At 37.3% G+C, this 72,089-nt stretch overlaps 1 protein-coding gene and 1 long non-coding RNA gene across 2 annotated transcripts; one reads left to right on the forward strand and one right to left on the reverse strand.

The window, feature by feature from the left end:
- Positions 1-4,538: 4,538 nt before the first annotated feature.
- Positions 4,539-24,602, reverse strand: LOC139724124 (synapsin-3-like). Its single transcript, XM_071635326.1, has 5 exons — positions 24,394-24,602; positions 16,604-16,661; positions 9,813-9,904; positions 6,469-6,625; positions 4,539-4,652 (listed from the first exon to the last, which is right to left on the reverse strand). The coding sequence occupies exons 1-5, from the start codon at positions 24,600-24,602 to the stop codon at positions 4,539-4,541; spliced, it is 630 nt and encodes a 209-aa protein (XP_071491427.1).
- A 10,401-nt stretch (positions 24,603-35,003) lies between these two features.
- Positions 35,004-37,008, forward strand: LOC139724093 (uncharacterized). The gene is made up of 3 exons (XR_011710410.1): positions 35,004-35,119; positions 36,237-36,505; positions 36,957-37,008. It is a non-coding gene; the product is annotated as an uncharacterized lncRNA (long non-coding RNA).
- Positions 37,009-72,089: the final 35,081 nt, after the last annotated feature.

Below are 72,089 nucleotides of genomic sequence, written 5' to 3' on the forward strand. Positions count from 1 at the left end.
TCACCTAACAGAGCCTTCTCCATCTGCTGAATCCACATCATGAAGCTTGGAGAAACTTAACTAAGTCATGATTATAAGATCACCACTCTAGATAGGAATATACCAAAAAAAAGTAAAACCAGAAATGTTTGCTTGTATTTTAATTTTGCAAATTTCTCAAGAGGCAAGATTCTTAAATGAAAATGTATGTGAAAAATCTTGTCTACACTATATGCATTGAATGCCAGTGGCAATTTGCATAAGTTTCTATGCCGCAAAAAAAAAAAAAGGCCATGGGCTCCAATTTGTAACAATTTCATGCTCCGATAATATCTTGCTTTACAGCATCAGCCACAGACAAAAACAATGACACACCTATCCCTGAGATGTGAGATATGTTTCCTATTACTTTAGACTATATGTGGCAATGATTATTATAGTCTAAAATTATTCGACATAGCAGACAAAACTGTGAAGAACATTGTATCCTTGCATAAGTTGTTGTTACTACATATCAAGAGGCTACACAAAGCATAATGAAACGTCTAGGCCATATATATTTTGCAGGCATAACGTTGGACATATGAGACAATTTTGCAAATAACTGAATTCATGATTGAGAACTCCTGTGATTGAATGAGAAATATGATCTCTTTTCAGGAGAAAAACTAGTGATTTCCGACATTGGATATGGTATACAGTACATCTGTGTTACAACAGTCCATATTTGTACAAGTTGTTAATTTTGCAAACACCACTCAACTCACAAAATTTGCAAAAACAAAACAAAACAAAACAAAACATGAAAAGCACTACGAAATATATGGTGTATACAGTATGTCAGTAATATGTTTTTGTTACTGCCTTTACCACAAGCCCTCATTTCAAATGCTTCTTCACGGGCAAAAAGCTGTACTCAGTGCTTGGAGACTATGGTATTGTCACCATGCATGTAGGCACTCAAGGATAGGGTACTTATAATCATCACACTGCCATCAACTTGCTAGGAAATGAAAGCTAATGCATTAGATCATAATCATTCCAGAGATTGCATGTCGAAGGTTAAGGCAGAAATTGAGCAAAGATCATTTTGCTAGATCTCAGGAAAGATAAGCTATAAAGAAATTTATATCTACGTTTTTATTAAACATTTCTGAGTGATTGTGCAACAGAACAGCTCTTTTGTGTGAATCTAAAAGGTTAGGAGCACTTGATATGTCATCAATGAGCTAGAAAGAAAAAATGACCAAAACCATGAGGCTTTGCCTCCATATGAATACTTGCAAGAGATTCTGCAATGCAGATACTCACGAGTGGCACTTAGAATGCAGAGTTCAATAAATCTTTTACTTTGCAATTCATATTTAAACTACTGTAAAATGAGGAATGTTTGCATGCATCTTAATTTCGCGAATTTTGCAAGAGCCAAGATTTGCGATATTAAATATGCACGTGAAAGTTCTTGTCTACACTATATCCACTGAATGTTAGAGGCAACTCGCAAAAATTTCATGCCGCGAAAAAGGCCGTCGGCTCCAATTTGCGAAAATTTCATGCCGCAAAAATATCATGTTTCACAGTATATTGATTATCCAAACAGTAAAGTATAAATTCTGAGAGACTTCCAGCTGCTAATTCCTTGATATGCAATGAAATAATGTTCAAAGAGAAATTTCAGTTTATTTTGTGAGATGTATAGTTGAGAATGATGGGAAATAACATGAGATACTGCATGCTGTATATACATACACTGATAATATGATGTGGGGATTATAAGGGAAGGAGGAGCTTGTGCATGTCACTCAGCCCAGCTCACAGTATGAATCACTCCTCCAGCTGATATCACCAGACACGCCTCCATAAATATTTGTGCAGATTTGCAGCCAGCACTGCTACAAATTGTCATCGGAGGCCGACGTCCACAAAAGCTGTCATCCCCAGTCCACTTCTTAAAAGAATGAAGCTCTCATATCAGACGAGCCCACCAATTCATCATTGCCTTCCAAATTCCAACTGTGCCTCTTTTAATGACGTTGTAAACTTCACCATCTGCACCAATGGACTGATTAATATTTGTATATATTCATCACTTTTAAGGTAAACCCTGGAAGAAACCCTAGTAGTCTAGACAATGGCTAAGTCATCATTGCTTATCTTTCATGTTTAATAGAATGTCTTAGTCCCTAGGGGCATAAATATTAATTCTCATTCAATGACATAGTCAGTCACCTCCACTATCATAATTATTATCCACCATCAGTGCCAATGGACAAACTGCTGATAATCAGAGTATCTCCTTGGAGAGAAAGTCATAATCATGTCAATTTCCAGCAAGCATTGCCATTCTTTCATCACAAGCACACCACAGGAAAGAGGCGCATTGGCTCAGAGGCCAGCGCCATCTGCTCGAGACCAGGCAGGTTCCTGGTTCAAATCCCGTAAGGATACCGATGATGACTGATGCAAAGTTGGAAGTGTGACCATGCCTCCTTTTCTGCCACCCTTCATGAGATATTGTGTGGTCATTCTGATGGTACGATAGACAAAGTCCATGACCTAATATGAGGGTTGTTCTATATTACTTCTTATAAAATGTAACCTAAAAGTAAGACAGTCCTCACCAGAGCTCACATACTAGATGTCACCAGTATCTCTTGGTCAATCCTTCTGAGCTAATACTGTAAATGTCAACATTTTTGGCCGATTAATTTTTCATGCTTTGTGGCTCAAAAAATTATTTTACAGGTTCTTGAATTCACACTGCACAATTGCTTTATGAATTGTTGGGGGGGTTTTTTTGTTTTGTTTTTTGTTTTTTTTAAATCCAGTTTACTCACAAAAAATGCATGAAAATTGTTGTACGACCCGATCCACTTGAATGTACTACCTGCACAGAAACTGGTGCATACACACATGCACAAATGAATCTTTCTCATAGTACTGGGGCACACACACACACACTCATACCAGGGATACATCACTGCTGAAGCACACAATTCGACCCATTTTAAATGTGCAGAAAAAGTTTTGAAGATATTTTTGCACGTTATAAAATTTAGCCAAAATTAGTGCAAAAATGAGCAAAAATTGTTGTACCAAAAATCATGTTAACAGTACTGCTAATTTGAAATATCAACACCTAAGTATGTGGCGCCCCCAAAAAACAAACAAAAGATTAATAAAATTTGGCCACAAGATTACCACTCAATATCTGCACATTTTGTATCATATTCTCTGATAGTTTACACACTTTTCTCATAGATTTACACTCTCTCACTTTGACAACATCAGTTCAGGATCATAAAGAAGCTTACTGAAAGAAAAACTGAGACAGGAGGTCCTCTGATGGTCATCATGCCCATCACATACTCAAGGGAAAGTACAACTGGTCATTCATTTCTCTCACACATATACCCTCTAACTTGCAAACTGACCTGTCAAGAGTCAGAAGAAATTTAGACTGAGAGAGTCTGTTGAAGTTGCTGTCACTCTCAACAGACAGTATATATAATGTGTCAGTATTTTTCTCACACATACTGTAAAAGTGGATATTTTCGCGCGACTAATTTTTCGCGCTTGGCCAGGTAAGAAGAGTTTCGCGTGTTTTTAATTCAGCGGAATCAAGACATCATGCATAGGAATATATGGCAAGCAAAAATATTCGCGTGCTTTTATTTTCGCGCTAGTTTCTGGTTGCGCGAAATGCGCGAAAATTTCAACACCGCGAAAATTTCCACTTTTACAGTATGTGACCGTGCACGTCAAAACGAACATAAAGTCGCACACACTGATTTTGCGTGAGGACTGAAAATAAGTGAAATGGGTCAACCTAGCCGAACTTGACTTTTTCATATTTTCTGAAAGAACGGGTCTTCTTTTACATTATGCTAAAATTTGGTATCATAAAACGGGCAGGAAAGTGTGTTTTTTAGCAGTTTATCTCGAACATTTTTGGTAGAATAGTGTGATTAGGTGTGTCTTTAGAATCCCTTTTTCATTTCTGAAAAACCTTGTCCACACTCTTCACTTTCAACTCTAATAACTTTTGAAAAGGTAGTGCTACTGCTTTGAAAGTTGGCATTAATTACGGACAGAATGTGTTAATGAGGCATGTATAATTCCAGTTTAATTTGATAATTCCTTCATTGTTGTTACTCTGGTGGTTCACTTCCTGTTTTTTGTCCCATTCATCGCACAGCCAGCACAGTTTGGTAAAGATTAAGCGCTTGAATAGACACTGTACTTCAGAGCCTCTTTTCTCAGTTCACACTTTTCCTGAGTTTGTGCTTTCTTTCCAATATTTAGATACACGTTGTAGGTTAGGAGAGTCTATTTGATTTGAGTTATACATCATTTTAAAGCTTAAAGTCTGCTGTTTCAGAATATGGTCTTAACTAAAAATTCATATCTGGCGACTTTTTGTTTGTTTTGAGGTGCAGGGTCACATATACTACCAAATTTGCACACCACCAGTCAATGAACATCAGAAATCATACATCCAACGATCAAGTCTCACAATGTTTGATACCTGTTTGGTATCTTCAAGAGACATTGACTGTTTAAGGACTGTTCCGCACACTCACCATTTCGCGATGGTTGGGAAAGAAAGCTTGGTCGATGAGGGGTAACTTCTCTCGCCCATGCTTTTCCTGAAGCTTGTTGAGCTGTGAAAACTGGGGAGAAATGAAAAGAGATTCAGTGCAGTAGATGTGGTATGTGATGTAAAGACAAGACGTCACAAGTACAATTTTCATCTGCATTGAGAAAGACCAATTCAATTCAAACTACTGAAAGAGCTAAAATGGCCCGTTTATTCATTACACTGAAGATGCCAGTTGAAAATATTTCAGAACTTTCATAATATCATAGCTTATCAAAAATTGAAAAAAAAAATAATGCTGAAGATTGCTTTCAGAGATTTTGACAGGCTGACCAAAGAATTAAAGATTTGATTTGATTTGATTTCTGGATTTTTCACAAAGTACATAAAATTCTACAAAAAAAAAAAAAAAACTTCCAAAAATAACTTTACATTTGAAAGAATGGCACAAACTTGAACATAAATACATGTTTTTACTTTACAGAGCAGGGGAGATGACTTCAGAAGGCACATATATTCAGTGTCACTTACAGATACTGACGTAGCTAAATTCAGAGCCTGAAAAGAGTGGCAAGGAATCACAAAGAGTAAAATGCAAAATGCCTGAAATGCCAAGAATTCAACTTTAAAGGGACTGTACAGTACTGGTTGAGGTGGGGATTCATGTTTTGAACATTCCTACATGAGATAATGAGAAACCTCTTATGACATATGAAAGAGCATGTAATTTTAAGAAGGATTCAACGTTTATTTGATGAAAATTGGTTTTCATATGGCTGAGATATCAAAAAAAAGTGATAATAATAAAAGGCGACAAGCCACGCCTTTTATTAGGCTCTCTTTGTTTCACCTTGTTTTTGGATATCTCAGCCATCTCAAAACCGATTTTCATCAAATAAACTTTTGATACCCCTTAGAATTGCATGCTCTTTGACATCTCATAGAGTGGTTTCTGAATATCTCGTAAAACGTTAAAAGCTAAATTCTCACCTCAACCAGAACTGTACACACCCTTTAATACAAATTGCCACAGGCTTTAGTGAGATGCCATAAGCATTATCTGATATCCATTGGATGTCACTGAAACAAATCTTCATGAAATAAACTGCATTTGAAAATAACTGTAACTAAATCTGGGCTTAATGTACAAATTCTACATGGACAATTTTTGACAGAATCCCATTCCCTCCTATCTCGCCCCCCAAACAAAAGAGAAGAAAACAAATGAAAACAAACTAAAAACTGTTCCTTAACTCTTTATGTGCTACATTCGCACCTCCAACTCAGTCGACGGCGTGCCAACTTCGCATTATTTTGCTCAAAAACACAAAGCCGCCCAAACGGACCGATAAATCGCCAAATACCACAGTACAATGAAAGCGTTTCTCGTGATTCCATTCCTGCCACGGGGAGCTTGATGTTATGTGGTAATTGGCTATCAGGCGATGCTCCCTACTGGATTTGCGAGTATATTCTAAGTTTCTGGCACTGTTTTGCGTGCAAAAGTAATGTCTCTACAATGATATGGCTACTGATCATTTGAAAGAAAAACGATCATAGATTTGTCATACAATTACATCAAAGCAAAGTTCGGCATTTTCTCAACAACTTTGCTCATTACATTTCCAGGGTAACAAAAATCTACTTTAACTTAAGGAGATTTGTAAAGCGGATTGTTTCTCCGAAGCATGGTTACATTGGTGTTTCAGAATAATGTGGCACACAGGGGGTTTACACCATGGCACATAAAGAGTTAACCCGTTGAGGACGAGTCCCGAATATACTCGGGCAAGTGTCTATGGGAAATGCATGTTGTAGCAAGATCAGCCTGTCCTCAATGGGTTTTAAAAGAATGTGTGATCTGAGAAGTCATCAAATTGAAAGCTTACCACCCAGGGCTTGTCCATAAAGTTGTAGACGACGTGCCAGGAGTTGACGCTGGGCACGTTGCCGTACTGGAAGCCAATCACCAGATTCCGCCAGTCCTCCTGGACCTCCATACTGCGAGCATGCTGGCGTACCAAGACAAAATCGGGCTTGAAGGTCCTGGATGGAGAGAAAATTGAAGTATATGGCATGACTTATTGGAGAGATGGTTTGATGGACAGAGAGAGGGAGATAGGTGGAGTAAGTGAGAGGAATAGATAAATAGAGAGATAGGTTATAGATAGGGGAATATAGATAGATAGATAGATGGATAGATAGAGAGGGAGATAGAGGGGGTAGATAGAAGGGACAAGGGCGAGCAGAGAAGGAGGGGGAGAGATAGATAATAGAAGAAAAGAAGTCAGTATACTCAGCAAAAAAAGTAAGTTCCCCCCTAACATTTTTGGATATATCTCAAAAAGTATTTTACGGATGTTCATAATTCGAACGGGAATGGATAGGGAATTTCATTACTCATAACATGAATGGCATATCATTGCCACCAGATATCATTATTGGTGTAAAAAATCACATTTTCTGTCAAAATGCATGGGAAAAAAAGTTGCACTTCAGGCCATAGAGAGCATATTGTATACATTTCCTATGTAAGTTATCAAATGATCTTTTTAAATTGTGTAATTCTCAGGAATTTCTTCAGGTACAATGTGCTCCCCTATTAAACAGATGTTATGCATACTTTTTGAACAAAAGGCCTTCTCAATATGAAAATATTGGTAGAAGCCATGTGATTTGTAATTCCAATTCAGGTTGATCACATTAATGTGCCTGTGGGCATTTTGCATCATGCCCTCAAGTTGTAGATCAGTTTGCTGAGGGAAATGGCATCGAACGTATGGAGTGGCCTGCAAGATCCCCTGACTGTAATCCAGTAGAGAATCTTTGGGATATCATTAAGTGGAAAGCGAGCAAGAAGTTGAAAGATGACACTTCACTGCAAGAATTTCAGCGCATCTTGCAGAGAGCATAGACCAACATTGAGCAGCGCCAAGTACAAACTTTAGTTAACAGTTTGAGGAGGAGATGGCGGCTGGTCATTGCGGGTGGTGGACATATCAATTATCAAATACTTCACTATATGCTCATGAAAAGAAAGAGATAGAGAAATATGCAATAACCCATGCTTAAATGTTCAGAATCATGAGTGATTGTTTGATTATTTGTGTAAAAGTCATTGCAAATCACTAAAGTGCAACTTTTGTTTCCATGCATTTTGACATAAAATGCATTTTTTCACACCAATAATGATATCTGGTGGCAATGATTTTCCACTCATGTTATGAGTAATAAAATTCTTTATCCATTTCCGTTTGAATTATGAAAATCGTTTGAATACTTTTTGAGATATATCCACAAATTCTAGGGGGGAACTTACTTTTTTTGCTGAGTGTATATAGACCAGCAGTGAGAAAAAAAGAGATTGAGAGAGAGAGAGGTCCAACCATAGTGAAATGAAAAAAAAAAAAAGGATAGGGTAGTTGATAGAGTGATGTTAAAATAGAGCATAAGAGATAAAGGCATGACTGAGAAAATGGCAGATAGAGGAAATACAAGAAGGTAGAAAGTGAATATTTATCACACGAAAGGCTACGTTGGATGAAACAAAGAAAAGCAGGGAAAAGAAGATAGGAAGACAGAATTAAAGAGAGGGTGACAAAGGAAGGAAAACAGATGAAAAAGAAAAAGAAAGCACAGCAAAAATTACAAAAATTGGTTGTGAAAAGCCAAAAGCAGTGGAGTTGAACAAAGATATGGTTAAAGGTTAGAAAAATAGAAACAGAACAAGAGGAAAGCAAAGAGGTCAGTGATATGGAGAGAGAAATAAGCCATGGAGCAAACTGAATGACAAATTGGAAAAAGGAAGAAGAGAAGATATTATGAGAGATATAAAGCAGGGAAAAAAGGAGGAAATAGATATGAAAGAGGGAAGCATTGGAAACCTACTGTTATGTCATTTATGCTTGTCAAATAAAAGATCCGCAGTTGTATAATTACCTGTCAATGGTGAATTTCGCAAAAGTTTTCAATTTCAATTCATTTTACATTACAACAAAACTACTGTTTGCACCCTTTTTGTGACATCTTCCTTATATTTTTCAATGTTATGTAATGATTTCTTCCAGAATGTTACCTTGTTCTTTTATTTCATTGATTAAACAGGCCTCTGATAGTGAGAGCCACCGCAGGGTCTTTGGAAGAAATTTTGCACTGCAGCAGTGGTTATTAATGCTGCATGGTCTCCAAAATGAAATGCTGCCCTCTCTTGCCCACTACACACTTGACGGGGACCACCTCTGAGAGATACTGTCCCCTTATTAGTTTGCTCTACACAAAATTTTAATTACACCCTGCAACTGTTCTATTACAGCATTGCCGTCCCATTCATTGTCTGCTGAAAGAGAAGAAAGATTGCAAGTCCAAAATTTTACTTGGTTTTTTTTTTGTCACTATTGTTTTCTTTTCATCTCATAAACAACGTCCCTATTTAAGTGATGATCACAGTTAGAGAATGTCTATCAATTCAGGAGTTGCAGTTAATGTTACATTTCTACCTCTAAATGCTGCCCTCTACTGGTCAATATGTAAATGAGGGAGAACCCCTCTCCACAGATGAAGCCTGTACCCACAATGTTCATTACTGATAATGGGACATTCAGAGTGTGGCCCAATTAGGTCGCAAACTCAGATAATATAGCAGTTGTGTACTCGTGCTTATCATTCCATTAATGTGCCTTGGTAATTTCATTAACCTCCATTTTGCCACCCGACAGCACATTAACTCATTCTGCTAATGGATATTGGAGAAGGTGGCACTTTGTGAGTAGAGGCAGTTCTCTTGAAATCCTAATGTGAATCTCAAAACATGCCAACTTAGCCCTGATCATTGCTTGATTCATAATGACATTTGACATTTCTTTGCAGAATGATATTTATACACCTGATTTTACTTCTTCTTTTTTTTTGCCAGAAAATGTCACAACTCCATTCCACTTTTATCAAAATGCTTCATCGTCTAAGAGTTTGCTGTTGTTTAAGCTTGCTTTTGTAGGCTTTCATCAGTCTTTAAAACAATTATTGTGCTCAAAAAAAAAAAATGGCTTCAAGTCCCCTATGAAGTCCTTGGTAATAAAGTGTCTTACCTTGGGGCACGAACACTGCTTCCACAGGTTTCAAACCAGGATAACAAGATTAAAAGTGTAAGGGCTAATCTGCCAAGCCTCAACTTCTTATGAATTTACTCACGAAGTGTTGTCAAAAAAGATGCATTTTTTTCTCTCGCCATAATTACCTTACAACTCGCTGACCCTGCCTGATGCCCCGCATGTCAATGGTCACGCCAGCGTCACTGTATGCGGCCAGGTTCAGCTCCGAGAACTCACACTATTGGACGAGAACCAAGAACAGTAATAAACATTGAAAGCCTGACAGGATGATGGTGGGGTATAACACTTGATCCTCAAAACACACAAAACTTTACAAACTTGCACTTTGTCTTGAATTCATAGTAATTATCATTCAATACATGCAGTTTTGATTCATAAGGCTCCCCCGCCAAAAAAAAAACCAAAACAAACAAACAACAACAACAAAAGAAGAAGCTAAATGAATGAACTGAGCTGAAAAATCTGCAAAAGGCAACTTTCAATTCCACCAATGATTTTATGCAAGACCTTTCACTCAGATTTGAATGGGTAGGGATTCACTTTCCTTTTTTTCTGTGCTCAATATTATTCTCCTCGTAAAAATGCTAAAGCACTATCTAAAACATAATAACGGACACCTTCCATTCAACAATATACAAATGACGCACATGTCTGAGTGCGTCAGTCGGAATTGTGTGCATAAAGTAACTATGGAATGCTTAACCCACGAGGCAAAGCCGAGTGGGTTTAGGCTAAATTCCATAAATACCGCATGCACACTATATTCCGACTGACGCACGAAAAGACATGTGCGTCATCTGATTTATAGAATGGGTAATTTTCTTGCCAAAAACCCATTTTTCTATCGTGTTACCCGATGACAAAATTACTGGATGCATTTCCTTTTGGCTTGCCGTAAACGAGCATGCATCAGTTTTTACTGGACGCACGGCCAGCCATGCATCCAGTAAAAACTGATGCATGGTTGTTTTAGCCAATAGGCGTCTCGTACTGAGTGCGCGAACGCTTGCTTAGTGCGCGAACCTTTGTTACAAGTATGTGTACTCTTGCTACAAGTGCGCGATAACATGTTTACCACTGTGACTCAGCGTGCGGCCAGTAAAAATTAACACATAGCTCTCAACCAATCAGATCGCAGGATTCTCGCTACCCATTCTATGAAAGTTTTTATTCAAATTCATGAAATTCTTCCGTTGAGATGTTTTCGTTGCAACTGATTGACATATTGCCCTACAGCGACATACATTTGTAAATAAGCACTTAATTGATCAGTGTTTTAGAAGTAGCCATGACAAAAGAAATAATGGGCGTACGTACTCGAGCAGGATTCAAACCTACGACCTCCTGATCTCTGGACAGGCGTCATCTTCACTAGACCACCGAGTTTCCGCCCAACAGCAAGTGTTGGTTGTATTTGTCAATCAGTTGCAACAACAGTTTTTTTTGGTTGTTTTTTTTTCACATACAAATGTCTTAAACTTAATGACATCCCCAGTGTTTTGTGAAATTCATATCACTACTTTGTAATCTAAATTTGATTTTGAAAATTTAATTTTCACATTTTTTGTTGTGCCGATGAATTTATTGCTTGGCTACCTCAGAACTGACCTGCAGATTCTCAACAGTAGGCACGAAAATCTAGAATTCACATTAACATACTCATCATCTCCAATTTCATGTTGATGTGTTAATGGTCTACAGTGTAAGTATATCCCTGGCAGATCTTGGTTTGGAACCTTCCTTGCAAAACTCAGTCTGTAATCAAAGAGGCTGTTGAATTTTCATCGTGCTAAGCACAGTAAACATTCCACGTCCCGAACTGCCGTTGAATAAACAATAGGTTCGGACGCGCAAGCTAGGGGTCCAATGATCCCTAAATGCCATCAAAACAGAAGCCCGATCGGCGTGTGAAATATCAACCGCTCTCGGCTCGCAGGCGCTTTGTTGTGATTCATTTCCTTTTCACAACTATATCTGGAGTAATGGATCGGACTGGAATGCAAGATTGGAATATCTTAGGAGCGGTAACTACAATAGATTCATATCCGTGTTCCCCCGTCACCCCTCCCATCCTATGCCCGACTCCCATAAAAAAAGGCAGAAAGAGAGGTCTTTCATTATTTTCCTTAAGATTCACTTTACATGGTATAGAACACAACTACTAAAAACTGAGAATACAATTGAAGAATTTCATCACAAAATGGGATAAATGCCATTTTTAAACATCATATAGTAAGTTCATAATCAAGATATAGCAAAATACAACCTTTCCATTTACACCTTACTTGCTACATAACAAGGAATATTCTTGAAGTTATTGTTAATAATATTCCATATTTTCTTATTATTTTCTTTGTCTTTCAAAGGTATAATCGCAAATATCTAAATCGACAAAAATGGAAGTTACTCATTTTTCGATGAAACTCTTCAAATATTCACCAGAGAAGCCACTTTACAAGTAACCAATACTCAGTCGAGTAAATTTGTGTACAACTGTCCAATACTCAGTTGTATTGGTAAATAGTCACTTAAGTGGATATGTGTACAGTTGACTTATCATAACAATCAAAGTGCAGAAACAGCAAACATGCACCCAGCAATACATCAAAGCAGAGAACTAACTACCATGTCCTTCAAATCTTACAAAACAATTGAGTATGTAAAATTAATTTTTAGAAATGAAGCAAACAAAAAAAATCACTACACATCTGCATTAGATAGCAGAAATCATGAAAATATTTTGCTCTGTCTTCTCTTAGACTATCATAACTCAGATAAGATAACTCAGATAACTCAATTAGTAAAAATACTTAAAGGACAAGTTCACCTTCATAAACATAAGGATTGAGAGAATGTAGCAATATTAGTAGAACACATCATTGAAAGTTTGAGGAAAATCAGACAATCCGTTCAAAAGTTATGAATTTTTGAAGTTTTTGTGCAGTACCCGCTGGATGAGAAGACTACGGCAGTGTGTGAATAACTTAGATGTCACATGCGTACAACAATATAAGGAAAATATAAAGAGAATTTCACAAAATTCCATCTTTTGAAAAAAGTACACATTCCCCTGACTCGTTACCGATAAACGTTATGGGTAATATTATTCCCCCTGCCTTTAGAAAGAGGCAAGTCAATTGCTCTTTTGTTATGCGAAAAAAAGTGAAAATATGTTGAATTTTCTTTTATATTTTCTTTATACTGTTGTACGCATATGACTCACAAGTTGTAGTAGTCTCCTCATCCAGCGGTTCCAACACAAAAATTTAAAAAATTCATAACTTTTGCATCGATTGTCCAATTTTCCTCAAACTTTCACTGATGTGTTCCACTAATATTGTTGCATTTTCTCAATCCTTATGTTTATGAAGGTGAACTTGTCCTTTAAGTTCAGTGCATTAGCCATGCAAGACAACTCTTTATCATATCAGAAACAAAAATCCTCTTGCTCAAACCCTTAACTTGCTCACAGAGCATTTTAAACATTACAAAGCTGTTCTTATATGCTAGTGCGTGGTCTACTTCAAAGGCAAAGATAATTGTCTAAGCATTTGCATCAGAATAGTAACCCCGCCTTTGTTTTTTTCTGCTATAAGTGGACCCTAAATGGAAAAGAGATAGATGCGGTTAAGTAAAAGACACACCCACGTGTAGAATTAATCTGATCTCGGCAGTGTGATTGGCATTTAATCAAGTGTGATGTCTACGAGTGTACTAACAAACCCGGGACTCCATCAATATGTGACCGTGAATCACAAAACCAACAAAAAGTTGCACACTGTGATTTTAAGTGCGGACTCAAAATATGTAAAACGGGTCAAACTAGTGGATCTTGATTTTTTTTTCATATTTTCTAAACGAGCAATTCTTCCTCTACATCATTTCACAGGTTGGGATCATAAAATGAATTGGAAGTTGTGTTTTTAGCAGTTTTTCTAGAACACTTTTTTGTAGAATAGTGTGATTAGCTATGTCTTTAAATGCCCCTTTTCAATTCTTTCAAATCCCTTACACTCTTCACTTTCAATTCTACTAACTTTTGAAAGGATGATGCTGCTGCTTTAAGAGTTAGCATTAGTAATGGACAGAATGTGTTAATAGAGCATGCTGAATATCAGCTTAATCTGATAACCACTTCATTGCTGTTGCTATGGTGTTTGACATCCTGTTCTGGGGGTTTTTGGGTGTTTTTTTTTTTTTGTCCCATTCATTTCACAGCTAGCAAGACTTGGTAAGATTAAACACTTGAATAGACCCTCCGAGCCTCTCTTCTCAGTTCACACTTTTCCAGAGTGTGTGCCTTCTTTCCAATATTCAGATTGGTTAGGAGAGTCCATTTGAATTGAGTAATGTTTCATTTTACAGCTTAAAGTCTGCTCTTTCAGAACCTGCCCTTAACTAAAGATTCATGTTTGGTGATCTCTTGTAGATTTTGTGATGCAGGGTCATGTATGCAAAATTGCTTGAAAGTGACACATGGATCAGAGTTGAACTGCCCCAAAGGGAATTGATAGAATTTTTTTGCAAACGTAGCCAAGACGTGACAAACGACAGCTGAAAAAGGGCCAACTCAAGTACGGCATCTCTCAAACGGTGGTTGGCTTCAGAGTCTGGAAAGCGGGCAGGCAGACTATTTCACATGATTGAATTAGCTCCCCCGACGATCGGAGGAGATAACATGCTCATCTTCTGGATGATGAATCACTCCCGTGTAAACACTCGTGGTGGTAGCAGGAATCTGGGACGGACAACATTATTTTTCCGGTAGGAGGATAGATGTATACTGATGTTGATGTAATTAAAGTGAAAATCAACTCTTTGGTCAGTTTGAATTATAATTGACTTGTCAAGGAAAGTCAAAACCAACAGAACAGTGAGAGGTTCAACGAAGCTGAGCCATAAAATATGAGAAAACCATAGAATTCCAAAATAGGACAAGTTTGCCCTTGCCGGTGATATCAGTCATAGTGGTTTATGCAAATTATGACCAGGTCAAAAATCTCCCGATCGCTTGCATACAAAGTCATTACTAAATTCCCTTTTGACATGAATCATTGGATAAAGAAATAAATCCTGCTCAGCAACTTGTGTGACAATTTCATTGTCTTGACTTTTGAATGGAAGGAGGCTATAGTCAATGAACTATTGAGAAATGAATGGTTTTATGACATATGAATATAAACTGATGAGAGTTGTAAGACTATGACATCAACCCCTTTTCAAATATGAATGGATGATTGTCAGAGATGTTACAATATTGCAATACCATGTTTAACTATGATATTCCATAATTATTTCATAATTTGTTGATTTTTTTTAAATGATGCCCTTACTGGTCTGTTTGTTTGATCTATAACTTACTTTTCCTATTAAACCCTTCTGTCCTAGGGACTTTGGAAGGTGTAATGTTATGGGGTTTGCTGTGCCAATCGGAGCTCAAAGCACCTTTAAAGGGTTACAGTTCCATGATCACAGGTTGGTGTTTCCCTTTAAGAAGAAGGGGGAGGAAGACCAAGGTGAAATAAGGGGGCACCATTGGGATAAGGGAGGGGTGGGGGGAGCAAAGGCATAGGGGTTAGCACACAGTACAAAATGAGGCAGTATGATGGGGTGTTGGTGAATACACATCAGCCGAAGCATTGCCCAAATTCAATCAGTTTCGCAATCTCATGGCTATGGGCAGAGAAGATATCTGGAGGAAAGGGGATGATGGGGGGGGGGGGGGGGGGGAGGAGGGAGAGGGAGGAGGGGAGCAGTTGCCTCTGTGCTGTGAACATAGGAGAGGGGGTTAAAAGATGGAGGGCAGGTGAATTAAGTTGATGCCCATGGTAAATGTATCCGTCTTCAGACGATGTGCTCTGTAATTGCTGTGTAGGAGCAAAACAAGGGACCTGGGAATTGGATTGGATTGGATGGGAGAGAGGTTCTGAGCGAAATGGGGGGGGGGGGGCATGTTTATTCGTTGCTGCCAGGACTAGGAGCTTCCCGTAATTGTCTGCGAAGCCTTGTGAGGACAGGGAACACATTTGTGGACAAAGTCACTTACAGCACTAGTTGAAGTTTGAAATGTAGTGCCAGAGAGCAATAAGAGCTCAAAAGTCTAAGTGATGCTGGTTTGGATGCATTTCAAATAATACCACGACAATTACAATATGCATTTCCTCTTATTGTGTGCATGCAGTCACTGCCATTATAATTATCATCTTGACACCTTGCTCACCAGTTGATACTTTCAGCACATGCGCTCACTCATCAATTGCTGCTTTAGGCACAAATGTCAGTAGACATGCACACAGAGCCCAGAGCCTTTCTTTCCATATTGTTGCACACACACACACTCACAAGGTCACTAATCACAACATTCCTGGTCTTTTCATGAGAATGAATGTAAGGATTTTATCTACAGATGAAGTTAATGACCTGACCATCATCCCTTGTATGAGATGCTCATTCATGTGAAATCTGCTTTACAAAATTCATGGACTTCTAAATGACTTATTTCAACTCTTTCTAATTTGTTTGTTTTTTTCTGTACGATTCTTCAACTAAACCATTTTGAAATTTCATGCTTCACTCTCAAGATGTCAGAAATAAACCCATATCTGAAACTACAAACTTCTTGACTACACTGCAACTCTCCTAATGTGTGTCTCTATGTTCAGTATGTCTCATATGATATTAATTTGCCAGTCTGTGGAGTGAACACAGAGAGATCAGTGGGTGAGGTTTGATACTGAAGTAACTTTATCAAATGTCTAACATGCAGTACTGACTCATGGTTCTCTTTGCTGAGACAGGAATATACAAAGCTTGCATAAAAGGTGATAATAAATCTCTGATAAAGACAAATAGAGAATAAAAAACATAAAAACCTTTGTTGAAAATGATGAAAAACCTGGTATTTGTCAATGCTTACCTGTTCCACCTTGATTTCAAATTCACCATGAATCAGTTTGCCCTTGAAGTACTTTGCCCTGCAACACATACACAAGATAGAAGGAAAGAACGCTGATAAATCATTATGATGACAAAAACAAATATTGCATCTCTGGTACAAGTTGTATCGCTAGCTCAATTATACCACATTCACTTTCTAAACACTTAAGACTCTCATCTGAGTATCAAGGCAATGTACAAATGGTAAAGCACAATGTTGACAGATCACCATTTTATAAAAGAAATGCAGTCATCCCAAACATTTTGCCTCTTCCTCAGAGACTGTGACCACACACATGATTAACTTGATTGAAAAAATAATTAAAAAATAAATAAAAGTAAAAAGTACACATTATTTTTAACAAGAATGCTATGCATCCTCTTCTTTTAAGACCTGAGTTAGTATGGTTCAAACATACATGTTGCATTTCCAAATACCAAACACATAATGCTTATTCTATGATAGCCATATCAATGTCAAAGATAAAAATGTTGATGGCCATACTGGCAGTCAAGATATCACCAGTGATGATGAGGATGATTGGACATTAAGATAAACTAAAGATGATCTGGACGCAGTATTTGTAACCCGCTACAACAAAAAGGTCCTAAAGTCGCGCACGGTCGAAGCCGTGAAAATCGAGTTTGAAGTCAGAGCATTAAAATTGGTCAAAACTTACGATTTTCTGATTTTGATATATTATTGGAGTCTAACATGTCTTCTATCATCTGTCGAAATTTTGAAGCAAAATGATCAAAGGAAAGACCAAAAAAATAGCGTTTTTCTGAGCCATGTTTTTTGGCATTTCAACGAAGCAGAAACTGGTACGAAAATTTTGATGGAGTGCCACAGATAGGTTCCGCCCCTAACAACGACCAGAGTGATCTCATTGGTCAGTTTGTTGCTTGCTGCTAACCGAAGCGTGAAGCTCGCACACTGCCCAGTTGACTGGTGTGTGCGGGCCGGGTGCGCTATGATCAGCCACTTCTCACATCCTGGTCACTGATTGGTTGGTGAGACCGCGGACGCTGATGTGCTTGAATGAACTCTTCGGAGGTTGCTAGGGCTTACCTTCTATTGTCCAGAGGTGAAAACTGACTTGCGTGTCCCTTGCTCGCGATTGCGTCGAAAGGAAGACTTTAAGGGCGCTTTTCTCGAAACAGTGATTTTTCAGACGTCTCGACATGCTTTCTTTTAAACATCGATATCTCCGCAGCCGATTATATTTATAAAATGTGTTATATATCAATTTAAAGCAGAAAGATTAGGGGATTATATCATGCAATTTTCAAGTAATCGACCTCGCCCGACTTTAGGATCATTCTGTTGTAGCGGGTCACATTTGTTTTAGGTACTAGTGCCAAGGAAGGTAGTATTCACATCTGGATCACTGAAGGATTAAGCTTTGGTCTCACCATCAAAAAAAAGAAGTGGGTTATTTGTTTTATAAAATGTCCCCCATTTACTGCAAACAAAGTATTTTTTATGTTTTTTCATATTGTGAACAAGGTTTTTCTTTATGTTTCAGTTTAATTACCAAATTAAAATCTAGCCTAGGTGATCAGGTCTACAAGGCTGAGGATGTCAGTAGTGCATTCTGTTCAAATAATATATTTTACGTTGCACCCATCATAACTTGAAGTCTCGGTATCGTGCATGCAGGATGCCAGGGGGAAAATCAATGTATGATGGGCCTTGTGCATATATGTATTGAATATTCTTGTGACCTCATCCTTGCAGGAGTTGTCGATGGCAATGCCAGTGGCATCCACTCAGACCTTGAAGAAATGGCGATTTCTCTCAGTATTGAAAAAGTTCTATCCTATGTAGACAAAAAAAAAAAAAAAGAGTACAATCCTATGGTAATTTTCTTGGTATGGTTCACAAATTTTTAGAAGTCGGTTGTCTGACTTGGTTGGGAACTATAATATTTTTTGCTGTGTGCTTGCTTTTTAACCAAGGATACTGCACAAATTTTAGAATGTGTGAAATAATAGCTGAAAGCAGTGGTGAAAAATAAAAATATCAATGATAAAGCAGATGAGGCAGTCAATATTTACTGTAGAGGTTACAAGATCATAGTCACAAATGCAACAAGGTATGTACAACTTACAGTCTTGTACACATTTTAATCACTATTAGTTGCCGGATCTGACATTTAAGCGATCAGGCAGTGCAACTTAGACAAATTCCGCTACACTCACTCCTAACTATCAGTGCATAAACAGTTCATAGCCCAGCATGTGAGAGAGAGAGAGAGAGAGAGAGAGAGAGAGAGAGAGAGATCATGAGAGGCAGACGATATATTAAGAGTTGATGACAGGTCGTCGTACATGGCTGAAGATTCTCCAAATCTATACCCAACCTGGTATATATTCCATGCCGAGAATCAGCCAGCACATGTACAATAGATACCCTGCAAACCTAGCCACTACGAAGCTTGGTATTTCATATGTTTTAATTTGCTTTTGTTTTCTTATCAACATGGGTTTGAGGGCAAAGGGCAAATAAATAGATGCTGACTGATTTTTATGATTGCACCTGCAAATGAAATATGGTTTCTTAAATCATACGTGTAGATTGTGGAGATCATAATCATACTAGACACCTAAGACAAACAAAATCAATATGAACAGTTTTATTGCAAAATGAGCTAACTCTATTCTTGTTAAGTTGAGATATTTTTGATTAAAGCTGCTGAAAAAAAGAGAGAAAAGAATAAGAAAATACAGGATATTCTTAATCATAACTTCTAGAGCATTCCTTGTTATGTTACAAGTGAGGTATTACTGGAAAGGTTTGATTTACCTATATCTGATGATGGGCTTACTATGAAATGTTTAAAAATGGCACTTAGCTCACTTTGTAATGAAACTCTTCATATACTCCTTCGTGTTCAACTTATTTTATTTGTTTTCATACCATCAGTGCTAGGGTTGCCAATTTAAACCTCAACTTAATGATTTGTGACAGTGCAGAAAAATCCATTACCTTGCTATAACCAAAATGTTGAGGTATGAGTTTTCTTCAATTTGTCTCCCTCTGTTGAAATGAAATTTTTGAGATCAGAACTGCCAATCTGCAATATTAAGAAACATATAAAAAAAAAGGAACCCCTCTGCTCCCCTCTGCTTAATAATCTCTTGCTTTCATTTAACCGAAATGTTGGAGTAATCAACATGCTTGTTAGAAACCTAAGACACATTCTTCAAATTAAACAAATTTCTCTTTGTAATGGAAGAGAGGTTTAATAATGAATGATGACATTATTAAAGCTTGAGTCAAATAAGGAGCAGCAACAACAAAGACGTAGCCTGTGTACAAAGACCACCCATTGAAGCTGGAGCCAAGTAAATTCCCCCTCAAATGTTAAAAATTGAAGTGAAACAACACAGTTTTACATGGCTATTGAGCATGACATATAATGAGTGATTTCTTTTTTTGTCTTTTCTTCTTTTTTTTTACGAGAGAGATATTTTCAAATTTTTCAAATTTTAGAATTGAAGTGAAACAACACAGTTTACATGCCTATTGAGCATAACACACAATGAATCATTTCTTCTTTGTCCTTTGTCCTTTTTTTTTTTTTACGAGAGAGATTTTTCAATTCAATACTTCCCATTCAGGCGAGACAAATACGGCAAGCTGAAGCCCAGTCTCGTCAAGTGGGAGATCAAATTTGGGCTCATCGGTTGGATGTGGCCCTATCTCTTCACTTGTTTTAACAACCGCGTCAACTTCCGAGAGGTCCAAGACCTAAAATCAAATTATACGTGGAGCTCCCTTGGGAAAAGGAAAAACAGGCGTGCGGATCGGATTACTCTGTCCGAGCTGTGTTAATGCTGCTAATGTACCCGAGGCCTGTTCCCGTATTCCTGTCATATCAGTGTCAGGTAATGCGTCAGAGCAAAAATTTCCCTTAACGTGGAATCACCTTACACAGACGCTTCACAACTGTTAGTCCAGTATAATTGATAGGGATTCGATTCCATGAGAAATTTTCGTCTGCGTCCCCATATCCCCTTACGGAGAGTGAGACATGGGGGGGGGGGGAGGGGAGGAGTGGTTTCGGTCTATTTGACAACAAAGTAAGGGTCACGTTAGCTTGTCTCTCAACATCAACAACATACTAAACTTCAGTAGTCGGAGGTACAGAATTCTAAGCAGTAACATTCACATAGTTGACATAAATGTATATTTGAAAATGCAGAAGTTCATACATTTGTGTGTGTGTGTGTGTGTGTGTGTGTGTGTGTGTGTGTGTGTGTGTGTGTGTGTGTGTTGCATTTAGCTCATCCCACATAATTAGGTGATCCAAGTATTGATTTAGTGATTGTAAAATTTGAGTCATGATAGACAAGATGTACGATATCCATAGGCACTCATCACATTATTCAAAAGTGGTATGGCAATCCACACATTGTACACATGCTCTGGTCAGAAATGTAATTGTGCTCTTTTCATACTGACTAGCATGTATTGTAAATGTAGGCGTGAGGAAGGTGGGCTTTTGCCGGCTCAAAGATAGTCTTCGCATTATTGTTGGAAACTATGATCCTGACATACACTTGACAGACGAGCTCTGGTATTTCACAATAGGGATCAAATGAAACAGTTTAGATTCATCTGAATAATATCAGCTGAATCCTGGCACACTGAGGCAGCACTTCTCTGAAAAATGCCATCACCACTTCTACAGTATATGTGACAGTGCACCACAAAACGAACAAAAAGTCGCACTCCTTGATTTTATGTGAGGACTCACAAAAGGTAAAATGGGTCAACTAAGTCAATATTATTTTTTTCATATTTTCTGAAAGAGCTACCATTCTTCTACATCATTCTTAAATTTGCGATCATAAAATGAACTGGAAAGTGCATTTTCAGCTGTTTTTCCACAACCCTTTTTTGAGAGTGGTGAGATCAGGTATGTCTTATAAAGGCCCCTTTTCATTTCTTGATAATCCTTTGCACACTCTTCACTTTCAAGTCTGATATCTTTTAAAGGGATGACACTAATGCTTTGAAAGTTGGCATTGATCATGGACAGAATGTGTTGATAAAGCATGCTCAATTTCAACTTAATCTGATAATCCCTTCATTGTTGTTGCTCCAGTGGTTAACATCCTGTTTTTTGTCCCATTCATCGCACAGCCAGCATGGTTTGGTAAAGATTAAACGCTTGAATAGACAGATAGACCCTGAACTTCAGAGCCTTTTTTCCTGGGTTCACACTTTTCCAGAGTGTGTGCTTTCTTTCCAATATCTAGATAAGTTAGGAGAGTCCATTTCAGTTGAGCTATACATCATTTTAAAGCCTAGAGTCTGTTCTTTCAGAATCTGCCCTTAACTAAAAATCCATGTCTGGCGACTTTTTGTTTGTTTGTGATGCAAGGTCACATATAATAATGTTGCAAAGCTTCCACAGATAGTGGATAGGTCAGTCAAATTTAGAATGTCCAACACATCTGAAATAGTTACAAAAGTTTTGATAATGCACACACAAAGGTGGTCAATTCATTTTCACGTCACAATTTATTTTTATTTTACTTTTCACATTTGTCATATTTCATTCTATACTGTGGATTAATAAAGGAGTGGATAATCATAAAATTACATGTAAAAACAGTAAACAAATATAGAGCACCTCCAAAATGTTCAAGATGATTCTTTGAAAGATTGGTTTCTATGTTGGTGGTTATTAGGCTTAACGATGTCCAATGCAGAGTTTCACAATCTGGGGCCCATTGCATAAAAGTTGCTATTATGGTAACTTCCATGGAATTCTTGATTTTGATTTGCTGTTGAGTATTGTTACCATGGTAGTTACCATTGGATGGCAAAGTTATCATAATAGTAACTTTTATGCAACGGGCCCCTGGTTTGTGGTTGCTGTAAGCCTCTCATTGTTCTAAGGGTATCTCCCATTACAATTATTTTTGCCTGGGGAAAAATAGCTTCAATTCCTTTTAATGTGCTTAACAATGCAATGATTCTCACAGGCATGTTTCAAAGAGGATTCATGACACCTTTGGCAGTAAATATCTAGGAAAATATTCCTCTCATAACAATAAAATTTACAAATGTCAATGGCATTATATGGTAGGCTGCCAAAGGTGGCAGCAGAGTTAAAATGATCTCTACCTCCACCATCAGTAACAGGTGGACACTCAATAAGGTGGTCACTAATGCAGGTTTTGTCTTTTCGTGGTGTACATAAAGAACCCAAGATCAAATTTTCCCAGCATCACCAGTGCATTCACAGCTGCTGGCTTCAATTCTTGCATCCTCGATGAAAAATACGACGACATTTGTCAGCTACAAAAAAAAAAAAAGAATCAATCTTGACCAGTAGAATGCATCCGATCAGAAAAAAGTCCCTCTTTCCCCCCTCTTTTCAAAGGATTTTTTGGTACTCCAGTAAAGTGATTAGCTTCGGGAGCTGCCACAGAAGAGTTCTGGAAATGCACGGGTAATAAAATGGCATCAATCCACTACACCTTATGACAAGATCATCATTTATTGAAAGGTTTGTGGATTCAGACAGCAGCATAAATCCATTACCAATTACTCTTGGGAGAATGTGTGCGTCTTGCCTCAAAAGAACAACATGGCCGCTTGCATAATGCCTGTCCTATTAATGCAAAGTCAGATTTATACAGCCATTTTTACAGACTTCACATTTTGGCAGTAAAGTAGCAGAGCTAAGCGTTGTAGAAACCACATCTTAGCTCGCCTCGGTTGACTGAAAAAAGTTGAGTGACACATTAAAAAAAAGGTTAATTGCCTGCTAAATGTATTGAACTCTTACATAATCCTGTAAGTGGATACTGTTGTTTGCAAATGTAAAGTGCTATTCTATTTGCTGTAAAAGGTACTTGATGCATTTTAATGTAAGATACTACTTTATGTTCAGGATGTAAGTAGGATGATGGAGGGGGGTTATCTTTGAACACATCATTATACATTATTATTATCAGACACACTTAGTATGATTACAAATCTTAGGAAGATATGAAATTACTGCCATGTGACGGGAATAACACCGTTCCAATAAAACTGAACTTCACTTTATTATTCATGTATCTGTTTGTGTGTTTGTCATCCATGTTTCTGCAGTGGAGTAAATGCCTTTGATAAAAATGATATTAATAGCACTTACATTTTTCACAATTTCACAGACACAGAATCTTTCCAAGAAAATTGTTGCATCTTTAACCTATTTAAAGAAACAAACTGCTTGTGAAAGTTTTCCACTAATCTACTGACCAAGTTGTAGTCTTATACAGTACCTTGCCTGTCAAACAGGAGCTTGCTATGTTTGGTGTGTCCAGAAGTTTGTAATGGAAGCAAGACAAGGAGAATAGGCCTCCACACACAGACACACACACACACACACAGAAATGAACACGCAGTGTAGTAATCCTAGAAATTGTTCAAAGCTGCTGGGCTTGTTTTGCCCAAACAAAAGGCTACTGAAAGCAAGACCTGTAAAAACACACACGCACACACACACAAACACACACACATTCTCCTCCCCCTCTCTATTTTTCTCTCTCTTACATATGTAAACACACACACAAACACACACACTTCACATGCATACAGCTTATTGGACACAAAGACACATGCACAAAGTACAGAATAAAGATGATGGGATGCTCGTAATGATTACAGCAGCATCACCCTTTGTCTGATGTTGTAATCCTAGTGTCTCTATCAGACAGTAAGTACTTTTATTGGATAAGAGAAGGACAGGGGTCACTTACCAGTCTGTGTGGGGGTCATCAATGACCAGGAGGGTCTTAAACTTGCCCTTGTCCTGCCGCGGTCCCGTGCCCGAGAGTGTGCTGAGGAACCCCAGGCTCGTGTCCCGGCGGGGCATGGTGGGGCTGCTGGAGTTACTGATGGCCGTGCGTTCCTTGGGGCCCTCCTCGCGCCCGATGTTCTGGAAGTAGCCGTCCGGCAGGCCGGTCATGGCGTTAGGGTCAGAGAACCTCCGGCGGAGATAATTCATCATTGCTGACTGATTTTTTCTTGTGTTTCCTTGGTGGTTGGAAAGGACAAAATATTGCTGAGCACGAAACAGAGTATTCATTGAATCTACAGAAAAGCTGAATAGACTTGAAAAGAAATTACGTGCAATGTACCTACTCTTAGCTTTCAGTTCACTCTACCACTTTCTTTTTTCTCTCACAATTTTTCTTTTATGGGGGGGGGGGGGGGAAGGGGAGGACACAAGCCAAATAATTCTTCTTCTTTTTTTGCTCCTTGTCCACTTATATGCTCACTACATACTCTCCAACAATGGAAACATATTTTGTGTTGTGTGTTTAAAGCAAACATATTTACTTTTATTTCATCTTTTAATGCAAAGATATTCATTCTAAATTGGTTACGACATCATATACACAGCATAATTTTAAAAAGTCCCATAATTAGAATGCACTGGTGAGTTTTTACCATTTGTATGCATGTAAAATGAGGTATGAAGAGAGGGACTTTGGTGTAGTGTGCTATGGATTAAGGAAATTACATAAGATGAAGGGAGCTATTGATTTCCTGTCATCATCATTTGCTTGATTTGTTGTTGTAAGCTAGGAGATGCATGGACTTACCTCAAAACTCTATTGCTCCCGATTCCCAGCGGCCAACCTTGAATCGTAATCCTACAATGAACTCGCAAAGCAAATCCTCCGGCAATGGCGAGTAGAATCTCTTCCAAAGGAGGGATGTTATTCCACCAATGTTAAAGAAGGATGAGGTTTGCCCCTTTAAGCACCTCTGAAATATATCCAGACCAAGGTCTTTGAGACTTATGAGATGATTTACATTGGTTGCTTGATCTACCACAAGTTGTCCATGAATTTTCAAAGCTGGTAATCTCTACTTATCTCTACTACCGTCTTTCAAGCTGTCGCACGTGCAACTTTCACTGTGGAAGCAATAGGCTACAAAAATTTCACTTAAGAAATGCTGCAGCGATGAGACACATCCAAAAGGGTCTTAGGTTGATATCCACTATTGTGATATATATCCGATTATAGATCCCAAGAAATCCAGGCTGGCGACAGCTGCAGCATCCTTGTTTAAGAACTGGACAAGAATCGGGCTGATTTCAAACACTTGGTCAGAGGTTGGTCAAGCAAATGTGATATCCATAGCATGTAATCCTTGATGTCTTCGTAAACAGCTTTCTGTAGTGGTAAAGATTAGAAATGGAACAGAAAAATGTTAGAAGTATGGATATCTACATAATGAAACTTGAACAATGAAATTAAATGTAACATTTTGTCTGCTGAGAACTACATTGTATTCTAAAATTTGAGCATAAATAAAAAAAAAAGACAATCAATTTTCATGAAACAAAAATTTTATATAATCAAAAGTGGGTAGATTTATAACATTGGTCCAAATTCATGGTGAAATACCCCCTTTGTAGTATTGATTTTTTAACAATTTATTGAAAATGAAAATAATCTAAAACCGACACCATAATGCACATATAGAGGAGATCAGCTCTACAACGTGATACCAATAACTCAATATCCCCCCCCCCCCATTGCAATAAAGCCCTTCTTGTTCTCAGCAGCCAATGTATTTTCAAATGACCACCTTATACAATTCTTATCAAAGGTAAACTCATACTGATCACTTCAAAGTATCAAGATTCTTTCTTCCCAACCATTCATTATTGGATAACAGGCAGTGTCTTCACTGTCATTCTGTTCTTCCTCTATGGATGTTACTCCAGACAAAAACAGTAACTCTGCTATAATTCTCTTTCTTCATTCTCTTGATTTTTAAAGCCAACATCTGCCAAGGCCTTTGAATGTACACCTCTTTAATATCAACCCATTGTTGGACAGACTAGATTCTGGTGCATCATAAACTGTAAGAACAGATACACAATCATACACACATACTATATGTCCCCCCCCCCCCAAAAAAAAAAAAAAATAAATAAATAAATAAATAAATAAATAAATAAATAAAAAAAATAAAAATAAAAATGAAATAAAATAAAATAAAATAAAATAAAATAAAATAAAATAAAATAAAATAAAATAAAATAAAATAAAATAAAATAAAATAAAATAAAATAAAATAAAATAAAATAAAATAAAATAAAATAAAATAAAATAAAATAAAATAAAATAAAATAAAATAAAATACAACAGGACCCTGCACAATGATAACTTTAAAAATGGTGAATCAATCCAAATAAAATTTCAAGGTATGAAACAATAACTCATTACCCACATCTTACAGAAAACCCCATCCCATTTGCTTCAATGGTCAAAGAGAAATAAGGAGTTTTGTAGAGCATGTCAGGAATCCCTTCCCTCCAAGTTCTGTCCAAAATGTTCACACATTGTGCAGTTCAAAGACCATCCAAGTGCTAAACTTGGAAGAATCAGACCCATGATAAAATGTACAATGATCCACACTGGTGACCACTTAACCAAATTGAATGGGGTTTTCTGCAAACTATAGCTAAGATGTTATGACCCTGAAGTAGTATTAAGATGCATGGTTCAATCATATTGGTAGTTATCAACATCAAAATCCGAGTGTATGCACACAAATATGACAACATGTTTTCAAGAATATTTTAAATTTAATTTGCTTCCCGTAGCAGTACCACATTGCATTCTTTGTAGTGTAATGCACAACTTCCTCATTCCTCCTTTTTTTTATCAGAATAAGGTTTGAGGCTGCTTTCATTTTGCCCTTTTGAAAAAAAAAAATGAGTTCTTTAGAATAGCTTCGACAGGGTATCAAATAACATAGGCAACAAGTCAGAGAAGGAAGAAATCAGAATGTATCAACAAATATTTGATTGACTAGCCAATCAAACGATGCTATTGTACGTGCCATCAGAAAAAAAAAAAACAACTCTCGGCCGAAAACAAGGACACTTGATGGTATACTTCGCATCTCGTATCGCATCGCATCACTGAACGAGGAGTGCTCGGTGGCGCTCTCCAGGAGCGATGGGAAAGTGCACGCAGACTGCCATCTGCTCGGTCAAATGCGGATCCCTAGGGGGGCTTGCCTACAAAGAGTCTCTAACAGTCACGACCAAAAAAAAAGAGGATCCCCTAGACTCCAAATTCCACAAACTCCTTCTTGAATTTCAGACGTGACTGCACTTTTCAGTCAAGTGCAATGTCAAAAGACGGGGAGTCGTGTTTATTGAGAATCAGAATAACAAAATCTTTTTACTCTAGACTATTATGGAACTGTTCCATAACATGTGAGGGTTGATTTTTACCTCTCCCACATCATTGGTAACATTCACCATTCCATTTTTTCAACTTCGACTTAAGCTTAAAAAGAGGAAAAGGGACAAAACTTTAGACAAGCAAAGTTGGCAGCTGAAACTGTTGGCAATAACAGCAATTTAGAAAAAAAAAGAGAAAGAATGTACCACTTTTCACCCCAAAGTGGTCTAATCTAAATGACTGCTAACATCATACCACCACATGAGTGAGGATCAAGCCTGGTCATACTGTGATAGACCCAACATGGGCAAACCTACCAGGCTTTCTACTGACACTATCACACTAAAAACTCATACACAAAAACATTGCAACATGCCATACATCAACAGTTTGAATACAAACTGTAAAACCAATTTTGTGTGTGTGTGTGTGTGTGTGTGTGTGTGTCAGTGCACAGCATGAAATTTTCACAACATTTGCGAGGAGCCAAGATTCGTGAAATTAAATTGCCTACACTATCATGCATTGAATGCCAGTGGCAATTCACAAAAATGTCATACCGAAAAAAAAAAGAAAAAAAAAAAAGGCTGTACATTCCAATTTGGGAAAAATTTCAAGCGGCGAATATTTCTGGTTTTACAGTATTATGAGCACAATCATAATTCAGTGGGCTTTATTATTCTGAAAATATAGCTATAATTGTACATATAGAGTGGAAGAATGCTCCATGTTGTATAATAAAAATAAATAACTACATGTTATACCTGAGGTACAATGACAGCTAACCAGATATTCTTAAAATTAGTTTCTTTCTTTTTTTTCCATTATATATTAGTTACATGCATATATTACTTTCTTCCTATATGTCTTTGTCTATCTATGTATCTCTTTATCTCAGTCCATCTATCTATCTATCTTTCCTTTCATCCATTATCTTGCCTTTCCATATGTGCTGTTCAGCATCTACGTTTTTTGTTTGTTAGTTGTAGCTGCTTTTAGACCGGATGAAGGGGGGGGGGGGGCTATTATCCCCCATCCCAGTCCTGCATGATATATTATTTTGTGTGCATACATTATGGATGATCTCTCCGGGGAATAATGTACGTAATCATACTCAAGTGAGCCCCCGCCCCCAGGCAAGCTGCCATTAACTCTGCGTACAATGACCTCAAGATGCCTTTAAGAAATTACAGAAAAGGAAATGTGAAAAACAGCCTTCTAAGTTCCCAACATTACATCCTTTAGACATTTTACACAGAGTAGAAATGAAGCAAGATCGAGCTGTTGACTCATGGGAGTACTTTTCAAATGAAAATGGAAACTCTGAAACAATGAAATAACTTGATTGAATGCAAGATCTTTGACTTTGTGCAGTACAACCACGTTTCTAAATGTTTGTGCTCATACTCATATTAAAGAGAAAGGACCAAATTTTTGTTCTTTTCTTTTATAATGGCAACAAGATTCTCTCTGGTTTCTCAATTTAGATCTAAATTAATCATTTCAGCCCATTCGTCATTGAAATAACAAGATTGTCTCAAGACAAAAAATGTATCTTTGTTTCATGAACACTTTACAAACATCATAGATGTGCACAAGCAGTGGACAAACATTCAAATCATATCCTCTACAACTAGTGTAAATCATATACCATTTCTTTTTTTAGTTGAAGTGTAATGTTCAAGAAATCTATTACTGTCCAAAGTATGGTGGTAACATTGATTTTTGTTGTTGTTGTTGTTGTTGTTGTGTGTTTTTTTTTTCCTGAGCTTCTTAGCCAGGGAAGTCAGAACATCCATCAAATTGGCAAAACATGCCATTCTCCACCGGAGAAAATTTGAGAACTTAATCAAGAGGTAAATTGATTGTCCAGGTGCCTGTACAATGGTGGCATGCACAGGAGAGAGGGCGGGGGTAATTTCAATGCACCGTGTGCAGAAGGTACATATCCCGCCATGAATAATAAAGACTAATACCTGTATCCAGATTAGAAAGTACAATGGTCTTTGTATACAAAGAACTGTATTCCTCCGAACTTCACTTCTAATATCACATGCCGACATTTGTACTATGGAAAAAGAAAATTTTCACAACAATACAAAACATGAATCAAATCCATTTTTGTATTTCTTTTTTTTTCAATCAATAACCACTCAATTTGCAACTGATTAGCAAATTGATTGTATATCGAAGTAAATAAGTAAATATATGGGTTTTTTTAATACTTTGTCACATTCTGTCATTACATGATCCATTCTTTCAAACGTAAAAGACAATTCTGCGATCAACCATGAAGTGGTACTTCCTCTCGCATGACCATGCGCTTGATTTATCAGTTCTATCACAGACCGAATTTGAACATCTCTTCTGAAGCGTGCAAAAAAAAAAGTCAGACATTGCAATGAGAATCTGGCACGACGGTATCAATAACAATGCTCCTAGCGCAAATTAAATGTCCGATTACCCACTCTCCCATCACAACGCGGTAATAGATTTAATTGCTTGCAGAGTTGTCACTCTGACTTGATCCCCCCCCCCCCCAATCCATTAGCATCGCCGGGTCAAAACATTCGTTCATCAACCAAATGACTCTGTTCCAATGATTACCCAACTAGCTAACGAGGGCAAAATGACACGATAATGTCATCGGTCTCACTCCACTGCCCCTGCCTGACTTTCCGATTAAAAAATGCACGGCTTACACCCCATCCCCTTGCTGCACCAAAGGAAAGAATAAACAACACTAATGTAGAGGCAGAAGAATTATAACAATATTAACACAAAATGTTTACAGGGTGGCAGGTGTACAATTCAATGTATCTTCCCAGTACTGTTTATGGTCCATGGAAGACCACAATCAATTTCACCACTGCTGAAATCATAAATATTCTTCCAAGCGAGCTATACATCAGACTGTATACCTTTATGGTATGTCTTGTAATCACATTCTCTTTAATCAATGATTTCTGTTGTTCAACATCCAAAGCACAGCATTAACTCGAATGGTTACATGTTTACATACTGAAATTGTGATTACTTTAACAGAAATCTGCTTCTGTGGTTACCACTCTTTTCATGTTTAGTCATCAACTTCAGTTATTTCATTAGTTCTGTTTTCCGGTCATTACTTTTCTGTCTGATCTCTGCAAACTTACATCACCTCAGATTTAATGGGACCTGCAATCGAGCAAACTTACTTCTGTGTAGACACCATGATACTTATTTCTTTATTTCCTTTGCTACCTCAACATTAGGCCCTACTGTACTAGTTACCACTTGGTAAATTTGAGTTTGAGCTACAAATTGTAATGTGAGTATTCACTTGTATTGTACTTCCTTTTTGCTGTATTTAATTTGAGAAATACAAAATTAAATAAAATGAAATGAAATGGAATGAAATGAAATGAAATGAGCAAAGTCGGATGGCACAAAGATCCACTTGTGCATGAGGAAATTGCATATAGGGAATCCTTGCTCTATGGTTGCCACAAACCATTATAGCATGATACAAAAATGATAGCAATTATGAGCATCAATTAAAGCAAAGAGGACTTGTCACACTTTACTGTAATTCTCCAATATCAGAAAGAGGGATGAAATGAAATGATGTACGACAAAATTTGGTCAGAGGTAATGAAGACAAAATACTGAACGATCAAAGAATCTACAAGTGTAAAGGAATATTCAAGAGCAGCTTGGGATTTTGAATTTCCTGCATTTTCATCACCATCACATAATACAGCAGCTGGTTTGCCAAATAATTTGCAGAATAAAATTGGTGTTCAACTTTTGATCTCAATACACAATATTTACCTCCAGAATTTTCACTTATTGACCGTCACTAGAACAAGGTGAAGATGGATCATTCCACTGATGATGGCTGTAGTGTTGACAGCTGAAAATTCAGGAGGTAAATGTCTTGTCTTGAGATCAAACGTTTAACACCAATATCAGTTGAATTTCAACAACACATGAGCTTCTACTCTAATTTGCAGAATGCTGCATACAAGATTTACTGTGCCATGTATATCAATACTAATGAGTGACCAAACAATCAACCAAGGAGCTTCACAACCTACAGAGGGAGATTTTTCTTTACTGTTGATGAAATATGCTGTAATTTAAGGTAATTCTCCTAGGTTGTCCCAATTTAGCCATGGTGATGGAACCCTCCTCTCGTACAGGGCTTTATTCCTCATAAGATAATGACAAAAACTCTGCACAGTGAATAAGGGGTAGCCTCAAATGACCCTCATACCACTCCAGGTTGCTAAATATTTTATACACCTGTTCATCATTCAAAACACTGGATCTCGATACATCAACCTATTCAGGAGTGCGTATGAAAGGGGGAAAAACAAATGGGGGGGGGGGGGAGTGGATTAAGATGGGGTCACAATGAGGTGGATGGTCTTAATTACTTTGAAACCAAATACAGGGATTAAATTGGTGCCATCCTCATTTTGGGAAACACATACATTGCCAGCCTCTTGGGATGTTGATATTCGTTGGGGATATGCTGTATTGTCAGTGGATGCTGGTACCACCTCGTCTCCCTGCCACGTAAAGGGGAATGACGCACTGAAGAGCAGATCCGGGCTCAGCGAAACTTGTGAAAAATAATTCACGAGGATCGGGCCACTGAGAACGGCAAGGGTGTTAACCCTGTATACAGTCACTGCCCCAGCTGCCCTACTTTTGACACAAGATGTTAAAGGGATGGTATAGGATTGCTTGAGGTGAAGATTCAGCTTTTAACATTTTGCAAGATATTTAGAAATCACTCTATGAAATGTTAAAGAGCATACAATTCTATGGGGAATTGAAAGTTTATTTGATGAAAATTGGTTTTGAAATGACTGAGATTATTCATCTTTGCATTTGTTTGCATTTTTATCAGTGATTCATGACATTTCCCCTTTTCACCTGTTTGTACAAATCAATTATGCTACTTTGCAATTATTTTATATTATTTGGATATGGAAACAAATAAATTAAATTAATGAATATACAAAAACAAAGTAAAACATAGGGATCATCAGAAAAGTTGTGGCCTGTCACATTTTATCAGGATCACTTTTTTGGATATCTCAGTCATTTCAAGATCAATTTTCATCAAGTAAAATGTGAATTCCTCCAAGAGTTACATGTTCTTCGGCGTATTTCATAAGAGGTTTCTCATTATCTCACAAACACACACAACACACAAAAGTTGGAAACCTGCAGCCTTATCTAAATCAAAACTGTACCATCCCTTTAAAGTGGAATGACACCTAAATTCATATGTGCATTGAGTGAATGCAGCAATATTAGTACAATATATATGTGATGCTTGAGGAAATATAGACAACTTGTTCCAAATTTATGATTGGTGCTACCACAGATAACTGGAGAAGATTACGATAGTTCATGATGTCATTGCAGCAGAACAATGAGATACACAGAACTCCATAAAATATATAGTTAGATATATTTTTTAAATGAGATACACAGAACTCCATAAAATATATAGTTAGATATATTTTTAAATGAAAAGCACACATTTTGTTAGCTTGTTGTGGAAATATGTAAACCTGTTGAACATGAGTCCAAGTATACTTGGGCAAGTGTCTATGGAAAATGCGTGTTGTAGCAAAATCACCCCGTCCTCAATAGGTTGATAAGGGGAATATCATGTCCCCTTTCCGAATGAGATACGTCAAGCACTCTTTCATTATGTCACAAAAATGAAATACATTAGATATTCTTTATCAAAAGCTTAAATAAACTACTTCACTATTAGTCCTGTGTGAAGTCTGGTTAGAATCTGGGGAGAATGTGAGCTATAGCAACATGATATCAACTTTAACAAGTTGATGCAAATAATTTTTAGTCTTTCTTACATGAAGATCTTTTGGAATTTGGTATGTGGAGAAATTAAGCTGTACCAAAATGGAAGAATTCATCCTGTCAAACTATTACTGCCCCTGTGTGTACAGTCTGTAAATGGCATGTTTCCATTATATATTAGTTTTGTTGCTTACATCAGCTATACCATCAATTGCACGATGTCTAGAGAATAATAAGTACAGCAAGATTCCTCATTTTAGCACAGATCCTTGACAGTGATTTCTTCTTTTTTTTTCTAGCATCCGTTTAGCAAAATTACAAAAAGGGAAAAGACACTCAATGGAGGAAAGATCATTGTACAGGAGCCCACCATACCAAGAGTGGATCAAGTACTGCTCTGCTCATCGCAGGCAAGCTCCTCATTTGCCCACAAAAGGGTAACCAAAGAGTCGCCTGGATGATAGCAGCACTTTGCTCCTGTCAAGAGCAGAAGGATGTCCTCTCCAACTCGCAGCGCAGGCGATGTGATATTGAGGAAGGTGTTTGCAAGGGAGAGGGGACCTCTCACAACAACACCAAGAAAGGCCTCTTGGGACATTGCAGCTTCAAGACATGTCCATCATGGTTCTTCTGGATTGATAATACGTATATGTTACACAATATCACAGGCTCTCTGCTGTAATAGGTTCCAGTGCAAATGGAGAAGGGTAGGTTAGAAAGGTAGGCTCTGAATCCCAACTCTGCCAATCTTTCCAAATTTTGACTAAAATAGCATAAATGTCAGGCTGAAAATTTCCCCTGCAGTTGACATTTCTTCCTTTCATATGGGATAGGATATTTCTTCAAAAACTCTTCTTTGAGACTTTTTCTTTTGGATACAACAAGAGAGGGTTGGCAAAGAATGTTGTGTATGATGTTTGGTACTCTCTAAAAAATTTCGAGTGAATAATTCACTCCTCGGAAGGAGTGAATAAGATTTCACTCAATTAAGAGTGACTTTCACTCGTTGTCGAGTGAATTTCACTCTTGTAACGAGTGAAATTAAAGTGAAACCCATTCGCCGAGTGAATTCCGAGTGAAAATTAAGCCGAGTGAATTCCGAGTGAATACATAATTAAACGCATTTGGCTAGGCCAATAGAAATTGAGAATTCCCCTGTCATGTGTTTACTCTAAGCCAATCACCAGCCGCAATTTCCCCTGGCTTGGGCGCGGGCAGGTTTACCTGAAGAGCGACGCGTCGCCTGTGCGTGGACTGTGACACTGTGTGCAATTGCGTGCTGTGTGCTAGCTGTGCGTGTATTATGCATAGGTAGGATCACAGATTTACGTGCGTGTAAGTGCAATCGTGAGAATCTGAGCCTGGATGTCGTGATGGACGGGAGAAAATGTCTGTCTTCAAATTGAGTGGGGCGGAGATATTATTCACATTTTTGAAGGTAAGCAAACCATAGATCGATCTAATTATACCTCTCCGTAAACGACCATTTATGTAAGTTACCTTTAGGGTTCTATACGAATAACCCCGGGCCCGTACTGGTGCTCCTTCGAACAATAATGTACAATGGTTTGTACACAGTTAGCTATATGGGGCTGGTCATACCATAGAACACCTTACGAACAGCTAGAATCCGAGGCCGAAACTCAGCTGATGGTACACGCTAGGTGTTGGGATCTAATAATACGTTGAGTCTTTAGACAACACTTTAATTGTACACGTTGGGATCTAGGGCTTGAACTATTCAACAACAAAAAATGAGTGATGAATGAAACGTTGGTCGTTAGTCATTGAATTGACATTCGTAAGCATATCATCACACAGAGATTACTGTGGTCGAGTGTAGAGATCGAACTTAGGGTCCTAACTGTTACTAAGCTGTGCTATTTAAAGCAATACATTAGAAGCGCCTAGCGCCAGGCACGTACTCTACATTGCTATTGTTGAGTTGACATCCGAATCACTGACACTGGTCTGTGTTGCCAGATGAGATGGTGATCTCAATCAGTACGGTAATAAAGAATGGTGAAATTTGGTGATTTATGATTATTGTTCATTATATACACTGTATGTAGTAAAAAGGACTTTTATTTGCCGCTACATTTGAGCATCCAAACAGCTGGGAGAATACCACGTACACTAGCTCCCACGTCATGTGTCGTGATCATCTACTACTGTACTAGGTAAGAAGTATGATGCGTGTACTGTTCATGTTAAGTGTTGGTCCACTGTGACATCACACTTCTAGCTGAAGATCAGCGTGCTCACACATCATGGAGATCGATCCCCCTTGTAGCAGACGATGACTGGTACTATTTTCAACATTGTTTTTTATGAAAGTTACAGGTGACCTTAGGTATTGAAATTTGGCAGAGATCATCTTTGGGTCTTTAATTCTAACATTAAATATGCTGATGTAGCTAAAAAAGTAATTAGGCCTTCTAGCTTTTGTAGTGGTGCTCACTTAGTATTTGTGTGGACAAAACAACTGCATATTGTCTTGTGGAAATGAGTTTTAAATCCATTTCTGAACCTTGTGTTTTCATACTTTCCTCCAGATAAGGACGTAGACATGACAGCTCTTCGGGAGTGATGGTGATTTAAAGGAACTCGGTGTAGGGGTCATCATTTGGAGAACAAAGACAGATACTGATAGCTGTACAGTCTCTGTCACACGAAGAGGGTGCAGATCACCAGATTGCAAAGTACCAGATGTGGTCATACAACGACTAGCCATTGAATTCAGGGTTGACGAATGCTGGAAACACCGGGCCAACATCAGCGAAGGAGCCTCTGAGATATGGACTTCCATTGCATTAACCCTGCTGTAAGCTATTCTGTTGTTTTCCACAATGATTAATGAAGGGAGACTAGTTTGAAATTGATTTATATTTATTTTACATTCTAGAGTCTTAGTAATTACATAAGAGGCTACATTAAGAGACTGAATGCTTGGTTGGTTTTGTTTTGTTTGAAGAAATGATTTTCAAGATACTTCGTGGAGCAGTTTTGGAGCTGTCCTTCCCTCTGACAATGAATGTCTTGACAGGTTAGTACTTGTATTTAAGAAAAATGTGTACCGTGTACTTGCCGTATCGACAGAATTGAAAACCATGTTATGGTCAGTCTTGAGTTGTGTAAGTAGAGCTGTTGCTTATGTCAAATATGTATGTTAAATGATTTTGCTCTTCAAGTTTATAATGTAAACTGGAGGAACCTACTATCCTCATGCCATTTGTATTATTCATAAAACCATTAAATTTTATTTATTTGCCCAGGAATTCAACACACACATCACTTCAAGGGGGAAGAGATACTTCAAAAGCTGAGGGAAGGAGTTCTAACTGTTCCGAGGAGACGTCTGCACATCAAGATCATTGCAGCATATTTGTTGTGGAAGCAGAAAACTGTACAGCGTAAGTTCAATTATTTAAAATATTATTATTATTCATATATTATTACTATAATTTGAAAATTGGTCTGGAATACCAGTTTCCCATTGTCATGTCTTGTACTACAATGTACATTTCCATCCAATATATAACCATGTAATTTGCCTGTTCTTTTTTTTTTTTTTTGGTCTTCTCAAGTATAGAGAAAAGCAGACTAAAATTTGCCCCCCCCCCCCAAAAAAAAAAAAAAAAAAAAAGAAAGAAAGTAGAAGGGACTGGTAAGTATAACATTGTTAATGAAGTGATGGTTATAGATTTAAAAATAAAGACTGGTATACTTGTATGAAACATGTAAACAGAGTGTACGTACAAGACTCCACGCTGACTTATTTTCGTGGTAGCCCCATCGGGCCACATGTATGTTGATTTGATAATAGTCCTAATACTTATGATTTAATCATCACAGTGATTAATAAAAAAGTGGGAGTTGATGTGCCATGAAGTTCAATGGATAATCACATCTTGTATAAATTTTTCTACTAACTGTGCACATTCACACTTAACCTATCTGCATGAAATTTTCATATGTATTAACTGATATCTGGATCAAGTAGCAATAAATGTACTTGAAACAGTGTTACTGAATAGCAATAGAAATTAATGCCAAGAAAAAAAAAACATAAAAATAGTTCAGCCCCTTAAAAGATTAAAATGAGGGCCACATTTTTGATGTTTGCGTCGTAGAATATGATTAACATTTTTCTTGCTTTCTTTTTAAATTCAGATACCAAGTAGTGAGCAAAGGATGTTGTAGCCAAGGCAGTTGCGATGCAGTACCCCACTTTGTGAGACACCACACAAGGTGCAAAAGGACATGTAAGTTTATACTCGTAAGTTTATGTGATCTACAACTTTTTTTAGCCCTCTTTAGCAGAAAGATTAAGTGACATACATGGTATCTTATTCATCTAGCTTGCAAAAACTTCAACATTTTAAACTTTTCTCAAGAGCTAGTGGACAGAATTAAGCAACCAAACGAGGAGTTGATCATCCTTGTTTAGTTAGGGGGCAAGGACCCAAAGTTTTTCAGATTATGGGCATGACCCCCCCCCCCCCAAAAAAAAAAATGGCCTTTACAGGGAAATTGCATCTATTTCTTAATTAACTCATTGTGCAAATATACGGGCAATGTGGGGATTGTGATGTACCTTCTCATAGATGTCTAATAAAGTTGTGTGCAGATTGGCCTGATTCCATGACTTAGGTTCGATGAACGTTAACTTCAACGTAACGTAATGTAACTAAAGTTCCAACATGCCAGTTGCGCCATTCATTTATAGTAAACCTATTCTCGTTTTCTTCCATAAGAATGCCACTACATGTATTTCTACTGCTATCAGATCTTCATCAGTTATAGTCAACTCTGTGCCAAAGTCAAATTTGTTGAGACTCAAGAAAAAGCGTTGACTTACAATGCATTTTTATATTTCAGGAGTATACCTGTATGGCAAGGATCATGGATTCATTGAGTATCATTTGAAGACCGTGAGGAGCTATGACACCACACATCACCTCAGGCAGAGAGAGAGAGAGAGAGAGAGAGTAGTTGCAGCTCCCACCAAGCCCCTGACCGAGCATCATTCCAACGTTAGATTAGAAGCCCAATGAGAAGAGACAGCTACCATCGGTGTAAATACCCTTGCTTTTTCCTCTTTTGAGATACAGCATATGCTCCTCTGACATTGGAACTTACATTCTTGTTGAAGAGTCAGCCTCATCAGGCTCAGCGGTAGTTTAGCATGAAGCTGTTACCAGGATGTACTGCAGCACTTCAACATTAAAAGTAGAACAGGGCTCACCGAAGAGTTTGTTGCATAGAATGTGTGATTGTTAATGTTTTAAATTGTTGAGTGTTGTATATACTAGTAACTGAAAATAGTTTTGACTTATATAGTCAAAAAAATCTCCTCTTCATGGCCACATGTTAATCAATACATTCATCTGTGAGGTGTTCCAAGCACATCAAAGAATGTTTGGCCACACACAGCTTGGCATTCCGCATGATACGAATCTGGCTGCGCTCATGATTAAGCACCCCCTTCTCTCCAGGCAATTCTGACTTGCTTTAATAAAACCTTTTTATGGTCTAATATTCAAGAGAGAAAACTGTTGACAGACACTCGTATGTAATTTTTTTTCTTTCCCTCATTTTTTTTTTTTTTTTTTTGGGGGGGGGGAATGCTACAAATAGCAGCTAAATAGTAGAATCTTCCAATGGTCATCCATGCTCTTGGGATGAAGATCATGTTTCCATGGTGTGATTAAGTTACCACATACCTTTGTCACCCCTTTGATTAACATTGATGCAGTACAATATGCATGTGCTCAAATTTATTGCATCTATCTTCTTTGGAGTAGGGGGAAAAATCTTTAAAAAAATAAAACAAAATTGATGGGAATCATTGATCCCTAGGGTTACGGGACCCAGAGTTATTTTGTACATTTTCACCTTTATGTAATTGATGTACTGTACTTTGAAAAACTTGTGGGTAGAAGCTCAATTGGTTCAACTTCTTTTTCCACGAAACATCTGCAGCCCATCATTGATAAACCCACGGCATCAGAGTAGATGGAGTTAACTAGATTAGTTCACTAATGTGCCAAGTCAAACTTATTGATGATTCTTCCCTTGATCTCGTAACAAATTATTAAGTTAACCTGCAACTGACAATCATATTTTGATATAGAGTGTTAGCAGTGATGTCACAATTGCCCACCATAAGGCTGCGTTCACATAGAAGTATACTATTTGGGTATTTGGGGCTCGTTTTCGAGGGCACGCGAATAGCTTGAATCGAACGATAGGATTTCCTAACACCGGTTTACATAAGAGGGCACTATTTGAATTTACCGAATAGCATAGAATAGTATAGCAAAGTAGGAAATGAGCTTGTTCGATTTTCTTGCAGCGTATACCGTCTCTCGTTTATGAAATAATGACAATTTTGGTCTGGATTTGCCCTTCAGCAAAAATAAGCATGTAGACTGACATTCTGATGGAGTTTAGAAATTGTTAATAAGATTTGCTGGGATGTAGGAGGAAGAAATCCTCACTGCATGGGATGGCGAGTTGACGGTGCGGGTGATGGTGTACTGGGTGCCCGAATAGCGAATAGCGAATACCGTATACTTCTATGTGAACGCAGCCTAATGAAGTCAATTGCCTAAACCGACTAGAAATCAAGACTGCATACAAAAGCTGCAGCAATGTTTACTTCAGGGAAACCTAAGGCAAAAGAACACCTTTATTAGAGAGGCATGCATGAATGAATATTGATCGCCTTTGCTATGGAAGCCACCATTATGGTGGCCAACATGACGTCACATGAAATCACTCTATAAGAAATTCAGTTTGCATGCAATAGTTGTTGCTACATCTGGCAAAACTCGGAAGGATTATAAGTGTTCAATATTGTACAATGATGCCTTATTTAGGTGAAGAAGATCAATGATATATGATACATGTTGTGTCAACTGTATTGATTGCAATTCTTTTTCCATAAATAGTAGGCCCGGTTGAGGGGGGGGGGGGGCTACAAGCCCTCCTTCCCTTTGACATTCCATGCCAAATTTCATGAAGGCATGATTATTTTGGGGGGTTATTGATTGTAATCAATAACATAAATATTTTTTATGCTGGACGTGTTGCTGACAAATTTCATTGAAAAGGCAATGAAAAACAAAAAGTAAGAAACAAAGAAATACATGAGTAAATAGAAAAAAAATAGATACTTCAGAATTTTTTGATGGCACAGTTTTTTCTCTTTCATTTGCTATGGACACTAGAAAGAATATTTACACAAAAAAACAAAAAAATGTGCCTTTTTGGAACTTTATTTATGGCAAATGGTCTGATTTCATGCTCAAATTAGCATAATTTAGCCAAGTGACTTTTTTGTTGTTGTTGAAAATCAACATTACCGTTTTATAGATTATGTCACTGGCAATTTGTGTGTGGATTTTGTAATGATCGCACGGTTGATGGCCGAGGTCTGGGGGGTTCCAGGGAGGCCCCCCTCTGGCTCTATCATCTACATAAATACCCCACCTAAAGCCTACTTAAAGTCAAGAACATGCTTCTCTGATCGAGTATGTTTAGGTATTTGTACAATGTACTTGTAGAGCATCACTGTGTTACATGACAGAGGATCCAAACTTGATTAACCATGCAGTATTGAAAATTTCTGTATTTTTGTCAATTTTTCGAAGCAATCACAATTCCTACTACATGTGTAATTGTTTTTGTATTATAATATAGATAATGGTGACTATACTTTGCAAGTCTTTTGTAGCTTATCGTTGAACATGCAATAATTATATTCACTTGTAGTCGAAAATTAAACATGTTCAGGAAGGGTACTTGTAAAATTTTTCACTTTTGCACAAACTTTATGAATTTGGCATATTTTCGGGGAAATGTGTGATGTTAATATTTGAAGAGTTTGTTCGCAAAAAACGATATGTCCATTTTTGAAGATTTTGAAGTACGGTCTCTGTCATAAAGTACAAAATAATACCTTTTAAATTATATATTGGTCACTACATATAAAGGTACATTTTTGAAGTTATGATCAAAAGAAGCAAACATTTTCTTATTATTCTCTTTATTTTTCTTGACCTTTAATCGCAAATATCTCCATTTGGCACATATGGACTTAGCAGTTTTTGCAAACAAACTCTCCATTTGTAGAGCTTTGGGAATGACAGCTAGAATAGCATATTTACAGGGACCTTGTGATGATTATGGTGGCAGTTCTTAAATGATAAAAATATGTATAATTATTATTGGCCACATAATTCATGGAAAACCAGATACTCAGCACATGAAGACTGTTTGTAATGGTGTACTGCTCTGCAGTTGATGTTTAGATATTTCAAGAGGTATATTCCTTTTTTTTTAATTTCAGGTGATCCAGTGGACATCACACATTTATTTAATATAGGGAATCAGCTCATAAAAAAAAAACATAACATGCGTAGCATTTAGTACATTATCTTCTTATATCCCCCTCAATGCTACTTAAAGAAAGAATAAATTAATAAGAAAGAATGAAACAACAGCCATTTGGATTACTAGCTTATATTTATTCAGTTTCATGTATTGATCCAGCTCGGGTAGGAATCACTTTCAAAACTGGAACACAAAGTTGACAATGCACTGGGCTACCAGTGGTGGATCGTTGGCTTCTAAATACATTCATTAATATTAACAAATATCTATATTATGAACGTTGCTTGCTCTTTTTGTTTGTATTAGTTTGATTGGTATTCATTATTCCAAAAATGACTCCAGAACACCTAGATTATTCCCAAATTCATCACCATATTGTCACTTTTTCTTCCAGGGTTGAATAACTAGTGCACTGAGTGCTGTGATCAATGGTGATAGAGATGTGTGCTCATGTAGAGCGTAATTCCGTTTGGGATTGAAAAAAGATTGAAAAAGGATTGAAAAAAGAGTGAAAAAGGAGTGAAAAACCTCCGGAGTTAAAGAAGAGTGAATACAATAGGAGTGAATTATGAGAGTGAGAAAGGAGTGAAAAACTACTGACAAAAGAGTGAAATACGTCAGGAGTGAATTAAGAGTGAGAAAGGAGTGAACATCCCACCAAAAACATTTCCGTCTTTTTTCACTCTCTTTTGGAGTGAAATTTCTGTTCACTCGAAATTCACTCCACTTCTAGTGATCCTTGACGTCACTACCAAGGGGAGTGAAAATCGAGTGAAAATTCACTCTTTCTTTTTTAGAGAGTAGACTGAGAGTATGGGAAATAAAGGATTATCAGTCATATAACAACTCTACAAATAACACTGCCATTACTTGTGTGACTTCTGCCTGATGTCAAAATAGGTACATGAGCCATTAATTGTTCAGTTGTCACTTTCTAAATAGCTGCCCTATTGAAATAAAGAGAACTCATGCACAGCAATTGATGTGACAAAAAGGCATCTAGCAGACAATGGGAACCTTAATTCAGTCACAAGGGTGATGTGACTGAGGCAACAATTGCACAGAAGTCACAATGTGCCATATAAATATACCACTTAGAGAAAAAACATATACTGTATACGCCATATATTTCGCGAGTCTAATATTTCGCAAAACGGGACTTCCCGACAATTTCGTGAGTGGTTAAATTCGCGATTGTGTAGTCCTGTACTGAACAGTGAAATGTATATGTGTATGTCACATTCAATTATCGGCATTAGAGTCAATATTTTTACGTGCTTTTGATTTCGGGAAAAGAAGCTGACTCGCGAAATTTGCGAAAATAAAAACCTCGCGAAATATTCAGAGTATATATAGTACACTTGGCGGGTAATACACATATCTTTGTGTGTATACAACAGGTGCATCCCAATATATCTATGATCCATCTGTGATAGAATGATTAAGAAAATATCATTTGAGATACAGGATTTCTGTCACCACACCCTCAGAACAAGAGGGTGTTATGGAAGCAGTTTTTAACCTTTGTGGGACCATTGCTCATTTCTTGATTTTGCCAAATGAAGACAATATTGAAGGACTTTTAAAAGAGTCATATAAACTTGTGAAATTGTCAATGTTTGTCTCATTTTTATTTTGTGTGTGTGTGTGTGTGTTTTACTGACATAGTTCCATAGTTCCTCTACTACTTTGCTAATAGTAGTGACAGTAAAATGGAAAAGATTCCATGTGTATAATCACCTCCCCATGCCCAATGTCGAATGACATAATGGTGCATCAGCACTGCAACTAGGGATTCACGGATATGCATTACGGGTAGGCCAATGACAAGGAAAACCACACATCTCTTCTGATTTGTAGATGGATGGGGGAGTGGATAAAATGCACTGGCCAATACTTCACATCCTTCAAAATTATACAGCCTTTCTTTGTAGCCTCAACAAAAGTCCACTGGTCTTGACAATTTGAGCTATGTCCTCAGCTTGGAAGCCATTTAGAAGCATGAAGACGGACAGGTCATCCAAGATTTATTTGCCTCATCCCTATTCTAACAATAAGGCATTTATTCATGCCCCTCCTCCTATTCTTTTTGGTATCTATATTTTTTCCCCCACATAAAATCTCGGCTGGGTATCACCCCAAACACTAACAGCTCTGTAGGGGACCATTAGCAGGGTAAGCCATGGGTGCCAGTGGGGTGATGAAACTAGGAAATCATTTATTATTCAACACAAATGGGAGTTCTCCATCATATGGGTTTTTTTTCCCTTCTCACACTTCTTTCTCTTGCTTCCTTGTCAAATGCTTATCCACATATTTTTTTTTTTTTAGAGTGTCTGGTTCAAATCCTGTGAAGTGAAATAGATTTAAAACAAGAATTGGTAATCATAACAATTTTGACTCAGTTGTGTTCACCTTTCTCAAAGCTTTAGGCCATACACAAGACTGCCATGATTCCTTTATTCCGCAAAATAAAAGTCACTTCAGATAATCTTTCAGATAAATGCTGCTTCGTTTTCTTCTTTGTTGTTGCCTTTGATATCTGAGTGCCAGCATATGATTTGTTTCAACAATTTAACCAGGCAGGATGCCTTCAAAACACTGCCAGCTATACTCAGTGCTCCTGTATCCTATGTGCACTTTCCACTGCTATTTCTTCTTTCTTTCTTTCTTTCTTTCTTTTTTTGTGTGCCATGGCTGAACAGTATCTGGGATTACATTCACAATTACATACTGTATACGCCATATATTTCGCGAGTCTAAATGTTTGCGAATCGGGACGTCCCGACAATTTCGCGAGAGGTTAAATTCGCAATCGTGGAGTCCTGCACTATGAGCGGAGAATTGTATACGCGTACATCACTTTCATATTGGCATTAGAGTCAACATTTTCGTGTTTTTAATTTTGCGAATAGCAGCCGACTCGCGAAATTCACAAAAAAATAAAAACCTCGTGAAATATCCGGCTTATACAGTATACAAGCAACAAATTTACTCGATTTCATATTTGCCCTAATGTCATGTCATGCAAAATGCATGAACATTTCCATACAGCAAAAATTCCCCCTTGTGCAGTATGTGCTTGTGGAAGTTTTCATGTCTACCCCAGATTACAGGTGACCAATCACAAGCCCTTTCATTTTACATAAAAAGTGACACAAAGAAAGGGAGAGAAAAATCTGAAAATGTACTAAAAGTGTACTAACACACCTTTAGAATGACGAACCTTAAAAGTCCTGTTTACCTTTGGGAGCAGTGATTCAAAAAATGTTCAAGATATCACATTCGATGCATATGTGTAGATCTGTTGAATCACAAAACATCCTACCATATAAAATTTTTGCAATAAAGCCTAAAATATAAGGAGATATCAGTATTTTTCTCATTAATCTGTAACTGTAGATGGTTTAGCCTGGAAACATTTTTATTATAACTTTTGTTCACATTCTGTATATTTAACAATACTTAACATCAATTATATGGATTCAAATTTTTACAGTGGTTGTTTCTATCACTAACTCACATTTTAGAACTATTTCAAAGCACTAATGCTGGGTTTATGTTCATTCTGCACATGGTAAATTATGCCTTCAAGTCATTTTCGAATTAACGAACCTTCAAATAACAAACGTTACTTGATTTTCAGATTAACAAACTTTCGGTATAGCAAACTAAATTGATCTTTTGTATCCTTTCTTAGATTAAACAAGGAAAAGTAGAAATTACGCGGTGCGTAATATATGTCCCCGCCGGAAGTAGCATTTAGTAGCAAAATGTACAATATAGGTAAAAAGATCAAGGTCAAAGGTCAAAGAAGTCAAAGGTCAAAATTCTATGTAGAAGTTTTGAAGCCCTCACCTAGTGCCATCACATAAAGCAAACGGAATCGAAATCGGGTTAGAAATGGCGAAGGAGTAGCATTTTGTAGCCAATGTACAATATAGGTAAAAAATCAAGGTCAAAGGTCAAAGGTCAAAGAAGTCAAAGGTCAAAATTCTGTGTAGAAGTTTTGAAGCCCTCACCTAGTGCCATCACATAAAGCAAACGGAATCAAAATCGGGTTAGAAATGGCGGAGTAGCATTTGGTAGCAAAATGTACAATACAGGTCAAAAATCAAGGTCAGAGGTCAAAAAAGTCAAAGGTCAAAATTCTGTGTAGAAATTTCGAAGCCCTCACCTAGTGCCATCACTTAAAGCAAATGGAATTGAAATCGGGTTACAAATGGCGAAGGAGTAGCATTTTGTAGCCAATGTACAATATAGGTCAAAAATCAAGGTCAAAGGTCAAAGAAGTCAAAGGTCAAAATCCTGTGTGGAAGTTTTGAAGCCCTCACCTAATGCCATCACATAAAGCAAACGGAATCGAAATCGGGTTAGAAATGGCGAAGGAGTAGCATTTTGTAGCCAATGTACAATATAGGTCAAAAATCAAGGTCAAAGGTCAAAGAAGTCAAAGGTCAAAATTCTGTGTAGAAGTTTTGAAGCCCTCACCTAGTGCCATCACATAAAGCAAATGGAATCGAAATCGGGTTAGAAATGGCGAAGGAGTAACATTGGTAGCAAAATGTACAATACAGGTAAAAAATCAAGGTCAGAGGTCAAAGAAGTCAAAGGTCAAAATTCTGTGAAGCAGTTTTGCAGCCCTCACCTAGTGCCATCACTTAAAGCAAACGGAATTGAAATCAGGTTACAAATGGCAAAGGAGTAGCATTTTGTAGCAAAATGTACAATATAGGTCAAAAATCAAGGTCAAAGGTCAAAGAAGTCAAAGGTCAAAATTCTGTGTAAAAATTTTGAAGCACTCACCTAGTGCTATCACATAAAGCAACCGGAATCAAAATCGGGTTGGAAATGGCGAAGGAGTAGCATTTTGAAGCAAAATGTACAATATAGGTCAAAGGTCAAGGTCAAAGGTCACAACTGAAATTCTGTGTAAAACTTTCAAAGCTCCCATGTAGTGCTATCATATAAAGCAAACAGAATCAAAATCGGGTTAGAAATGGCGAAGGAGTAGCATTTTGAAGCAAGATGTCTAATATAGGTCAAAGGTCAAGGTCAAAGGTCACAACTGAAATTCTGTGTAGAAGTTTCAAAGCTCCCATGTAGTGGTATCATATAAAGCAAACAGAATCAAAATTGGCTCATAAATGACAGAGAAGTAGCAAATTGAACATTTTGATCACACATGGACGCACAGACGGACGGACAGACGGACACACAGACACACACACGTACGGAGCCCGTTTCATAGTCCCCTGCTCAAACTCGTTCAGAGGGGACAAAAAATGATCAGCTATTATCTACTACATGCTATAAATTTTTTGTGTACATCTCTGAAACCATAATTGCATATTCTGTTTATATATTATGCATTTACAGGTGTAGGTACATTTGTTCTTTATAAAAACTTCTTTTGATTTTTGTATCATGAAAAGGTTGCAGAAACAAACTGAATTGAACTGCCTAGCAAAGTGAATGATTACAGTAACCTTGAGATGTCTGCAACCTTGAAAGTACCAGACTGCACGCAATCATGGTACAAACGAAAGATCACATGCAGTGCATCAAGACAGGTGCATTTATCTCAGGCAGATTTAGTCCAATGATGCAGCTTTCAAAACACCACAATGGGCCAGATGTTCATTGCTGAATTAAGGATTAGTAAAAAGAATATTTGCTATCTTTTTAAAATCAAATAGCCATCTCTAATTCCCTAAAGCTATAAGTATAAAAATATGAAAGAGAAATGGTGAAAATAAATATATGACCAACGTTTTACAAGGATATCCCATTGCTACGTGCTTGGAAGAATGCTTCAAATCATAATTTTAGAATATAAATTTACGCTTGACTTTATGTACTGTGACCACTTCACCGCAGCTAGTACGGAAGTGACCACTTAAAGAGTTGGCTGAAATCCACACACAAGCAAACAAAACATGCCATCTATCAAAGTAGAGCCACTTCTCTGAGCCATACAATTTCTGACAGATTTCACCAGCTCACAGCTATAAATATCAGCGGCAGTGGCAAGCATCAAAAGATCTGGCAGCAAAACAAAACGTTGAATATTTTGCTACATAGTCTGCTTTTTATTCATTTGTGTTTTTAGCGCTAAGAGTATGATTTCTATAATGCCAAAAGCTGTTCTGCTGTAAACAGAAAATAATGCATTTACAATCAGGTCTCAGAAGCCATACATCTATGATTCGGTGCTTTTTTCTTTCTTTCAGTGAGTTTTACTTTTCATTGCTAGCGTTTCATAAGGTAGCATCAAAAACTCCTTTACATAAGTTAGCTATTGCTAAAAACTGGTTTCATGTGTCACAACATTTAAAACAGGCTTGTCAATTGTGAAATATATAAATGACTATAAACCAGCAGGCAGCACATTTCAGAAGACAAAATTCCTCTTTCTCTTCTCAGATTTGTGAATAGCTGTATTTTTTTTTTTTTTAGATTCTGCAAAGAATTAATGAACTTAAATTCAAAATAGGAAAAAACTTCAGGGAAAGATGTACAAATACATTCACATGTACCAATTTAATTTGCAAAATTTTCCATGGTCTTGGTGGGCTAATGAATAAAATATTGTGCTATCATTTCTTTGAGAGGTGGAAACTGCATTTTGTTGTCAAACAAAGCAATAGCCCGTGCAACTTTGTTTACAATTTCTCATCGAGAAAGAAATGAAGCTGTATAAATGAACCAGAAAACAATTCATCTGTTTATGTGTCCCTTTAGCTGCAAGATACTGTACAGCAGGATATTTTTGTGGCATGATATTTTTTTGAATTGGAGCCAACAGCCTTATTTGCGGCATGAATTTTTTGGTGAATTGCCATTGGCATTCAATGCATATAGTGTAGAAAAGAATTTTTGCATGCATTTTAATTTTGCAAATGTTGGCTCTTGCAAACTTTGCAAAAATTAAAATGCACATGAACTTTTATGGTTTTACAGTATACCAGTTGGCCAGTTCATTTCATCCCTCTTAAACTAAAATAAAGACTATTTTCTGCAAAGGAAAAGGAGGGGAGGGGAGGAAAACCCAAAATAAACACTGAGGTCCTGACTAACAGACTATCACAGCTCTGATCTACCCTCGAACGCTATCATCGCTGCCATCCATCACTGAGTTTGTCTTCCAACGTTAATTACATTAGCAAGGGGACACTTTGTTTGGAGGAATGTTGAGTCGTGGCACGGTGAAGAGCAGAGACGAATTAAGATGCCTCGGCGATGCTTCTTTGGTCCATAAAACACATCCCCTCATCTCCTAAACTGATTACATAAAGGGGAGTGAGTGATGAATAACAACAACACACAAAGCAGGTGTTTGGCATTCCTTCATCGGGGATATAAATATATGTGAATGTATTCATATATATATATATATATATATATATATATATATCTATATATATATATGAATCTATTCATATATATATATATCAACATGGAGCAAAGCTTCAGACTTCTAATGCATTCATTTGATGACATGTACAATGGATTGATACAACTGGAACACAAGACCACAAGATAACTAAATTGTTAACACCTTATTCTTAGGTATGGATATATTAATTGGCAGATAGAATGGTAATGGCTCAAAACTTTAAAATTGCACTGATCTCTATTTTCTGCATCAGAAAGAATGATTTATATTGTTCATTCACTTCATTGTGCTCATCAAGATCTTAGGATCCTCAGTGACAGAGCTCTGGCAGCATTATTAACCAGTTGAGGACAGACTAATTTTTCTACAACACGCATTTCCCATAGACACCTGCACGAGTATACTCGGGACTTGTCTTCAACGGGTTGATATGTTTATTGCCATTCCTGGGCTGGGGTAAGTAGAGAGATCTCACATACAAATGAATGGGTATAGCGGGGTCTTCACTTCGAGAGAAGACAGGTTAGGTTTCCACACACAAATGAAAGGTATCACACATCACAGACCAAGCATATACTTGTACTGTGTAATTCAGTGCATAGAAGAAATGAACTTTACAGTGATTAAATCCCACTTAATTTGCTGCCAGTCTGTATACCAGGGCATTATTCGAGGCACCGGTTAAACTATGCGCCTTCGGTGACTTCAACAGCACCACTTTTTGGGGGGGCTGGGCCCTGTAGAAAATAGTGCTATTGAAGTCACCTTGTGCACGTAGTGTCAACCAGAACCTCTCAGGCCTGGTATATTTGTATAATGTATTTCATTTTGTTTATTTCCAGTATGGTATGTGATTTCATCTTTTGCACTAGTCGTGCCTTTTGATTTCAAGTGAATTTGGAGCCTTACAAATCATATGGAGTGCTATTACTATGAACTAAAAACAAATATGAAAAGTTTGGATCAGAATTTTTCCACCAGGAATGACGCATGCTCAAAATAGACCACACATTATCCTAGATTATCTACACAACACACATTGGTGTGAGAACAGCAGTACTTGCATCACAAGAGCTGGTATAGTTATGATAATTTCTGTCATTGTCATAATGATAAAATTGTAATGATGAAAACAATTATTGCTATCATCATAATCTTAAGTGTTAGTATCAGTACTTACCACGGTATTCATATCACAATGATAATCAAAATTATAAGTATCACGGCTATCATTTTCACTATCATTACTACTAATATCATTTGTCTTCTTCTTTTTCTAATCACTAATCTAATCTATCATTATCACCATCAATCTTTACATTTAAATGGAAGCGACAATCGAATCTTCATTCAGAGGGTAGGTTAAGAGGAATTCCACATATTCAAAGTGAAGAGTAAAGATAATGCATGCATGCAGTCTAATAAGATCCAACTGTCTTCTTATGTGATGCAAATTGGAACAAAAAAGCCAAAAAAGTTGATGATTCTCTAGAGAAGGACAGAGTAACACAGAGTCATGAAGGTGCAAACGGCAGTTTCATTTCATCCTCTTTTTCTGGGGCTCAGTATGATACAGGAACAGCCCCCCCCCCCCCCCTGCATCCCCATCCAACCCCCCCCCCCCCCCATCTTCCCTTGGGCTGGAGCTTGACAGAAATATTCACATCATGTCCTGCTCCCGAGCTTATAAATCATTGAGCACTTTGAGGCAGATTGTGTGTCAGCGGGCAGGCACCCAATCAGGATATAAAATCGGAAGACAGCAAAGTGTCCCGATAAGAAAGGAGAAACCCACACAGACGAGAAAATGCTGTGATAACGCCAACCACCCCGCCACTCGAGGTGGACCCAAACTCTGATAACCTTCCAAATGGCCCACGGGGGGAAAGAAGGCAAGGCAAGCCAAGGGGGTATACTCTAGAGAGCCATCAAAGATAGAAGAGCAGGTGGTTGCCTGATATTTTGTTTCCCCAATCAAGGAACTTAAGCAAAGTATTGATTGCCCCCCTCTCCATCCCCTACCCCCCCCCCCCCCCCCCGACATCTTTTGAGGAGGAAGATTATCATTCGAGCGAAGACACAAACAGCGTGCCATGGCATTACATCTCTTGTTTCAAAAGCCACGGTTTGCTCAAGTTTGCGGTCAAGTATTGCTCTTCATATCCTTTCTGATAAACCACAAGGATGCCATAAGCACACACCTCTTATGAGGAGTATGTGTGTGAGTGTGTGTCTGTGTGTCTGTGTGTGTGCATATTTATTCCCTTATGCGTGTGCATACATAGATATGTGTGTGTTTTAAACACTGTTTTCAGATCTACTTCAGATTGCCTTGAAGGTAACTAAATTTTTTTAAATGTATATATATATATATATATATATATATATATATATACACGAATACAAACTGTACATATACACAAATATTCATTTTTAAAAAGTATCTGTAAATGCAAAAATCTACATAAGTATAATTGTACATACATATATATATATATACATATATATATGATTATATATATATATACATATATATATATACATATATATATATATATATATATATATATACAAAAAATACATACTGTACATATACACAAATATTCATTTTCAAAAAGTATCTGTAAATACAAATAATTATACATGTACATATATTCAATGTGAAATGTGACAGTCAGGAATGGTTCAACAGATAAATGGACAGACAGACAGACAGACAGACAAATAAAAGAGACCCTGCAGGTGCTACATGGTAGAGGCTTATAAGTAAATAAAGATACAACTTCTAACGTATGAATCATGCGCATCATATTTTACAAATTCACCCCCCGTCTCTACCAAATAAACCAAATGGCATGAAAAACAACAAAAACAAAATATCAACCAAAATAGAAATAAAAACAACATTTCATAGGTAACTTAAGTGGTTTTGCATATACAGCTAGTCCATCCAAAATTGTAGGCTGGGTGTAATGAGACAAATTCCACTGCCCTTGACAGTCTATCAACAAATTGAATTAATCCATAACAAAGGCCTGTGTGACTCATTGTGCTGGAATGGAATTTGAACAATTAACTTTTGGCATAATGAAGCAAGCTAATATCATCCTACCAATGCAATGAGAATCATGACATAAAAGGGAGTGAGACTGGAACATTGTGGCCCTGTTTTGAACTGTGCAGCAAATTATACGCATGTACTAATTAAGCCCTCCCCCCCCCCCAAAAAAAAGGGGGATATTTAGACTACACGTTGTTCAGCATGTAAGAGTAAGTTCCTTATTTTGAAAAAAGTGACCTTGAATGTCAGCATGTACGCTCTCATAAATGAGATTAAAGGGCTTCCGGTGTATATTACTCTCGTCAGTGCTAATTTCTATCTGCAGAACAGCAGTGGTGGAGTACCGAACAGAATTCAGCTCACTGTAGCTATAAAATAATGCAGTGTGTGGCTACGACTGGCACTATGTACGGCAGAGAAACCAAGACTTGCAATACTTAGTTTCTGTCATTAACCTGGTAGAACAGAACTTTTCAAAGACTCTTTTTACATTCCTCCAATTCGAAGATGTCTCTGAAATTCAAAGAAAATGAAAGCGTAATGAAATGATTTGACACAGTGCTCAGGGGAAGAAACAAACAACAACATCAATGCTGAAATTAAATGCAGAAGAATTTATCATCAAAGCCCATTTTCAAAGTACATGTGTGGCAAATCTTAAACAGGATAAAAATACGCTCAGAGCATGATATAAAAAGCACCATCAGCGAGCACAAGAATAGATTACGGCACCAAGATAAACCACAAAATCCTAAAAATTGATCTCCCCATCCACGTAAATAAATAACCAGCACTGATTACTTCCATAAAAGTGCAAGCAAGCGCAGTTAATTTCCTAAATGGGTTTACTTGCTACAAATATAAATTTTGGATAGGTGCATTTGCAAGTATTGTGTATACCCATGGAAGACTCTGTGTACATGTGCGTGTGTGTGTGTGTGCGCGCACGCTTGGGTGTGAATATTAATCTCTGTTTTGTTTTCTGGTTTTTTTTTCATACAGTATAATACAGCCTATGGAGCGTCATAAGGGGGTAAATATTACAATACAAGAGGACTAATGTATAGATCTGATAAAAATGTCTTAATCATCACTGTAACATTGGACAAGCCTTGCCCTTACTGGATATGACCAGAATTTCTCATCTTCTGTATAATAATGATGATGTGATAAAGCCTGTGTATCTACATATACACACAATGCACAAATATAGATATAATGTTTCTACCTCTATTTCCTCTAACTGCAATGGAAATGAAAAGTGAACGATTTATAGTTAGCAGATTAACGAAACGTGACAACGTAATAGACAGTGTATTACCAAATGCACGTTCATAGCATTTATAGTTGCCTTCGCAACCTCATCATATCATCATAGCCAATGGGCTATAAATGGATGGTGATTAACTCTCCATTTATTATCAGCAGTTCTCCCATCATGAACACGCTCCCTGAGAAGTCTCCATCCATTCTGCAATATCCTGTACTGTATGAAAGGCGGTCATTGCCATACGACAACCTATCTCGCAGTACAGGATAGTACTGGATAGTTCATTTCCTTTCTTGCCTGCTAACCTTCTTTGAGTCAAGGGTGGGGGGGGGAGGGAAGGGGGTCAGCATGGTAGCACTACCAATATCGATTGTCCTCTGGTTTGTTAGTTGGGTCAGCATCCGTCTGTCCCCATTCCTCGATTTGTCTCAAATTAAGTCGCTCATCGTGGCAATGTGACATTCAGGACTGACTGCTGATACCCCGTGTTACCAGACAGCACTGCAAAAAGCCATAGTGCGCAGGTGGACTAGATAGACACATGTCCTTCTTCCACAGAAACTGACGTATCAATTTGCACAGTGAAACTAATGCTTTGAGAAGTATCATAATACCTTTTTTTCCCTTGTCTTTGAAGTTGTCAATCTTGCTGACAAATGACAGGAGGAAAAATTATAAAAACGAATATCAATTCACTTAAACATCAATATGATTCTACCTCATAGGGGAAAAACAGTAACAAGAATTGAAGTACCGAGGCAGCATTTTTTTTTTCCACACAGAGCTGATAAGAAAAACTGGCTGAGGTTTCATTACCATGGATCTAGACACGCAAACAATAATGAAACCCCCAGAATCCATCTGGAGGTTTCCTCGCAAATCAATGACATTTGGGAACAGCACATGGGGGGGGGGGGGGGGGGGAAGAGACACACACTCAAAATTGATGCTCGAAACTTAAGCACCGCTTCGGCTCTAGTGTCGCAAAAACAAACTGCGGAGAGTCTGTCTCCGACGCATAGATGACCGGAGTAATTGACCCCGAGGCTGACATCTCTGCCGCATTAAAGGGGGGGGGGGGGGGGGCTTCTTACTCCAGCGGTTGTGACCACTGTCCCCTTGAACATTCCCATGATGCTCTTGAACCAACCTTTCCTGTCACTCTTGGCCTGTCAAGAAACAGCAATCGGGCCAGTCCCTTGGCAATTCCAAATGGCAGGTTGCATTTCAGAAATTTCTACTCTAAATCTAACTTGACCACTGAACAAGAGGGAAAGGGGAATTCCCAAGTCCCCTTTATTGCAGAATAATGAGTTTTCAGGGGCAGCACTTGTATTTCACTGTGCACCACAATAGCAACAAAAAACTCACACAAAAAAAAACCCTCTTCTTTATAGTTCAGAATAGCTACATGTAGGTTCCATACACAAGATAATTAGTGTTAGACATGCAATTCCTTCGACAGGGGATCTATTTGGGGAACAATTTGCCAGAAAATTCACAGTGACAAATTCTGATAACAATTCAGACTGGACCCTCGTGAGTCACAATGATATGAATTTATGAAGAATTATGCTGCCTAGCCCACAATTCACATGTCACTGCTTTTAATGCAAAACCCAAAATAAGCATTTTCTTCCTTTTGCCAATCTGCATAAATGAAAACGGAATAATATCTGTTGGGGTTCCAATTTCAAATACAGAAAGTCGAATGTGTGTGGAATGGTGCAAAATTTACATGCAGTGTAATTTCGCAGTCACAAGTTGTGCGACCGTACAGCTGAACAGTTGTTAACACACACTGGGAATTAGAGCCCTTCTTCCGCCGACTACAGGTCATCAAAATGCAAGCCAGCATAGTGTGGTGTAGATTTCACCATAATTGATGCAAATGAGTATCACTGAGAATCACAAAGTCCCCAAATCCTTCTTCCCTACTACTAGGTGCCAAGAGTTTAACCCTATGACTGCTGCACCGGTCTCTCCCAAGAGTTTCAACACACGATCTCAGTGAAGCAAAATGGCCAATCATTTGAACGTGAGAGATTAAAAGCCTGCTGCTGTCAGAACTGTTTATGTGCTGCATTAAGACTCTGCTTACCTTTAGCAAGCTCTCACCTCCATCAAGGAGGTTATGCTTTTTTTGTTGGCATTGGTTTGTTTGTCTGTCTGTTTGCAAAATACCGCAAAAAGTTGTGCACAGATTTGGGTGAAACTTACAGGAAAACTTGATCATTACACAAGAAACAGATGATTAAATTTTGACGGTGATCTGCATAACCATCTGGATCAAGGATACTTTTTCTGTTGTTGGAAGGATAATAATCATAATGATGATGTTGATGATAATAATAGTAGTAGAAGCAGTAAAAGTAGTAGTGGTAGTAGTCATATGGTAATAATAATGATAATGATAATGATAAAAATAATAATATTAATACCAATAATAATGATAATCATAATGATAATCATAATCATATTACTACTACTACTAGTACTACTACTACTACTACTACTACTACTTCTAATGATAACAATAATAATAATATTATTAACGATGATAATGATATAGCCAAGAAGAAGAAGAAAGCAGAATAAAAAAATTTTGAGCATGAAATCCATTCTATAGCAATATCTATCACCATTTCAAATGAACAGTGCAGCAAAACATGTCACATGGCTCTCCCTGGGAGACCAGCAACTCAATTAAAAACTGCACACATGTTTACCATGTCCTGACCTTTTTGCAGCTATCGCATGGCACATTGGAGGTGGCAGAATCTCCGCAAACCTGGTAATTAGGCTTGATCTCTCGAGTCTGGCGCCACCCTCGCAATGCGTGCAACGTCGTACGCAAATTTGCACATTTGAGGGGGTGCACGACCTTGACCCAAGGCCTCTGTGCTAAGGTGACCCAATGCACACTTTCTGCCTAACATGTAAAGAGAATTTCACATCAGAGTATAGAAAGTAAATTGTCATCAAAAGTATTTGCAGACCTGCTAACCTTTTTGACTGAAAAATAGGGACATTTTGGCTCAAAAGTAAACAAATTCTTTCATATATACTTTTTCCATACACATTCCCTTCAAGTAGATTTTGAGAGCAGCCCACTGTTTTGATCTATGCACCAAATTCATTTTACAAGTCACAAATCATGCTGAGTTTGATACCAAGTCATAAATTGATAATGGTAATGGTAATGGTTTACCTAAAAATTCATTTGCAGCCATGGAGATGGCTGAATTGCAGAATTTTGTACAATATCATATTTTATTTTATTTTAAATTAAGTCAAGTTTAAAACTTACAGATATTTTCATAGAGTTGTGTATGTTAATCTCATGTTTTTACATCTAATGCACTTCATGCTTATGGAATAGTTAATAAAAAACAAATAAATGAATCAAGTCTTTGGGCTGCAAAAATGATTTTTGCAATATATATAACAGTGCTAATGCTGATGGGAAAACCAATGACATGGAACAAGCAAACTCTAATGAAATAAAACCATGGAAGAATGAGGAGCAATCGACGATAAAAGAAATAACACGGGCAATTATCTACATGAAAAATCCTGATTGAATCACTCATGATACTCTGAAATAGGCTGTATACTATGTGTTAATGTGTGCTTGAATAGCTGATATGGACGGAACATTGGCATCATTCTCAGCTCTCGCGTACATCATCTGGTGTTGTTGGTGAGAGGCGTGAGCAGTCAAGTGTGACCATGCCTCTGGCACATCAGACATGTCTAATCATCTATCCCAGCCAGACAAACGACCCGATTCACACTCGAAATATGAAAGGAGGGCAGGGCGCCGAGTCTCCCTCATTGTGGCGAGTGATCTCGCATAAAGTTTGAAGACAAGGCCATATCATGAGGCAACCTCTCCAGGGTATCCCCAGTCCCTAGCCCACAAAAGTGGTCTGGGAGCTTGGGGAGCTTTTAAGACCACTCTAAAATCAAGAGCCAATCAGATAGAAATGTTCAGATACTTAACTCAAACTCAAAGTTTAACCAATGCTGGCCAGGCAACAATCCCTGTAGTTTCTTTTGCAGGTGGAACAAATTTACTTGAGTGGCTAGATGTCCGAAAACAAATGCAGTCTTATTTTGCAAATGTGAGAGGAGTTTTATCTTACAAACCCATTTGGCATCACTTAAGAGGGAAGTCATGCACTGAAGTGTGCAGAGTGTGTTCGACAAAATGCTTTCTCGTTTTCAAAGTGTGAATTGGGGTCTACCTACCTTACCATCACACCTCATGTGTACGCACCCCATCTGCAGTGTGCCCTGAATACTGCAAGACTCATTATCTCCCCATACCCTGTAGAAATTGGGACGATGTCTTCCAGACTAATGGCTACTATGGCTTTATCTTCTATGGCTTTATGTACCAAATAGATCTAAAGAACTTTAAAGACGATTTACACAAAATCATTTGAACTTCATCATAAAATATGATTTTCTTTCAATGTTCAAACTGAAAAAGGATAAATTTCTGCTGCTTTCTCAATGATTGTAAAAGTACCAGTACATTTAATTTTTCTTTAATATTATGTCGATAGCTCAGCGGCTCCGTTCACCCACTTCTTTTTATCTTCGCTATTGACATTTTTTTTTTCCTATTCCATTTTCTGCATGACAGCGACTTAGTAGTGGGATTTGTCTGGGTGTATGTCTAGGGTTGGTTAGGTTTTTATTCTTAGTTTGTGTAATTCATTTTAAAATTCCAGTTTCTATGATTGGGGAAAATGCACCATATCAACATATTTTTTTTTTAGCATTCCTCTCCATTTCCTGCACTTTCAAAAATTCAGAATGTGTTTTGTGGTTTTTCTTTCTTACCTTATCAATGGTATAGCCATAAATTTCATATATCATATTTTGTAATGTTGACATATATATGCACTTATATCTAATGCAAAAAAAAAGTATTTACAAGTTTTGTTGAAGATGGAAAAAATGAATGAATTACAGAATGTTTTGCTTTCTCTTGTGTTTTCTTACTCTCTCTCTCTCTATCTCTATGTCCGTATATATATATATATATATATATATATATATATATATATATATATATTTATTCATTTACTTACTTATTTATTTATTTTTGTTTATATTTATGCTTGTACCTTTCCAACAGTCTTTTGCTTTTTTATTCTATCTCTCCTAAAAATAAAAATAAAAAATATACATACATGAACATACATGGGATAATTAATCTTTCTGGCTCTCTATCTTCATTGATATCTATTTCTATCTGTATTTCTTTTTCTCTTTCTTTCTCACTCTCTCTCTCCACCCAAGAGATCAAATCATCTGTTGTACTGCACTCTACTCATGATTACTGCGCATGAAAAAGGTTTTGTCACCTGAAACATCTGTTCACCAATAATGACTCACATTTTGAATGCAATAAGACAAAATTCTTCTCTCCCTCTCTCTCCTTCTTTCTCACTCTCAAACTCTCTCTTCATCATGCTCTCTCTTCAATTCTTTAAATTCACCCCTTGATTACTCATACTCAAGTCATGACAGTGAACTATATTTCATTCAGCAAGGCAACTAGAAAACAGATGAGTAAACTGGGCAGCCATGTTTTATTCAAAAAATTCATAGTGCCTCACTCTATTATGGCATTGACTCATATACAAAGACATTCATGCAAAGTGACTAAATGTAAAGAAGTTCTTACTCTCCCTCACTCTCCTTTTCTCCCTTATTCTCTCACTCTCTCTATATATACATATATATCTCTGTCTATCTATCTATCTATCTATCTATCTATCTATCTAAATACATATATAAGTATTGGCAACAAATCTGCATTTTATGATGTATGTCTACATATTTTTTTATGTTTCTTCATTTCATACATCCATCCTTTCTCTAGTCTATCTGTCTCTTTCTTTTTCTTTCTTTTTTTCTCTCTCTCTGTTTTCCTTTTTTTTTTACCTCATGCTGTGTCCAACTTGTTTGACCATTTTTCTCTGTGTGTTTCGCTACACCCCCTCCACTCAATTACCCACCGTCCCCCAAGAATAAAAGCTCCTTAATATTGACCGACTGGGGACACAACCAAGGTGGATAACACCCCCTCTCCGTACGAGTTACTCTACAGCTAGGTAGGAAACTTAAATGTGGATGTGCATTGATTTTACCCCCATCTGCAGGTGGGGGCAGATTTACTTACCAAACAACCGCTAGAGGAGGTGAAACCAAGAAAAAATAAGAAGTTGTTTTCCCTAAAGCGCTGCTGAAAACATCTTGTGCACTACCTACTTTCCTATCTTTTTCTCACTCAGTCCCTTTCTTACTCTTTTTCTTTCCCTTTCTCCCTCCAACCATATTTACTGTCTTTATAAGTAATATATCTATTTTCTTGCTTATTTCTCACTTAACCTCATTTGACATAATTGTTTGCTGTCTGCCCCCCCCCCCAAAAAAAAAAAGAAAACAATATATATATGTATATAATCTATATAGTATATATTTATATTTATATATACACATTTCTGAAATATGATCACCACAAAATATATGTAACCACCACAAAAGCAATTCAAGTCTTGTTCTAATATGATTTCAGTATCTGTTGTAACTGTGTAGAGTGTTTAGACTACGACATCCTACAGAGCAAAATATCTATAGTTTCAATGATTTTGAAATACACATTGCAGATTCTTGTGAATAAATATCACACTGAGGTTCTGCCTTCCTGTACAATAATTTCATGCATGTGATTTCCTACATGAAAAGAAGATGGAAAATAAATGTTATACAAACTTGAAAAACTTGAACTGTTTGCGTGCATGGAAGGGGTAACTTAGGTTCTTTGTTTCATTGCACACCAAGCATATTGGCCACATTAGCACTTACAATTGCTTGGCAAAAAATGAAGGCATAAAATCATTGCATATTCTTATGATATCAACTTAGATGAATCTTGAATTACATGAATATGATTGTCTTCCATGAATTAGGTGAATTCTATGAGTTAGTTGACTTTCATAGGGGCCCATGGACATTTCGTACATTAATATTGTCTTCAAAGAAAACAAAAACAAAAAAACCATCAACATTGCCACTAGGACCCATGGAGTAGAGACATTGATAAAACCAACAACAGGATGCTAAATCCACTCTCAAAGATACAGCGTCATTGGCGATGGCAGCCTAATGCACTGATTTTATGGCTAGCATGCACTTACTGTCACTAGTCACTCCCAGGCATGTAGACCAAAGGATTCAAGCACTGGAAATAATACTCCCAGACTGATGAATAGTAGGCTATCACGACCACTGTACTTGAGTAGCACTGCCTTCGATGCATGGCCAGCACTGATGTGAATCGCCTCATGTTCCGGATTCAGGAAATATTTTAGCATAAGATCATTTCATCAATTTGGACCCTCTAGATATATTGCCATTTCATCATGGCAGCTTATAATTCAGGCGCGGTGGAGCACCCCAATTATCTTGCAGAAATCCATCGGCAGCCGAGCCTCATTTGCATAAAGTAAACAACATGTACTCGCGTAGTTGTGAAAAAGTAAACAACTTCTCAAGCTAATAACAATTTAAGGAAACCTATTTTCGGATTAAAATTGAGTTAGTTTGAATTTGAAAAAATGTCCGAATATGCACATATAACATATTAAAGAATTTGACAATGATAAATGTGAAATTTTAGCGAAAACCTGGCGAGCAAAATTACCAAAAATATGCCTCGAAATCATCCTAAAATTCACGAAGTGTGATGGCGGAACCAAAGCGCCATTCGATTAAAGTACACCGAAATTTATCTATCTGCTTGCATTTTAAATTTCATACCGTAATATTCCCGGCCATGGTTGTGTCGAAAAAAAAACAAACAGAAGGTGATGTCAAAAATGACAGGAACGCAAAGCGTACAGGTCGGTCCCATGTATATATAATCGCGTCACTGTAGCGTTGCATGTCACAGCACACACAACGCATTGCTGCATGCAGCGTGCGCGGCAGCAGCTCAGCAGTCACCGCTGTGCGACACTCAGCCACTGCACTTTTATTTGATTGAATAAATGTAATTTCTCACCTTCTACAAAGGAGATATTAGTGTTACTTACGGTGTTATTCATTCAGCTTTGCTGGCCATGGCCATTGCTAAATTCATAACTAGGAATAAAAAATTTCATAACAAACACATTCCTGCTTATGATTTTTATGAAGAGGTTAATTGCATGTGCTACCAAAATCGCAAAAACAACGCGCAAAATCACAAGCTTCACACCCGGACCTCACACATTCACAAACACAACCACAGGCTCCACTCAGCTTTAACTACCAACTGCTAAGGTCCACCGCCCGGGCTGGCCGGGCCAAACCTCGAGCTCGGCCTCGACAGAGACGCGCTGCAGAGTCCGATCAAAATCACATCATGTCAGACTGTTACATTGTTATGATTATTTTACTCATTTAAACGAAACATTAAGATGTTTGTAAGAAATACAACATTCAAATATGATTATCACGAATGAAATTTCATCAAACTTCCTATTTACCAAATTACACAACACGAGAAACCCAGCTGGCAAAACTGACTGCGTCACATGCAAACCAACAATGAGCACGAAATCCTAAATCTCACGTACCACGCATGCCCAATATTACGGGAAAAGAAATGATGTCATTTTCAAATGTTTCGCTAACTACAATTTTCTATTCCAAACCCGGCAGAAACAAGTTGATGTCTCAAAAAGTGCAGGTGGAACCAAGCTAAAACTTTCACCATATATGGATTGAGGCCTGATGAACTTATGTTGCCAATTTTCGACACATTGGAGCCCGGCCATAGTCCAGTCGGAAAAAACAGAGAGCATGTTTTGCGAGAGGTGATTTTCAAAACGCTTTAATATCTCAAGTTCTAGTGCAGCAAATTTCATAATTTTTTCATCAAAAGGAAGGTTTTTAAAAACTTAGATAGTGTGGGAAGTTTGAGTTTACTAGCGCTTGCATAGCGGCACAAGGAGAAGGTAAAGATTTGACTTTTTCATGCATACAGTTTCGGGCAGCCGTGGATGCCCGTTGGAAATTCAAATAGAACGGGGCGATAATGAGATGCAAATTGGGGTGCTCCACCGCGCCTGAATTGGACCCCATTAAAATGACAGAGCTTAAAAGGATTGTTCCTTGCGGTTCCAGGTTAACATTGGCTCAGATTTGAAAAACAAAAAAAAATCTATGCATCAAATGCTTTGATATGATTGTATACATCACCATTTGAACAGCAGTGAGGCTAAGATATGAAAAGTTGACATAATATACTGTAACCAAAGGAGTGAATACATTACCACATACCCCCCCCCCCCAAAAAAAAGTAATAATAATATGTTCACTCTCAGGGATACATATGAATATATTTTTATATAACATAACAAGCCAATATACCCCCCCCCCCCCACAACACAAATGGAATTCATATTGCCTACGCAGTTGGAAATTACTGGCTTTGCTTCTGAAAAGAGGAATAATACCTATTAAACATTCTGTGGTTGCTACTCTCTATTGCAAATTCTTATGTTCAAATATACACACACACACCATCACCACCACCACAACATACACAGAATTTATATTATTTCCAAGGTATTGAATTGTTGGCTTTGCTTCTCAAAGAGAGGGATAAAACCTATTTGACATTCTGTGGTTGCAGTGCCCTCGATTGCAAACCTAACCACACGTAGGAATTGCCATAAAAGTCCAGAATTGCAAAAAAATCATGCTAAAACACATACATGTAAGTGGTATGTGATTGGACACGTTTTTTGTATGCTGTGTTAATGGTATCTAGTGGCGTTGAACAATGGAACTGCAAAATGTAGATGTCAAGGGCGGATCCAGGAATTCTGTAAAGAGGGGGTACCTTTACAAAATTAACCGGTTGAGGATGAGTCCCAAGTATACTCGGGCAGGTGTCTATGGGAAATGCGTGTTGTAGCAAAATCAGTCCGTCCTCAACAAGTTAAAGGGGGGGGGGCGCACGCACCCCCATTTTTTTCTTTTTATTTCTTTTGTTTTAACAAAAATAAAGGGGGGCACGCGCCCGGTACACTTTCCCCTGATTCCGCCACTGGATGTGTTTTATCTAATGTTGTTACAACACACACACACACACACACACACACACACACGAACACACATTCTTAAACTGAGATAAAAGTTTCCTCGAGTGCAATATCAGAACCCAACCCTATATTAACAAATCATCAAATAATGTTGTTGTTTTTTCCCCATATGCATGTTTTTTTCTTCTTATTTTTGTGAAGTTAAATCAGCAAAACAAAGGACAAGAAACTGAATTATTCTATCAGTCACATTATGCAGTATAACTGATATGTTCTGACTTTAAGACTATTAGTGCATCACTCATCATGACACAACCACTGGGTCTGAAATCAGAAGACCAAGCTAACGAGATATACAAGATGCAAATTCATTTATCGATGTCAATCAAGTTTGAAATGAAGTGTAATATGACTTGCATAGACCAGACCCCAAATCAACCCTGTGTCACCTGAATTTTTAGTCAGTGCCCGAGTTTCAATCCTCAAGTGCACAATTTTGATTGGAAACTTAAGATGAATTGCAGTTGTTGACTCCAGCAAAAGAATAATGCTGGAAGACTGCATGAGAAACAAAATTTGTCATAACCATAGACTTTGTACACTACTAGTGCCCTTTTGGCATGAGGCCAACGATATACACAATGCAATTGGCCAAGATCAATAGGCACAATCACTGTATATAGGAAAACATGCATGTAGCGCTCTGTCTATAGAGTGTAAACATAAATGTTGCATGTTCTGGTATAATATTGGGTGACTGAATTATAAACAAGTTGCCTTTACTTACATATTTATTTATTTATTTATTTATTTAGTTAGTTAGTTATGTATCTATCTATCTATTCATATTTGTATTTATATATATTTATTTGTTTATTTATTTATTTATTTATTTATTCATTCATTTATTCATTTATTTAGTTAGTTAGTTAGTTATGTATTTATTTAGTTATGTATTCATTCATTGATTCATTCATTTATTCATCTATTTATTCATCATGTCTATAGACTGCAAAAAACCTCAATTAAGGATAATGAACAGGAATCCTGTTTAGTTATTTGAGAGTCTTGACAATATGTGACCCGCGACAACGGTTTCAGGCAAAAGTCGCAAGAGCAAATTCCCTCCTAGGCGGGGTACAAAGATTTTGAGCATTATTTTTGTCTTTTTAGGCTTTTTGCAGAAATCGAGTCTTTGATATGTTTTCTACATCTACATTAGATTTCAAAGCATAAGACTTAGTTTTTCCTATCGAAAATGGAATTTTAAGCACCCTATGTTGGATCGCACTCGTCAGTTTCGAGCTTCTTTCGAACGCCGCGCCAATATCCCCAGCGTTGCTACGGCGCAGGGTCTTGCATGCGATTGGCTGGTGCGTCGCATACATTTACATAATTCGGCTTTCGGAGACACCAGCTGCAGCGTTTGGGGAATGCTTTGTCCACGCGTGCACGATTACATGCTCCATTGTTCTTGCTATTGTTGTTTATATACGCTTGCTCTGTAGTGCGTGCTCTTCGTTTGGCTTTCTATCCAAACTATTCTACCGCAATATTCGACAACGGAAGTGAAACAAATATCATGTAGCATGACATAATCGTTTGAAGAGAAATATAAATATTCTCAAATTTGTGTACTTGTACAAGTAGTAAAAATTATGACAGCAGACTGACTCAATGGAAGGTAGATGAGAGGAAAGGAGCGGTGACATGTGACCAATTATCAAATACTACACGTCAAAAGATGGCACCAAGCTAACGAGTCGTGTTTGTTTGTTTATTTGTTTGTTTTGATTTAATTAGCACTACCGAACAAAGCAACATAATATGCTTGTCTTGTAAAAGTAAAACAAACAGGAAGCGTGACCCTTGCCAGCACTAGCAATTTTTTGCCTTCAAAACGGTCGCCAATGATAAAGACAAATCAACCACAATGAAAACGCGATTTGTAAATGTGTGGATTCGCCACCGCTCCTGTTACATGCACACGGTCATGGCGCGTGGATGCCATTGCGTAATGCGAGCACCATACACAATGTACACCATGCGTGCAATTATCGTATTCGCCATCTTGAAAGACGTACTGGTAAACAAACCCGAGCGAAACGCATTGTTTTTCGGCTCCATACGCTGAGCTCCGAGGAAGGTGCCCGGGAAATTTGACTCTCTCAGTGAGCCAATCAGAAGGCGATGTGGTTGCTAGAGGCGGAGCTTAACATCGATTGGCACCATCGTACGAATGGGTGATTCTCCCCTCGCATCACCGCTCGGACATTGTTTGAGAAAGAGGTGAATCTTTAACGCCTGTTTTCTCGCAATTTTGTCAGGCTAACAACTTAAAAAGTGCATTTTATTTCTCGTTCTATGCCCACTTATGGTGCCGAAGAATACACATGTTTTATATCAATGCAAAGCTTAGGAAATGGGCAATGTGATTCAGTGAAAAAATAAATTTTGAAAATTCCCGACTTTTGCCTGAAACCGTTGTCGCCGGTCACATATGTCCTTACACTATAATTGTTAATACATATTTTTTCGTTTTACTGTCACATAGATGTGCTGTCTTGCTGCATTTATAAAGGCTCATTCATTCATTATCTATTTATGTATTTATTATGTACATAAACTGCAAAACCTCAATTTAGGAAATGAGCACGAATCCTGTATAGTTATTTGAGAGTCTTGACAATTTTTCGTTACACTATAATTGCTAAAATACATTTTTTGTTTTGCTGTCACATGGATGTGCTGGCTTGGTGCATTTATAAGGATTACTTGAATAATCATCACATCACAAATGCTTTGTCTCTGTGAACTTAAAAACCAAAATGCCCTGGTTGTACAAATGACCTTTTCCTTCTCATGTGCCGCAGAGTGGAACCTCAAAATGGCTTATAGGCAGTGGACCCAAGGTTACAACGGCTTTCTTCAATTGTTCAATGCCCTAAAAATGTATTGCAATACAGGTTACATTTTGAAGAGGATTCTTTCAGACAACCACACTAATTGAAGCTGATCAAATGGGTATTGATTACTCCCTATGTGAGCATATTTGCAGGGAAGGAGGGAAAAAAAAAAACCAGCTGGCTCACAAACTGTACGAGCTGAAATTTTCGCGTACAGATATTTTCGCAAATTGCTATTTGGAGGACATTTTCGGGTGTTGTTATTTTCGCGGTTCAAAGGCGATTTGCGCAATTCGCGAAAATTTCAGATCGTACAGTAGTAGTCTCTATCGTACATACATGTACAGAAACATCTTTAAGCCTGTACTCGATTAGTGTAATGAAATAAATGGATATTGATCACGTCCACCAAATGATCTGATGACATCTTAATACATAAGAAAGAGAGGACGGAAAAAAAAAAGATTCATCTTCAATACCCACTCCCATATACCACATAGGCTATGTGACTGACTTTTATTCTATGCGACATTTCTTCCAATATATGTTAGCTCCAAATTTTGTAATTTACTGAAATTATGCATGTATAGGAAAGCTGCATCTATACACACATGCACACACACACACATAAACACACACATGCGTGTGTGTAGATGAATAAAGAAATATGCATACATATACACACATACATATACATATACTACAAAAATCATGTACATATGTTTTTATCATAATGTCCATGCATTACTTCAATAATTACTTGTCATTAGTTATGCTCATCACACAAATTGTTCTGATTATGAAGCTTACTGGCGCTTGGGGTATTATAGAAAGTAGTCCTAAAGGAGAATATTACTAGCAATGGGGATGCTTCCATTATGCTAAATTTGCCGAGATTTGGTCATATTAGTTTCCATATTAAACTAACCTTTCCATTCAAACAGATAGCTGCACAGGGGAAGTTTTGATTTTTTTTCTTAAAGGTGGAGTTACGTTGAATGCACGCTTACCACGCCTACACCATCCAGAAGTTATCAAAGGAAAGACTGGAGAATACCCTAATAAACTACAAACTAAGATTTCCAAATAATGCTGTTGCAGTTTGAGCATTTCTTTCAAATTGCCATACATTGGCAATGATATAGTGGATGTTCATTGTTTGAACTGATATTATCCTGGCAAGAAACTCATCATCTTTTTCCTAGCGCTGTATAGATTTTGCACATATGTGGAGTATCAATGTCTGAAACACTTTGTGTAGGCATATATAATCTTGTATAGATAAATCAATATATAGATAGATTGATAGATAGATTGATTGATAGATATATAGATAGATAGATAGATAGATAGATAGATAGAGATAGATGGATAGATAGACAGATAGATGGATAGATTGATAGATGGATAGATTGATAGATAGATAGATTGATAGATAGATAGATAGATAGATAGATAGATAGATAGATGGATAGACAGACACAGAAATTATACATCTATTTTTCTCAGTACTTCCATTTTCGGGGAGATTTTGTGTTTATGTCCCTTAGGAAGAAACATGATAAATGGATCACTTCTTTACAAACAATTTTTGTAACGTAATGTCCATTTAAGTTTGTTTAATATTAGCATATTACGCCAATCTACTGCCATACACCAATAACTGATCAAATGATCCAGATATTAATCAATCAGCCCATTACTTGCCATATCATATGAAAAAAAAGGCCTATTCAGTCTACTTGATGACAGTTTTTCAGCTGTGATGACCATAACAAGTCCTTCTCAATAGTTTTGAAATCAGTCGTGTAAAAGTGTTCACTTTTTCTCAAAGTTACCATCAAGCCAAGCATTACAACAGAAACAACAATATAACAAAGGTACGAGCTTTAAGTTATTTTTGTCTTGCCTACCTGGGTAACACACCTCAATTCATCACCATCTGGCATATATGGCTTTGAACTTTTGTGAAACTTCATAGTAGTATGCAGTGGAAAGAAAAAAAAACAGGAAGAGAAGCAGTGGGCCCATTTAGCCCTATCTCAGCCAGATTGGACCATTACTCATGCTATTTGGCGGCTTTTGAAAAGGCACATTTACATTCTCTACAGCCTGGATAAGCAGGAAACTGCCATGAGGATGTATTTTCCCACTTTATTCTTTCCTGTTGAATTTCTATTTTTGTCTTTTTTATGGATAAGATATGTAGACAGGAGGAAAGTTTTCTGAAAAAAAAAAGGAACTCGGTATAGCTACCACGATATGTGCATAAATATAGTCATAAAGGTAGATAGATATGTTGATAGGTAGATAGATAGATAGATAGATAGATAGATAGATAGATAAATAGATAGATAGGTGAATAAATGGATGAATATTTTATGCATTGATTGAGGTTGCAGCCTGCAGATAGGCTACATGAGGATCTAGATGTAAAAACATTGCTAAAACAGATGCAATGTCTAAGTACGAGATGTTCCTAACACGGAATATCAGTCATGTGTTCTGCTGCCATGACTATTGAATATGCACATACATACTGCTCCAAAGGTTCATGCATTCTAAGTTTCAAGTCATCTTGTGCCAGTATGATCCATCATATCTTAGAAATCTATAATAAATGCAAACAAAGGGAAATTGACCAGAAATATATCTATCACATTAATAAAAATGGTTGGGGTTTTTTTGCTCTCATTTTGTTTATATCAATATCTCAGAAATCTGGTACAATTGCCATCAATAAATTGACCATAATTCTTCACTGTCACAGCTTTGTAAAAGCTTTCATGAAGGCGTAGGGTTTTTAGTTGTGTCATCAATGTTTGATGTGTTGTAGTCACTTCATAGTTATACATTTCTCTATCCATACAGGGCTACATTTTTTTTAATCCCTTATTAATAATGGTTTTGAGAGGAAAGTATATCACAAGCTCTTCTTTTAGCCTACCCTCAAATTTCAACAATTTTGATATTTAGGCAGTAGGCCTAAACAGCATGTATCTATTGTTTCTTCCAATTATTGTGTTTGTTATATTTTGATGAATATAAAATACAGACTGTATGTATGTTGCTTTTTTACACTGTTTTGTACACAGACACTCTTTGTTGCAAGTGAAATAAATGAAATGAAATGAAATGACTTGTTTTCTTTTCTCATCATAATACAAATGTTCTCTGCACTTGCAATGTTTGTGTGACTTGTCTTATGACTGTTATTACATAAGATTTAGTAATATTCATACCTTTCTCTCCATTTTATGGTTAGTCAACAACACACCAATCAACTGGTAAAATCTGATTTGCTAAAATTAATAATTTCAACAGAAATTCTCCTATTAAACCATACTCATAGGAAAAAATATATATATGGATATAATTCTTTGAGAAGATTGAAGTTGTTACTGTTCCTTTGTCTACTTCTCTTTCCTTGTGTCTGTGTATGTGAAGAGTATTCAATTCAGCAGTAAAGGTTTATACAAAGTTCAATGCAATAGAACTGATATGATTATGTCACAGAGTTTTAATGTCTTATCTGGTTCTGCCACGGTTGATTCCATTGCACTTGTGGGTGTAAGTTTGCCACCTCCATACACATTGTTCATCAACTGCCAATATAAATGCCACATACTAAAGTTAAAGTGACTGTACAGTACTGGTTGAGGAGAAGATTCAGGTTTATAACATTTTGGGGGGAGATTATGAGAAACCTCTTACGAAATATGAAAGAGCATTTAATTTCAAGAAAGATTCAATGTTTCTTGTTGAAAATTGGCCTTGAAATGGCTGAGATATCCAAACAAGGGATCCTGATAAAACTGACAGGCCAAGCCTTTTGTTAGGATCTCTTTGTTTTACCTTGTTTTTAGATACCTCAGTCATTTCAAAACCGATTTTCATCAAATTAACTTTTGATTCCCTAAGAATTGAATGCTCTTTAACATTTCATAGAGTGATTTCTACATATCTCGCAAAAAATTACAAGCTGAATCCTTACCTCAACCAGTACTGTACAGTCCCTTTAACATGCCATTATTGTAGAATTTTTTAAAAATTGCTAAACTGGTACATGTTTACAAGGAAATTTTTCAAACAAAGCATCATAGAGACAACCCCACTTAACAAAATTTTGCAGTGTTTCATTCAAACTCTTGAAGATCATAAACTGATGAAAAATGCAACTTACTTCCAGTAGATCAATGTATATAATACAGTAACTTCATAGAAGCCTGCAAACCTCCGCTAGTTCACCCTTGATCTTTCATGTTTATCAAACATAACAAAAAATGTCTGACTTTTTCAATTCATAAATTTGCAATGGAGCATACATGCATGGGAGGAATAATCACCCATTACACATGTAGGAAGCTTTGAGAAGCTGAAAATGCTGTTCATTGGGTGGATGGATGGATGGCCTTGCAACACATGAAATTAGATTTGTCATACTTGTCCACTTGTCCATCCGGAACATCGGGGAGATGGAGGGTGCATGCTTGTCAAAGCATGAATTTGAAATATGGTGCTGGAGTGGATTTCTCTAAACATTTCTGCTTGCAACTTTGTTGGCAACAAAGGCACACTATTATAGTGCCACCATTATAACAATGGTGGCACCATTAATGCCACCATTATAATAATGGTGGCAGTACACATTTCTTTCTGTTGATTTATCTGCCACCTGAACTGCAAGTTATTGTCATTTTAACAGTGGAGTGTGACACAATAAATGTGATTGACTTCTTCAAGTAATTAAATAATGTAGTCCATAGAGGCAGCATACACAGCACTCTACTTTTCTGCTACAGTCAGTTTCGAATACCATCAAAGCCTTCTTAATTCACATTAGGAAATAAATATCACAGATAATGACATGAATAAATCTTAATCTCTATGCAAATCATTTCAAATTGATTGATTGACTGATTGATTGACTTGAATTCATTTATGGGAGACATACAAGTACAAAAAAAGACCACTAAAAACAAACACAAAACTTTGCTATTTCAGCTGAATGTGTAATAGGTTACCAAATAACTAAATAACCAAATAAAAACATCATACAGATATATACATGAATTTGCTTTATACAAAAATTTTGAAATATATACTTTAATATACTCATATCATACGTGTGACCGATGGCTCAAAACCCACAAAGAGTAAGCCAAAGTGAATTTTAAAATGATATAAATTGTTAGAATTGGACCATCCTGTCTTATCATATGTGACTCTGCACCTCAAAACAAACAAAAGGTCGCCA

The sequence above is a fragment of the Diadema antillarum genome, unplaced genomic scaffold (genome assembly GCF_040938485.1).
Source record: "Diadema antillarum isolate AM-2024a unplaced genomic scaffold, OU_Dant_1.0 scf00000207, whole genome shotgun sequence".
NCBI classification, from domain to species: domain Eukaryota; kingdom Metazoa; phylum Echinodermata; class Echinoidea; order Diadematoida; family Diadematidae; genus Diadema; species Diadema antillarum.

Coding starts and splice junctions, on each gene's coding strand:
- LOC139724124 (XM_071635326.1), bottom strand. CDS start 24,602: ATGACCGGCCTGCCGGACGGCTACTTCCAGAACATCGGGCGCGAGGAG. Junction 6,626..9,812: donor CAGGGTCAGCGAGTTGTAAG/GTAATTATGGCG, acceptor CTCTCCATCCAG/GACCTTCAAGCCCGATTTTG. Junction 4,653..6,468: donor TTATGGACAAGCCCTGGGTG/GTAAGCTTTCAA, acceptor ATTTCTCCCCAG/TTTTCACAGCTCAACAAGCT.